This window comes from Beta vulgaris, chromosome 7 (assembly GCF_026745355.1).
Source record: "Beta vulgaris subsp. vulgaris cultivar EL10 chromosome 7, EL10.2, whole genome shotgun sequence".
NCBI classification, from domain to species: domain Eukaryota; kingdom Viridiplantae; phylum Streptophyta; class Magnoliopsida; order Caryophyllales; family Amaranthaceae; genus Beta; species Beta vulgaris.
Genome location: NC_079208.1, coordinates 48,644,906 through 48,716,994, shown reverse-complemented (window position 1 = coordinate 48,716,994; position 72,089 = coordinate 48,644,906). Strand labels below are relative to the sequence as shown.

At 35.0% G+C, this 72,089-nt stretch overlaps 4 protein-coding genes and 2 non-coding genes across 6 annotated transcripts in view; 1 reads left to right on the top strand and 5 right to left on the bottom strand.

The window, feature by feature from the left end:
• Positions 1 to 15,890: 15,890 nt before the first annotated feature.
• LOC125492022 (uncharacterized) lies at positions 15,891 to 17,627 on the bottom strand. The gene has a single exon (XM_048634111.1). It carries the CDS (start codon positions 17,625 to 17,627, stop codon positions 15,891 to 15,893), a length of 1,737 nt encoding a protein of 578 aa, XP_048490068.1.
• A 3,798-nt stretch (positions 17,628 to 21,425) lies between these two features.
• LOC125492199 (U1 spliceosomal RNA) lies at positions 21,426 to 21,585 on the bottom strand. Its single transcript, XR_007268643.2, has one exon. It is a non-coding gene; the product is annotated as a U1 spliceosomal RNA (small nuclear RNA).
• Positions 21,586 to 23,051: 1,466 nt separating this feature from the next.
• Positions 23,052 to 23,248, bottom strand: LOC125492091 (U2 spliceosomal RNA). Its single transcript, XR_007268538.1, has one exon. It is a non-coding gene; the product is annotated as a U2 spliceosomal RNA (small nuclear RNA).
• A 5,303-nt stretch (positions 23,249 to 28,551) lies between these two features.
• LOC104908697 (betaine aldehyde dehydrogenase, chloroplastic) lies at positions 28,552 to 41,723 on the bottom strand. The gene is given in 17 exon segments (XM_057396326.1): positions 28,552 to 28,997; positions 29,856 to 29,962; positions 30,074 to 30,134; positions 30,229 to 30,294; positions 30,296 to 30,334; positions 30,336 to 30,376; positions 30,731 to 30,808; positions 30,892 to 31,005; positions 31,145 to 31,221; positions 31,362 to 31,428; positions 31,529 to 31,594; positions 31,686 to 31,809; positions 31,898 to 31,987; positions 32,793 to 32,941; positions 33,026 to 33,106; positions 36,610 to 36,752; positions 41,536 to 41,723. Coding segments are annotated over 17 exon segments (1,494 nt in total). The 5' UTR covers positions 41,645 to 41,723; the 3' UTR covers positions 28,552 to 28,915.
• A 2,613-nt stretch (positions 41,724 to 44,336) lies between these two features.
• LOC104908698 (organic cation/carnitine transporter 7) lies at positions 44,337 to 50,254 on the bottom strand. Its single transcript, XM_010697842.4, has 6 exons — positions 49,763 to 50,254; positions 48,255 to 48,523; positions 47,312 to 47,549; positions 45,669 to 46,200; positions 45,379 to 45,581; positions 44,337 to 44,951 (listed from the first exon to the last, which is right to left on the bottom strand). The coding sequence occupies exons 1-6, from the start codon at positions 49,778 to 49,780 to the stop codon at positions 44,703 to 44,705; spliced, it is 1,509 nt and encodes a 502-aa protein (XP_010696144.2). The 5' UTR covers positions 49,781 to 50,254; the 3' UTR covers positions 44,337 to 44,702.
• Positions 50,255 to 69,836: 19,582 nt separating this feature from the next.
• The window catches only part of LOC104908699 (myb family transcription factor PHL6), a 5,293-nt gene continuing 3,040 nt past the window's right edge, over positions 69,837 to 72,089 (top strand). The window contains exons 1-2 of the mRNA XM_010697843.4: positions 69,837 to 70,043; positions 71,307 to 72,089. The exon at positions 71,307 to 72,089 is cut by the window's right edge and continues 280 nt beyond it. Of these exons, the coding sequence (XP_010696145.2) occupies positions 71,788 to 72,089 (302 nt within the window). The 5' untranslated portion in view covers positions 69,837 to 70,043; positions 71,307 to 71,787. The remainder of the gene's footprint in view (positions 70,044 to 71,306) is intronic.

Below are 72,089 nucleotides of genomic sequence, written 5' to 3'. Positions count from 1 at the left end.
CAATTCAATTCAATTCAATTCAATTCAATTCAATTCAATTCAGTTCAGTTCAGTTCAGTTCAGTTCAGCTCTGATAAGTTCAGTTCAGTTCAGTTCAGCTCCGATAAGTTCAGTTCAGTTCAGTTCAGCTCTGATAAGTTCAGTTCAGTTCAGTTCAGTTCAGCTGTTTTATGCCGAAGAGAACAGGCCCTAAGTCCAATCATCCTTTTCGACCTATCTCTATAAATCTTTGTTCCCAATATGTACTCTGCCTCTCCTAGGTCTTTCATAGAGAAACAATTCTTAAGTCATTCTTTGACTCACTCAAGCATGGTCTTATCATTTCCTATGAGAAGTATGTCATCCACATACAAGACCAGAAAATTAATACTACTCCCACTTAACTTCTTGTACATAAGATTCTTCTTCATTTATGAGAAAGTCAAATTTCTCGATTGTCTCATCGAATATGAGGTTTCAACTTCGTGATGCTTGCTTTAGTCCATGTAATATCCTGGAAATTTTAAACTTACTTAAATTAAATAATAATAATTAGTGGCTAATTTTTTCCTCAAAATTTTTGTTATTTTATGTCCAAGTAATGATAATATATATTATGTATGGCTAGAGTTGCTAATAATAACAAGTTATGTTAAATGATTTCTTAGTTAAAATAAGAAAACAAATAATAAACAAAACAATTACTTGAACCTTACAAAGTTGGGTCCAAATTGGTGTGGTTAATAAAAAGGAAAAGAAAAAGAGAAAAGAATAATAAAAAGGAAAAGAAAAGGAAAAATAAATAAATATTCAATAATAGAAAAATTAAAATAAAAAGGAAAAGGAAACTAATCAACATAAACAGTAACTTGGTTCTTCTCCATCGATCCATTTCAGTTTTCTTCTCACAAACAACCCACCCATGGATTTCTAAATCCAAAATGGGTTTCTTGCACAAAATCAAATTCATCTTCAAATAAAAATTCATTTCTCAACCTAAATCACCCAATAACCCATTTTTGTAATTCAATTTCATCAATTCAATCTGGGCACAATTGGAGCACAACCATGGCTATAAATAGCCATGTTTAGTTCCCTCAAACCACCACCATTCCTCACTCAGTCATCACTAACAAATACACTCAATCCTCCTGAGTTACCACCGGAAAACGCCAACCAAACCACCCTCAAATTCCTCTGTTTTTCGCAACTCTCTCTCTCACCTCTGTTTTTGTTCAACCACCACAACACCACCACTCTCCACCGTCGCCATCACCACTACCACCTGTAGCGTCGCCTACTTCTGCGCGAACCAACAACCATCCACCGCACCGCCAACCCGAACTCTTCTCTCTCTCAGCTCCTCCTCCCGCCCAATTCATTCTCTCTCCCTCCTCTGCTTGGTTTGCGCTACCCGCGCGCACCGTCCCAACACCACCTGAGCACCCTCGCGAGCCGCCCACACGCGACTTTTTGCCTCGCCGCGCCTTCAGTCGTCTGAAGCTCAGACCCCGTTCGCTGCAGCCCTCTGCCCTCTGTTGTCGTGCTTCATCAGTTGAAGCTAAGCAGTATGTAAGTCCTGATTACTTAAGTATGTTATATACTTTGTTGGGCTTTGAGAATTATCTCAAATTGAGATAATGGTTGGATAAATTAATTACTTGGGCTGATTTAATTTAATCAGTAAATGAATGGACTATTTGGGCTTAGTGTTTTAGGATTACTTTACTAAATTAATAAATGAATGGAATATTTGAGATGGTTAGTCAATTATTCTAATTTAGTTAATAACACACACATAGTAAAACTCACTATAAAGTATAAGTATAACCCTTATAAATTAATTATTATGAACTTAATTATGACTTAATGATGATGTAGTATGTGATAACCTTAATATTATATTTCATATAATTATAATATATCAACCAAAGAGTAATAGTAAATAAGTATAGTTTACTTGTTAAATTAGTATATGTTAAGGTAGCAGATAATTATATACAAGAACGAAAGAGTTCTATTAAGAGTTTTATAATTACAAATCATTGAGTATAATCATGAACCATAAGATTAGTGACCAATGTTCTAATGTATAAAATGACGAATAATATGTTTAAAGGGACTCTATGATAAATAGAATGAAGTTTCGAATTAAAGGTTAACAAAACTATAACGTTTTAAAATTATAAAATACGAAATGGTTATGATAAGACGTCGTCTATAAATAATCAATTACGACTTAGAAGCTAAGTTGTTAAGTGGAAAGGGCGCCTACGACTTTTTATCAACCACCAAAGACGATAATATATAAAACTCCTACACACCTCCTAAAATGGACACATGATGGAAATGGATCAGTAAACTCATAATTCCGAATAAAATATTAATAAGTCTTCATTAATTCCTGAATTTATTATTAGATTAAAAAGGAAGAGATATTACAAGCCTTCCCCTACGATCAAGGTTGGTAAGCAGGATTCCAGGTAACGTCTACTGCTAACACCCGCACTCCCCTTCCAACTACGTTTTATGGTGCTTTTATATAATGTTTTCTGCTATGTTTTATGTGGTGTGCGGGATATGAAATGTTTGGCTTTGCAAATGATTTGATGACGTTCTGAAATGACTTTACTATGATTTCTGAAAAATTACTCAAAAGAAACGAAACATGATAAATGAAAGTGAAAGATGGTGAATGGCAGTACTATGTTCTATGGGTCGTGCACGTGTCATTCTGTTATCTGGCGGCAACGCCACCTTCTGATGGGGGACAACTTCCTCGGTGGCACCCACATTATGGCGTTATATGCCACCTTATGATGGGGGACAACGTCCTCGGTGGCTTTGCCTGGCATTATATGCCACCTTCTGATGGGGGATGAATATCCTCAGTGGCTATGCCTTCTCTGTACTCGCCAAAGTAACCAAAGAAAGTTTTCTGATAACGAAATGTGATAATGGAGATAATATGAACGGAAATGAATTTTAAATTCCTGATTCGAAGTGTATGTTTATGAAATGGTTTTACTATATTCTCTTCTCCCTGTTTGCAATAAAATGAATTAAAAGGAATTTAAGATGTTAGAGTAGTATGTTACTGAGCCTCGGCTCATGACGTTTTGCTTTTCTGTTTTAGGTATGCATATGAAGATGGGATGACGTAGCAATGAGGATTAAATTACGTTAATTCATGCGACTATAACGGTTATGTAATCCAAGTTTATGATCACTAGATTACGTAGCATCAGCTATGCTTAAGCTATCTATATATATATTTCTAGAAGTACTACCACTATTATAGAAGTTTAGTGATATGAAAGAATGTTGCCTTGTACTTTCCTGTGTGGAGAGTACGGCAGTGACGCACCGACTAAGCTAGGAAGGTCTTCCGCTGCTAATCGTTGTAATTAATTAACCTAATAGTGATGCTTAAAAGTCGGGGTGTTACAGTCCATAAATGGACTTCTTAAGCTTGCATACCCTCCCTGGATTTTCTGGGTCTTCAAACCTTGAGGTTGTGTCATCATGTACATATCCTCTTTCAATAATCCATGCAAGAAAGTGGTTTTGACATCCATCTGCCATATTTCATATATAATCATGAAAGCAGCAATTGCAAGGATTATCCTAATGGACTTCAGTATGGCTACTGGTGAGAAGGTTTCATCATAGTCAATACCATGAATTTGTTTGAAATCTTTCGTGACCAGCCTTGCATCCAGAACACTAATGTATATTTTCATCCTTGTCTGTTTTCAACTTGAAAATCCATCTTGCATCCAATGGGTTTTACCCCATCAGGCAAATCAACCAAGTCCAATACTTGATTTTCAAACATGGAATCCATTGCAGATTTCATAGCCTCAAGCCATCTTTCGAAGTCTTGACTATCTAAAGCTTCTTTGTAGCTAGTAGGTTTTTCTGATTCTAAAATCGTTATTTCCGAACTTTCGGTCAAAAGAAAATCTATTTATATATCTTTTTGGCGGAATGATGGTCCTACTAGACCTACGTTGGGGAACAACAGAAGAAGTTTCTACCTTACTAGGTTGAGTGATTTCGCATGGAGTGTCTCCAAGTGGGACGTTAAGAGGTACATGAATTTAATGCATCGCCTCCTGAGCATTTTCATGTCGGCCCCCTCTGATGAGGTGTTAACAACTAATTACTTCTATCTCTTAGCTTCAAAACCAAAAACTTTATCTTTTGATTATTTTGTTGAGTTAAACCAAACATTAACATGTAAGTTTCAAAAAACTACCCTACTATACCCGAAAATATGAGCAACACCCTGCTTTGGCAGAACTCATTACTCATGATCTAAGGCTTTATAGGTGTTGTTTGGAAAAGCAATTAAAACTCAACATTACTTTTGGGGACCTAAGTTACTAATGTAGTCGATTAATAGTGAAAGCATGAATCAATTAATCACAAACTTAGAAGCAAGCATTTAAACAAAATAAATGCAAGAAATTAATAAAAGCAATAACTAAAATGACCTAGTATGACCCCTAAAATTAGGAAATGAAATAATTAATCTTCGTGAATCTTCCCTGAATCTCCATGGATCACTATCCTTGAAACTCCTTGGATCCTCATGCTTAATTACATCATTTGAATTAAATAAATAACGAAAATTTAAAGTTATAAAAACACAAACATGTCGCAGATCGTATTTAATTTACATTCAAATATAACAATTCGCAACTCATATTTACTATCCTAATTCGGGCCATACTAGTCATAACATGCAAAATATAATATCATACATATTACATTAAACATTCAAGCATTTACAATATCAAAACAAATTAAACACAAATTATTTACTTATTAACAATTAATAAACAAATAAACTTTCTATAATCATTATAAAACTAAACAAATTTAAGCTAGAAATTATTTAGGAAAATTTATTATTTTAATTCAATTACTTAGTTATATATGGCATTAATCAACATCAATCACTCGATTTGCATTATTGGAAAGATTGTGATTTATGCCCAATCTTTAAAAATCAGATTTTGCAAAGAAAACATTTTTTTTATTTTTTATTTTTTATTTTTTATTTAACAAACTGCAAGCAATTAACTGCTTGTGGCAAAACTGCAAAACAACATCACGACAATTATGGTAGTAGGCACAAAGCCACCACTGCCTGCCACACTATCACACGGCATCACCACACACACCCGGGTTCATGGCGTTCCGCACCACCTGCTTTCGGGGCTCATGGCGCCAGAAACCGCCGGCCAAGCCACCTCGCTAGCACTCGTCAGCTGGAGAACAACCACCAAAACACCAGCAGCCACGCGAGAGTGATGACATTTTAGTCACAGCACAGCATTCAATATTTATCTCTCAATCAGGTGTTTCTCTCATTTCATTATATGTGCTTCATGTTTCAATACATGAGAAGGCAGCCCTTTAAATAAGGCGGCACAGAGAATACAAATCCCTAGGTCATAGGGCCCCAATCATAGTAGGACACCTAGACAAATAGCTAGAAGACAAAGGAAGTAACTAGCAGACAAAAGAGTATTACACTGACTCAGTAGTGGAGGCACAATCATTCTAGAGTAAAACAAATATACTAAGGCAGCCTAATAAAGTAAATTAATAATCCTTATCTCAACACTCCCCCTCAAGCTGAGAGGAAGGATTAGACTGAACTCCCAGCTTGGATAGAAGATAAGTATGCTGATTTGTGGGTAGCAGCTTGGTGAAAACATCTGCTAGCTGATGCTTAGTAGGAATGTAGGTAGGTGCCACAATACCTTCTGTTGCTTTGTCTCGAATGAAGTGACAATCTATGTCCACATGTTTGGTCTTTTCATGATGGACAGGATTAGAAGCAATGGCTAAGGCAGCCTGATTGTCACAAAATACTAAGGTCTGACCCATCCTCTTCACACCAAGATCCTTGAGAAGCTGGTGAAGCCACATGACTTCACAGATAGTAAGTGCCATAGACCTATATTCAGCTTCAGCACTGCTTCTTGCAACCACAGTTTGCCTTTTGGATTTCCATGAAATGGGAGAGGAGCCGAGAAGTATACAGTATCCTGAAGTGGACCTTCTGGTGCTTGCACAGCCTCCCCAGTCACTATCACAGAAGGCTTGCAACTGAGCACTTGACTTGTTAGCCAGTAGGATACCTTGACTTAGGGACCCAGCTAAATATCGAAGGACCCTCTTAGCAGCTTGCATATGTTGACTGGTGGGTTGATGCATGTATCTACTAAGCACATGGACAGTAAAGGTGATGTCAGGTCTGGTCAAGGAGAGATATATAAGCTTGCCAACAAGCTTTTGATAGGGCTCAAAGTGAGGAAGAACATCTCCAGTGAGATTAGATAGTTTAGAGTGACTGTCCATGGGAAGCTTAACTGGTTTACAATTCTGCATATGATACTCAGCTAGTAAATCTTGGATGTATTTTCTCTGTGAGAGAAAAATTCCCTGGGGACAGTGATCCACTTCTATGCCCAGAAAATACCTCAAGATACTCATATCCTTCATCTGAAAATGACTGTTGAGAAGGTGTTTGGTGTGATTGATGGCTGCAATGTTGTTGCTTGCTAGGATTAGGTCATCAACATAGATTAAGACCACTAGAAAGCTGTCATGATCTGATTTACTGAATAGGGAATAATCAGCTTTTGATTGAACAAAGCCATGTTCCTTCAGGGCAGTGCTCAATTTGGCAAACCATTGCCTTGGAGCCTGCTTAAGTCCATACAAGGACTTTTGTAATTTGCACACTTTAGTTGTCTTCATGGCAGGGAGAGGATCTCCTTCCTTGTGAAGAGTAATTCTGTCACCAACACCTTTATAGCCTGGTGGAAGCTTCATGTAAACATTTTCCTGCAATTCACCATGGAGAAAAGCATTTTTAACATCCATTTGGTGAAGATGCCAGCCTTCTATAGAAGCAATAGCAAGAAGTGATCTGACAGTTGCCATCTTAGCAACTGGAGCAAAAGTTTGCTCATAATCTATGCCATATCTTTGTTTGTTACCTAAGATAACAAGCCTAGACTTAAATCTATCCACACTACCATCTGATTTGTACTTTATTTTGTACAACCACTTGCTGCCAATGGCCTTTTTGCCCTGTGGAAGATCAGTGATTGTCCAGGTATGGTTGTGTTCCAAAGCCTGGAGTTCATCATTCATAGCAGCTACCCATTTAGGGTCTTGAACAGCAGTTTTGAAGTTGGTTGGCTCATGATGGTTTAAGGTTTGAGAAAGAAAACATGAGAACTGAGGTGTAATGTAAGTGGAGGTTGTAGGGCTAATTTTGTGAGGAGTTTTTGTGTAAGTTAGGTTGGCGGTAGGGGAAGAAGGAAGCTGATGTGGGAGATTAGTGGTTACATAGTCTTTTTGCCACACAGGGGTTTTGTGGGTTCTAGATGACCTCCTTACTGCTATAGGTTCATCATGTCCTCCTACTGCAGGTTCACCTACTTCAGGCTGAACCTCACCTCCTTGTTCTGTCACTCCCTCTGTCTCTTCTTCAGTATCAACACATCTATTTTGCACACACTGCTCTTCTTGCAATACATCAGTGTGACTAAACAATTTATAGGGAAAAATTGTTTCATAAAACTTAACATCTCTGCTTACAAAGGTAGTGTTGTTAGTTAAGTTCAAGAATTTATATCCTTTTTGTGTGTAAGGGTAACCAAGAAAGACACATGGCACAGCTTTATTATTAAACTTATCTTTCACCCTAGTAGGATTATAAACAAGAGCTAGACAACCAAAAGGTTTCAAGTGATTGTAAGCAGGAGAGATGTTATGGAGTACCTCATAGGGAGTTTTGTGGCTTAGAACTGAGTTGGGCAGTCTATTAGTGATGTGAACAGCACATAATACACAGTCTCCCCAGAACTGCAGAGGAAGACCACTTTGGAATCTCAGTGCTCTTGCCATCTCCAAAATGTTTCTGTGCTTTCTCTCCACTCTCCCATTTTGTTCAGGTCTATCAACACAGCTGGTTTGGTGCACAATTCCAAGCTTAGCAAAGAAAGGTTGACACTGTTTATCATCAAATTCCAAGGCATTGTCACTCCTAATTACTTTCACTTTCTTCTCAAACTGAGTGTCACACATATGAACAAAGTTTTGTATAGCTTCAAAGGCATTTGATTTTTGCTTCAATAAATTCACCCATGTAACTTTGCTATAGTCATCAACTATAGTCAGAAAATACCTTTGATTGTGACGAGTGGCCATTTTGTATGGACCCCAAATGTCTATGTGGATCAATTCAAGCTTTCTTGATGCTCTTGATTCACTGAGTTTGTATGGCAGCTTGGTGAACCTTGCAAGAGGGCAGGTAATGCACACTTCATTGTTATCATGCTTGAATCCCTTCAACTGTGCAATCTTGCTGATTCTTTGAAGAGGTGCATGCTCAAGTCTCCAGTGCCACAAGGTGGTGGCTGATACATTTGGCACATCATTGATTGTGTCTGGAATTCTCACTTTCCCTTCTGCATTCATAGCTTGCATTCCTCTCTCTTGATAGCTGTTGTTCACCCTTGTGCTCACATCAGTTCTTTTCTTCCAAGACTTCACAAGTTCTTCTATAGGCTTGTTTATCATATAATACAGCCCATGAACAGCTTTGCCCACACCAAGAACTTTCCCATCTTTTTCTTGAATTATGCAATATTCAGGATGAAAGTCAACTTTGCATCCTTTATCAACTGTCAATTTTTGAACAGAAAGCAAGTTGTACTTAAATGTGGGTATGTACAACACATTTTTCAGCTTCAAACCATTTGCTAATTCAGCATCTCCTGTGTGAGTGATCACTGTGGTTTCACCAGTAGGAAGATTAATTTTTTGCTTCTTGCTCATTTCTCCTTGATTCTTAAGCATACTCAGGCATCCAGTCATATGGTCTGATGCCCCTGAGTCAATGATCCATTCTTCTTTCACTGAATCAGCCAAGTTACAGCTGACCATGCCAGCATAAGAGTAGTCCATTTCTTCCTCGGTGTCAGATCCTGGAGCTTTTGATGGAGTAGGAAGAAGCTTCATCAGCTGCTCAAGCTGTTGAGCAGTGATTGTGGTGCTGCTGCTAGATGAAGGTCCCTCTATGTTGCTTTTAACATGCGCAGCACTCCTGCCTCCTCTGTTGTATCTTCCTCCTCTGTTCCATCTACCTCCCCTTGTGTTATTCCAAGCATCCCTCCTTTTTTCTTTTCCTTCCTTCTGGGCCCTAGGATGCTTGTTGGGGTAACCTATGATCCTCCAACATTTCTCTCTAGTGTGCCCTATCTTACCACACTCGGCACAGATGGGATCACTGCTTTTACTGAGCATTGCAGTAGCATCACTTTCCTCTTTCACAGGCTTCAGGACCTCCTTTTGACTCTCTTCTTGATGCAAGTAACTGCAGGCCACATCTACAGAAGGTAAAGGACTCATCATAAGGAGATGACTCCTTTGCACATTATATCCTTCATCAAGGCCATTGAGAAGTTGAAACAACCTCTGCTCTTCTTGCTGCTCACTCAGAGCCTTCACAAAAGCATTTATCTCTGGGTTGAGAGTTGTTATGGGTGGCAAGCAGCTAAGAGATTCAAGTTCCTCCCATAACCCTCTCATCTCAGTGTAGTAGTCTGTTACAGATCTCCCCCCTTACTTAGTCTCATAGACCTCCTTACTGATCTTGTACTTCCTAGATCCATTTGTTACAGCATACCTTTTTTCAAGTTGCTTCCATATTTCACAAGAGCTATTCAGAAACATCACAGATTTCTTGATAGGCTCACTCACACTTCCAAGTATCCAGGATATAACCATATTATTGCATGTATCCCAGGCTTCCTGCTTCACAGCATCACTTTCATCTCTCTTCACTGTTCCAGTGACAAATCCAAGCTTCCTTTTCGAAGCTAAACCTATTTCCAAGGATCTCTTCCATGACCTGTAATTTCCTGACCCCTGAAGTTTCTCAACCAGTATGGAATTACTTCCATCTGATGGATGGAGGTACAGTGGGCTGCCACTATCAATCCCAGGTACCATCTTGGTTCAAGATTAGTTTTTTAGCATGCAGAGTTTACTATTGGGCTATTGACTACAGATTTCTCACACTGTAATTATAAAACTAATACTGATTAAAGATACACAACCAGATTCAGAGAGAAACAAAGAGTTCCAACTTGCAACTTATAAAGATAATAACTTCACAGATTTCATTTACTTCTATATAGCAGATTGAAGAGAATAAAGAACTTACTCAACGTAGGCTCTGATACCATGATGACATTTTAGTCACAGCACAGCATTCAATATTTATCTCTCAATCAGGTGTTTCTCTCATTTCATTATATGTGCTTCATGTTTCAATACATGAGAAGGCAGCCCTTTAAATAAGGCGGCACAGAGAATACAAATCCCTAGGTCATAGGGCCCCCAATCATAGTAGGACACCTAGACAAATAGCTAGAAGACAAAGGAAGTAACTAGCAGACAAAAGAGTATTACACTGACTCAGTAGTGGAGGCACAATCATTCTAGAGTAAAACAAATATACTAAGGCAGCCTAATAAAGTAAATTAATAATCCTTATCTCAACAGAGAGAAGTGAGGGCTTACGCACGTCGCACGTGCATGCGACGCCCACCCTTCCCCACCTGTCCCGCCCCTGCCCCGCCCACTTCCGGTACCTCCTCGCTAGCCATCGTGGCACCCCGTCAGTCCGTAACCGGTGTTCCACCCAGCCATGGTTGGATTATTCTTTAATTTATGTAATAATTGCATTTAAATTAAAGTTATCTTTATTTAACAATTAATTTAAGATTTAAGAGATTTAATTAGGGTTCTAATCATTCGAAAATTAGAGAAAAAAATTTGAATCCATCAACAAATATTGATCAAATTTTTAGATTTTTTTTAAATTATATTTGAATGAATAATCTTTATTAAACATTAAATCTAATAAGAATTCAAAAAATTAGGGCAAAAACTCAAATTATATCCAAAAATTAAGAAAATTAAGAATTAAAATCTGAAAATTTCGAAAATCTTTTTAGAGTGATCTATTGAATTATCTTAATAAATAAAATCAAATACTTTAATTGTTATTTTTAAAATTTATGAATAATCAAGTTAAACATAAATTTAACCAAAATTCACAAATAATATGATAAAAATCCGAAAATCATTGGAAAAATAATCAAATTATTATCAACCATCATATTATTCTTGATCTATATGGGTGATGAATATTAGATTTATTTAACAAGTAAAAATCAAATCTTTTATTTGTTAACAAATTATTTCAATGATTAATCAAATCAAATATTTAATAATTTTAAATCTAACAAATATATTTATAAAAATCCAAAAATTTTGGAGTGAATTAACCAATTTATTTTGTCCATAATATTAAAAATTCGAACCTTTATAAAATTATTTGAGCATAAATCACAATTAAATAAATTATTTACAATTCCCAATCAATTAATATCGAATATCAATTATGTAAATTCAAGTCATAAATAAATCCTCCTTTAATTGAATAAAAATAATAACTTCGCAATTCTATGTTTTGGTAATATCCCTAACAAAATTGACAAACACATTTGTCGATGCACGTTTTCGACAAATTCTAACTTGATTATTAGCCTAAGTTATTGTGTAATTAATATGTTTTGATGTTTTTTTGGTCCTTGTGTACAGTGACCAAGCCACTCCGTGACAATATACAACCCCTGATATAAGAGTTATTTTCTTGCTTTTGCGCTACTTGACAAATAAATAGCGTAGCCCAGTTTCTTATGTTGAAAGTTGGGTAAGTTCATAGTAAATGTTAAAAACCTCGTGTTCGCAAGTCCTAATAAACTCTACGATTTAATCATTGATTGTATTTTCCTTTCCTCTACTTTAACTTAGTTACTGTTTATACTGTATTTTTCCTTTCTCTAGCTTGATTCACTCCACTATCCATTACCTGAAAGCAGTGCCTTTTCCATGCAAAATTATACTCAAACTCAATTACCTCGCTAGATTAGGATTACAAGTATCTTTTATGCATTATGCTTACATAAGGAATAATTTTATTTGGGCTATTAGTATTTTTAATTTACAAAGTCAAATTAGATTATAGAGTAGTTTGTAATTCATTTCGTGTCGTAGCCTTTTAATTTACAAAGTCAAATTAAATTATAGAGTGGCTTGTAATTCATATCTTGTCTATTATCTATATTTTAGTTTACAATTTTTTGTCAATAATAACCTTTGAAATGTGTGGTGCACATCTTTGAAAAAGAATAAATATTATTTCTTTTATATCCTATTTGCTCTTAGAAAGTAAAAATTTCTTTTTTTATGGCAGAAATTTTCCAAAATTAAAGGTCAGTTTTCTTTACCTTATTTTTGGTTATATTATCGTATTATATATTATTCTTTCTGAACTATCCTTATTAATTTAAAAGTTTTCTGAACTCTTTTAGAACTAGTCTAGAATTTGAATTTTTCTTATTTTTTAGAAAATAAGCAAAAGTAAAGTAAAATAGACAAACCCTAACCATCTTAGGCAATTTATAAATAGATAAAGTAAACACGTAGTCATATAGCCATGTGTTACTTTTAAAAAAAAATTATTCAATGTATCTCAATATATATTCCTGCATCTGAAAACGATAACTTGAGAAGGATTAGTTATTCATCAATTGAATCATTACTAAAATATGAGAATGTGATGCCAATTATCGTCGTAACTCAATTGATCAAATTAATATTAGGCTGTATTTGGATTTCTATTAATTTTCGAGTTTCACAGTTCAATTTTTTTTGGTATGAGTGCAATATTACGATACCTCTCACTCAAAATCCTAAATTTACCACTACTTGTGGAAGAATGGTCCTCATTTGTCACTTTACTTAGTTTAATGATTTAGTTAGGTTTTGTTTGATTTTAGGAGATTAATAACGGCTTAATATTTCCTTTGGCAATTTCTCTTAACCATTTAAAATGTTTGTTTTCATCCTATATCATTAATATTTTATTACATATATTAATCCTTCTATTCCAATTTGATTGCAAAACTTCCATCCAGACATATACCCAGTTTTATTTTTATTATTATTTCTAGTTCCTACTCTAATCATTGTCCCCTATCAATTTTCTTATGTGATTCAGTGATTCCAATTCTGGTGGCCCTTTTCTCTTTAGATGCAAAGAAGCCTGGTTATTGCATGCTGATTTTATTAATAATTGAAAGTATAGTTATGTTTTGAAATATTTCAAGTGTGATCAAAATTTTTGCAAACATGTTCTGGATCATTTCAAACATGTTCCAAATTATTTTAATTATATTCACTAGTAGAATGAATGTTATTTGACGCGGTTTTATCCATACGCGGCAATTATCTGCGTCAAAATATAATAAAAAATTGAAAATCAATCTATTGTTGTGGTTTTAGGTGAAAACCGCAGAAATAATAGACCTCAACGATACATATCAAACTGTGTTGACCACGTCCGACAAAATCTATTGCTGCAATTTCTTCAAAGAACTACAGCAATAGATTAAGATTCTTTTTTATAATTTTTGAACCTATGGATGCGGTTCCTACAAAAAAACCGCAGCAATAGAGTTTTTAAATTAATAACAAACTCTGCAATCGACGCACGCATCGTGTGTATGGAAGGCTGGTGTTAATAAAACCATCATTAATTACTCAAATTGTCTTATAAAGTTGTGTTTACTTTATTAAGGATTTACTTATCCCCTACTCTAATTAATTAAAGGGGTACCTCTATGCTAAACTACCCCTTTTTTTCTTTAAAATCATGTCCAAACCACTAGTGCAATAGAAAAAGAACGAAGAAAGTATTTGTTATTATGCTCTAATTTCTAGATTTGTTATTGCGATATATGAATTTTGTATTTTTTAATATTCAATTGAATATTGTAGCTAAGTCTATTATTAAATGTATCCTAGTAATTGGTGTGACTAAATATAACAAACACAGTTCTAATATGAAGACACCCGAATGATACTTGACGTAAGTAGAGTGTAATAATTTAATAGATGGATGATAGAAATAATAGAGAAAAATATGAGTATCATCCACAACTTTTTATAGGGAAATTCTCAGTGAGCTTTCAACTTTGGCTTTCTATCATTGGTAATCAAAAAAAAGTTTGATTATCATAAATAGCCTTGAGATTTTGGCTATACTTGAAAATGTCTCATTAACAATGATTTTTCGTTAAAAACTATTGTTGAAAGGGTTATATTTGAGCTAAGTATGGTTACATAAGCTAGAATGATATGAGTTTCCTTTATAAAATCTACTTTTCCTTCGCGTCTTATTAAAAACTTATTTCACTCGATTTTTACAAAAGATATGAAATTTTTTAAAAAAAGTTTGTCAAGGACAATTTATATTATTTTAGACACGAGAGAGCTTAGTTACGATGAAAACTACCTTCTTAACAATTGTTTATGGAAAAAAATGGTTGTTAATGCCATATTTTCAAGTATTACCAAAACCTCAAGCCTATTTCTGATAATCAAACTTTTTTTGGCTACTAATGATAAAAAAACCAAAATTAAAGGTTGCCACACTGAGCATTTCCCCTTTTAATATAGCAGATAAACACTAACACATATAGAATGGAGATGTAAAAACCCCCAAAAAAAAGATCTTAATGATGGTATCATGAAAAAATTAATTAAATATAAAACTAACCTACTAATAGTCAAAATACTATTTAAGAGAAAACAATAAGTTATCAAACTTTTTTTCATTTTATGATCTGTGGCCTCAAATAGTCTAGAAATTAAAAATGAACCTTGATTTCCCAATTAGTTTTATAAGTTCATGCAGAAAATAATAAAATCTGACATATAGATATATAGAAAAGACGAATATAAATAATTATGTATACAATCAATATTCTATAAAATACCTCTGCAATATGAGAACCGACGACTAATACTTCATTATCTTCCATTATTCATCATATTCATCCATTAATCATCATTATTCATCACTTGAATTTCTGCACAAATATGTTTTTTTATAATCGACCACTCTTGCATCGCCATTCTTCACAAAGTCCACATAAGTTTTTTATATTTATTTTTCAAAATTCAGTTTCCTACTTCAAATGATCCTATTTTGATGAATTAAGAAGACACTAGGAAAATAAGTTTTTTTATATTTATCTTTCAAAAATAGAAATTTGCATTCACATTAATTTATAATGAATTGTCAGTTCCAGGTCAATGAGATATGCAAACACCAGCATACACGGCATATATCTGGAAATGCACAGATAATGGATGAAACCTCCTATTGTAAACAACAATAATTATTTAAAACTAAACAGAAAATTTCACAGTAAAACCTATATTAGTGCAAGGCATCAAAATTAGTAGTTTGATTTGTAGTACAGTTCAGGGAATGATGATTACATTGGTATTAAGGTTAATAGGGGGTACTTGGAGAGCAAGTAGAATTAGTTAGATTAATCTAGGTAAAAAGGAGCTCGTTTATTACGGAAGAAAAGATCAGTTGAATGTAATGGAGTGTTTGCGCTTGAGAGAGAGAGTGAATGGTCATAATTGAGAGGGAATCAAGCATATCTCAAAAGCTTGATAACTATCTAAGTTTGTTCTAATTTCATCCTATCATTCATAATCATCATCTTTAATTTAGCTTTCATTAATCATCATTAACTTTCATTAATCATCTTTTTTTTTTTTGATAATTTTGTTTTATTGCTTGTACCATTGTGGTACTCTCTTTGATGGCAGTACACGAGGGTAGTCAAGAAGTTCTAAAACAAAACATGCTAGTTACACATGCTAGTTACACATACTGCATCATAGTCTAAAAGATGAGAAGATGGGAAGATGAGAAGAGGTCATCATAGCCACGCAAGAAATTCAGATTCACGAGCCAATCCTTTTTTTGCCAAGGAATCAGCAACTACATTGGAGCTTCTTTTCTTGTGAACAATATTGATATTCAGCCAGTTCTTTCTCGCGTTTCGAATGAAATTGAGTTGGAAGCTAAGGTTCCAAGGCCCACCCTTACCCTCGTTGCACCATGAGACCGCGTTTGCCGAATCGGACTCAATTAGGATAGCCATGTACTTTATTTGCTCACTGTTAAGAGATATTTGAATTGCTCGGTATATTGCAATGATTTCAGCTGAATTAATTTCAATAGGGGGGATTGGGCATGAGAATAAACACACAAAATCACCTCTGGGATTCCTCAAAATTCCCCCTATTGCTGACAGATTTTTTCGCGGATCAACTGAGGCGTCTACATTCCATTTAATGGAAGTCGATTGCGGGGGAGACCAAAGTGCTGTTGGTCCAAATGAACAAGAGGTGCGTGCTCCCTCATCCCAAAAGAGACATTGTGGATTACGCAGTACTTCATTTGCCGAATATGGGAACTTGTCATTCCAGCCCTTAAGCCACCAACTCAAACGCAGTAGGACGAGTTCTTGCAGTTGCTTGATAGAGGATGATGTGTTGTTGAAAATGCGAGCATTGCGCTCCTTCCAAACAGTCCATACTATTACAAAAAAAGATGCGAACCATATTTTTTTACAAAATTTACCTTTGGTGCTGAAGTTCCATTGATCAAAAGCATCACGAAGGCTCAGGGGGAAGACCCATTGGAGGTTCCAGATTCCCAGCCACCAGAACCAAAGTTGTCGGGCCATGGAGCAGTGTAATAACAGGTGATTACAGCTTTCTGGATACGAGAAACAAAGGGGGCAGAGAGCTTCATTGCTTGGAAGAATACCAATTTTCACCAATTTCTCTCTTGTGTTAAGTTTTCCAAGCAAGGCCATCCAGGTGAAGATTTCGATTTTGTGTGGTACAAGACCCTTCCAAAGCCCTTTGACAGCATCATGTTGAGAGGATGATGATTTTTTTGCAAGTTCGAAGCAGAACGATTTCACCGAGAATGAGCCCAAATAATGGGGAGTCCATACATGTTTGTCGTTGTTGTGTAAGGATAGATAAGCCTTTTCAAGGAGATGGTGGAGTGAGTTGCGCTCTTCAATGTCCCTGGGTCTTAATACACGGTTCCATGAGAAATTCCAGACCCAAGTACAACCGTCCCAAAAGCCGAGAGAGGCTATCGTGGCTAGCTGATTTGTGGCTATGGAGAATAGCCTTGGGAAGATTGCATTAAGGGGAAGATCGGTTATCCACAGGTCATACCAAAAATAAGTTTGTCGCCCATTACCTACTCGTTTTTTGGTGCCAGTTGATGCAAGTTGCATTGCATCTTTGTTTTTTGTAATGGCATTGCAAATGTTTTTCCACGGTCCCCCTTTGAGAGGTGTGATAATATTTTGAGTGTTGAAATGTTGTGGAAGTTTATATTTTTCTTGAACAATCCTTCTCCACAAAGCATCCGGCTCATGAAGGTACCTCCACACCCATTTGAACAAGAGAGCTAAATTCTTGTGGAGCAAATTCCCAACACTTAGACCACCTAGAGACTTTGGTAGTTGTATCATTTCCCATGCGACAGGAGCAATAGGATTTGTATCCGTATGACCACACCACAAAAATCTTCTCTGAATTTTGTTAATCTCGTCTATTATTCCTTTTGGGATGGCAAACAATGACATGTAGTAGATTGGAAGGTTGGAGAGGGAGGCTTTGATTAGCGTGACCCTCCCGCCAATTGATAGAAGTCTTCCCTTCCATGTAGAAAGTTTTCTGTTGATGCGCAAGATTATTGGGGCCTAAGTTTTTTTCACCGAAACATTGCCACCTATGGGTAAGCCCAAATAAGTAAAAGGAAGACTCCCTTTTTTACATAACAATGCATCCGCGGTATTTTGTAACCAGATTTCATCCGTATGAACACCAAGTAAGGAGCTTTTATGAAAATTTACTTGGAGTCCAGATGCCATTTGGAAGAGAATGAGCACCATTTTTATGTTGAGAAGATATTCAAGACGAGGGGGGCAAAATAAGATTGTGTCGTCGGCGTATTGTAGATGAGTAACCTTCATTCCACCTTTACATACTTCAATTCCCTCCCATAGCTTTAGATTGGAGGCCTTCTGGATGATGAGACTAAGTGTTTCAACTGCAAGATCAAAAAGGAACGGGGATAGGGGGTCCCCTTGTCGTAGTCCACGATGTAGTTTGAAAGGAGTAGTCGGCGAGCCGTTAATTAGGATGGAGGCTGAGGCACTCATGACACAAGCCCCGATCCATTTCCTCCACTGCGTCGGAAATCCCATTTGGGATAGAGTCCAGTCCATGAATTGCCAAGAAATACTATCGAAAGCCTTATGAAAATCTAGCTTTAAGATAGTTGTCTTAATGTTCCTCCTTTGGCATGAATCAATTATTTCACCTGCTACTAAAGCCCCATCCAAGATTTGCCTGCCCTTGATGAAGGATGATTGGAAGGGCCCTATAAGTGTGTCCATTACTGATTGGAGTCGTCGAGCGAGGACCTTTGCAATGATTTTGTAGATGCATCCTACCATACTTATCGGGCGGAAGTCCTTGAAACCCTCCGGATTGTCAATCTTGGCAATGAGAGCAATAAGTGCCACATTTGTTCCTTTCGGCAGCTTGCTTGTGGTCCAGAAATCCTCGACCATTCTATACACATCCTCCTTTATCACTTCCCAGGCACTTTTGACAAAACGGAAGTTAAATCCGTCGGGCCCCGGGGCCTTTTGAGGGTCGCATGAGTCTACAGCAACATCAATTTCGGCTTGGGTGACAGGAGCAGTCAACATGTCTGCTTGTTGATTTGAGAGTTTCCTGAAATTTAAGTCAGTGAAAAATGGCCGAGAGTTATCATCCTCATTGAAGATGCTCTTGAAGTATGCTATTGCTTCTTTCTTGAGACATGCACAATCAACATGGTTAGTTTCATTATTTCTTAAAAAAGTGATGTTGTTTTTTCTTTTCCTCATTGTTGCCATGGTGTGAAAATACTTGGTATTCCGGTCTCCCTCCTTAATCCATTTCGCTCGAGAGTTTTGAGCCCAGTGTGTTTCCCTCCTTTTCAGCCATAACCATAGATCTTGCTGGGCCCTTTTTCTTTCATCAATTTCAGTGTCCTCCAGGTCCCTACTGTTTGCCATTAAGTCGAGGGAATGAATCTTCTCCTCTAGAGCTGCTATGGTGAGATCGATGTGGCCAAACACCGAAGTGTTCCAGTTTTTTAGCTCCTTTTTAACTGCCCTGAGTTTATCAGCAATCCCCAAGTCACTTGCTGCTACCCATGTGTTTCTAATGAGCTTTAAACAGTCAGGATGGGTTAGCCACACATTTTGAAACCTAAAAGGTTTCGGTCCCGACTCCGAGTCTTTAGAGTTGAGAAGGAGAGGGCAGTGGTCGGAGAGTCCACGTTTCATCAGTGTCAGGTTCAAGGAAGGAAATTGAAGCATCCACTCAGTGTTTAAGAGCACCCTATCAAGCTTACTCTTTGAGTGGCCATGGAACCATGTGAAGATGCCATTGGAGGCTTGAATTTCAGTGAGGTGGGACTCATTGATGAAGTTATTAAAATCGTCAATGCTTCTTTGTGATGCTATCTGACTTCCCCGTTCTGAAATTTCCCGGATTTCATTAAAATCCCCCATTAGGAGGCATGGGAGTTGGACGAGGGATCGGAAATCTATGAGTTCAAGCCACGTTTCATTCCTCAATTCGTGACTACATGGGTTGTATACATTTATTAGGCAGCAGCGGAAGTTTGACAAGGTGATGGTGCCACAAATGGCAATCCAGTGTCTCGATATTTGTTGTGATTCTATCTGAAAAAAGTTTTCATTCCACAAAGATAGGAGTCCTCCCGAGTTCCCAATTGAGGGACTGAAAATGTGTTGTATTCCAGGTTCGTTCCATATTGAGATGATGGATTTTTCCGTGAAATTCTCTGATTTCGTTTCTTGGATAAAAACAAATGCTGGGTTATGTGTTTGGATTTTTTTGCGGAGGGAGCTACGTTTGATTTTGGAATTCAAGCCACGAATGTTCCAAGAGATTGCTAACATTTGGGTATATCTGGGTGGAATTTGAAGGTGGGCTCAGGATTGTTGGGCATCCCAGTCCTGCTTCTGCTTTGCAAGAATCCTATCAATTCTTGCTCTCAGTTCAGATGGTTCACCTTCATATTTCAAGCCAATTGTGTTTGCCATATCAATTATCTCCTGTGAAGAGATCATTATCGAAGGTTTTGATGCTTCAGTGGGATTAGGGATGGATAGTGGAGGTGGGTTGGGCAGTAGGGGATGGGATTGCGTTGTTTTTCTTTTGATGGCCTTCTTTTTGGTTTTCATGAGTCTTCTGAGCTTATGGGCATTTTTTAGATTGGGTGGTATGGTATCCTCAAAACCCGGTGGGAAAAGGGGCCCCGAAATTGATGAAGAGGAGCTTGATTTGCTTGGCTTGAGCAAAGGCCCAAATCTGTTGGAGGTCTCAAGGTGGAGAGGAGGTTCAAGGGAGTTTTGGCTTTTTTTGGGCATACTTACGTGTTTTGGAGGAGTGGGCCTGGAAGGTTTGACTGGGTTGGATTTTAAATTCTTTTTGGTAGAGGTTCTGCACGTGTCTTTTTTTGATTCAGGTGGGGTTGGTGACATATTGGGAGTGGGCCTCGGATTTGGTGAAGGGTAATCATTTAATGATGATGGGTGCTTGTTTGATAGTGGGGACAGGGGTGGTTGAAGTGGAGTGGGCTCAGGTATTTTAAGAGTTTGATTGGGAGTGATGCTTAGGGTAGAGGAAAGGGCGCCGTCTTTTTGAATGTCTAAATCATTTATGATAGGGTTATAATTCTGCTAAACTATGTCAGTAATGCTGATTCCTAGCAATTGACGGGGAGAAGACTATTTTCATAGAAAGTAAATAGAAGAAAAAGGCAAACTATGGTTAGATGATCTTGATCATATGACAGACCAACTTGAGTAAGACCATATATTCTCAAACCAATTATAAATAATATTCTATTATCAATCGCATATATGCTTGTTTGCAAACTTCTATTAGTCGTGAATCAACTCTATTCATAAAGATCAAAATGTCAAATACAAAAACCGATATGTATATCTTGAGTTCTTGACACATCAGCTAAAACACACAAGTTCGAACATAAAAACCACAATTGATTGCGTTTTAATCTTATAATAAAATAATTTTACATCAATTGATCATCCCCTGTGAATAGGATAATCCTCCCACCTTAAAGCTACTATATATCACCTCCCACAAAGTTCGATTTGATTTTGGTTAACCATATATATTAGATATTTTGAATAATACAAGTTGGAAAGATCATTTCTCTCCATTTAGCACTTGTGATTAAATATAATTACTCATATAACAACAAGCCAATGTGACATTTTTTAAAGTCTAGATGACATAAAAACAAGTTATGAATTTAAGATTGAATTGAATAGGGGCCGCGCGAACGCAAGCCCCCTCAGAAATAAATTATGACGTAGACTCTCCCACTTGGGGAGATCTTAGGGTGTTGCTCCTCCTTAGTGCAATGGAGGTCAACACCCTAGGCAATGGGCCTTCTTGATCGCCCATAGACCCCGTCCAGGTAAGTATGTTGTAAGATAGCTCTATGACTTGTTTTATTGCCTTCTTCCTCTGTTACGCTGCCATCAGATGTTGATGTGGGATTCTTAAAGTTCATAGTCTATATACCCTTCACTCCTTGATGCCATCATCAAGATAAGTCTCATACTTCAACCGTTTATACGGTGCCTTCTTGTTAGGGGTGGCAATGGGGCGGGTCTGGGACGGGTCCACCTAGACCCAGACCCAGACCCGCTGGGTCTAGCGGGTCCATGGGTCCTTACTGGATCCTAAATGGGTCCTTTTTAGTTTTAAGTTTTCATCACATTTTTTAATATATGTAATTAAAAAATTTCGCCCTAGTATATATAGGTTCTTGTATCCATGGTCAAAGCATTCTCTAAATAAAATTTTAAGAATTAACTCATAAAATATTAAAATGTTACAACTTATAAAGTTACATTTCTTAGTGGAGTTACAACACTAACGAGTTCACAAAATCACAACTCATAAAATTTTAGAGTTTAGGTAAAAAAAAAAAAAATTCTAATATGTATATGGGTCCGCGGGGCGGGTCTGGGTCTAGCATATGTGGACCCAGACCCGACCCATGCTCTTCGGGACCCAGACCCGACCCGGACTCATTGGGTCTAAAATTTCTGGACCCAGACCCTTATAAATGGGTCGGGTCCTAGCGGGTCTGGGTCGGGTCCAGGACCCATTGCCATCCCTGCTTCTTGTATAGTGTTTTACGACAAAAAATAAATAAATTGTGTGAATTACATAGAGTCTACCCAGATTAGTGTGTTAACTTCAACAGTTAAAAGTTCACCTTATGTTTAATCTTTCAAAAGAATATTGTCCCATAGTTTTTGTAATTTGTTTTACATTTTTTGGTAGCAATTTTCTGTAATCATAGTCTATTATCTTTTTTTCTTTAATTTCTCATCTTTTGTGCATGAGGGGCAATGTCCTAAGAACAGAGAATCAAAACAACCTATTCAAACAAAAGAGAAAACTACAAAAATAAACATACTCTTTTAGTTTGCTAGGCAGTTCTATTGATTGACACTCATTGTTTCAGAAAAAAAAAAAACATGCTTTCAATTCTATATATATTAGATCTAATGACAGTCTATTTTGAAATAAAGACATAATTATTTTATTACATAAAATTTGTGAGAAAGCAATTTTACATGAACCTTTTCTTTCCGAGGGTTTATTATTGAGTTTGAGATTCTTACATGTTACCTTTTTTTTTTGAAGGTTTATCATTGAAATTGAGATTAAAACATCATTTAACTGTATTACAAAACTTCATTTTCTAATGTTAGCATCTGTCTGCATTCATTTTGTTAATTTTCATTCAAAGTGCAAACTATAATAAGAGAAAAAAAACTCATCGGGTTTCATTATCTTCAAGAATAAACAGGCGTCATTGAGGAATTAACAAAGTGAAAATTCTCGAGGAAAGAATTAAATTGGGCAATAATTTAGAGGGGTGCGCCAGGCCCGTGCAATAGTGCAACACTCAAGCGACGCTCGAAGAACCCAGTAGCAAGCTACTGTAATGGATCTTCCCCCTTAAAAAATAAATTTAATATCGTTGTGAGCCAATGGCCCACGTATCAGATATTAAACTGATAAGAACAGATACTACACTTGATCTTAGCCAAAAGGCCGAGAAAGGTATGAGTTCTTATTCTGTTGAAGAAAGGTTATATACAAGTCTGCAAAATGGTCTCTCTTACTTTGTCCAATGTGGGTCTTGTTTCTACTGCTTGCAATGAACATTGAACCTGCTCTTAGGAAGTTTGTCATTTGAAAAGCTACTACAATTTAATTTACACGTGCTATTTAGAGTAAATATTAGAAGTAACTAACTCAATGATCGAGCAAATTCAGTAAATAGGTGGTAATAACTAGGTCCTTTACCTCATTCTTTTTCTACTAGCTTTTTAAGCACGCGATGCGTGCGATGACAATTTTTTCATTGTGTTATTTCGTAATATCGAGTGGTTACTTTTATATGCACACAATACATGCACCGAAAACTCATCTTAGTAGTTTAAGTTGACAGTTTTTTCAATAAAGGCTATGTTTTTTTTCCAACTTATTAGAAGTCATTTTCAGCAAAGAATATGTTGAATCAGTTCATATATCAATAACACTATATGCACGTGATACATGCGATAGTATATTAATACTAATAGTAACATCAAAAAGTGTTAAAAAAATAACCGAAGAGTGTAATATACAAGGTGAATATTGTGAGCATTATGATTTTTTATTTGCATTGCTCAATGTAAAGAGTAATGTTTTGCCAAAAGGACTATATTGAGGTATGACATGTTATCTTGTATTTGGTAGATAATTCAACAACTCTCCTTTTAACAATGATCTAGGTTCTTTTTTTTTTATTTATTTTAAAATACATATACTTTACAAGTTTACAGGCGTATTTTATGAGTAGTAGTTCAATTTAATTTCATTGAGTAATTGAGGTTTTTAGGCATACTATGTGAGTAGTGCTTCAATAAAAAAAAAATTGATATTATCTGATGATGTATGTTTTTCTCTTTAATTATGTATTATCCTAATTGATTGTGAACCCCGAAAAATAAAATAAAAATAAATATTCTATAAGTTTCTCAATTCTTTTATGGTTTGTTAATGCATGTTGAAATTTTTATTGCAACCGAGAGTTTAGATATAATAATCTTTGTAGATCTTTGCTTTTATAATTGTTTTAGAATTGATTTTAGTCATCAGTTTATATTTTCAATTGAGTGTCTCTTCTTTTTACACATTTTTATGTAATTCTTTTTGGTAATGTAGAACTTTTTCTATTATCCATATTTGTAAATGAGGAAGAATTAAGAAAATATTTTCTTTTTTTTTTGTGAAATCAAGGGTATATAAGTATTTTCAAATGGGAATACCATAGCTCCCTCCTTGGCTTATATAATAGATATTAATTCCATTTAGATATTGATATAATTAACTCAATGTTCACTTTTTTTTGTAAAAAACAAATATTTTGACTATAGAGAAACAATTAAAAGAAAAAAAATGGCACTATGGGGGCTCTCACCCTTCCAATGCAAGCTTGTGAACTTCTGTAACTTCATTTCAGTCGTCGGTTCACATGTCGCAGAAATTCCAACCTTCATTTTAACAAGTTGTTGCTCAACTGTTTTAGCTGAGGTCACCATGACATCAACAATTTTTAACTGTGAGAATTGTAAGGATTCCTCTAAGTCAAAAATCTTTAGCAAAAGTCTTAATTTGCATTCACCATGTATCCTTAAGTAATTTTGTCTTTTCACTATATACCCTCCAACTTTTAACAATTCACCATATACTCCTCGATTTCTTTAAAATTCTCCATGCGCCCATCATGACTAACAAACGCCATCTTAGTCACTGATCCCTAATAGCATTGATAAACCCTAAATGACCTCTATTTAACCCACTATGGCCCTTTTTATCTCTCTTCCTCCATATTATCTTTCTTTTTCTTTGGCTATATGGCGTTTTTCAATGGTGGTTTATATCAGGATAGATTGTCGATTACAGGTTAATTAATATTAACTAACAAAATCATGGATAACGATAAAAATAAATTGATAATGATTAGTTACTAAGGACATATGGCGGTTTCTAAAGTAATTGAGGAGCATATGGTGAATTTTGAAAAGTGGCCTGGGAGTGTGCATAGTGAAAAACAAAACTATTCAATGTCATAGGGTGAAAAATTCGTATATCTTAATATGTTTTTTTCTATTTTTCTAGTTTCTAACTACGTAGATATTATTATGTTCTTCCCAACCGATTTTGCAAATTCTCTCATACTTGGTGCTCCTTAATAGTTAGTGCTCAACGCTTATGGGTGTTGGTTTTTTGTATCATCGAGACATATTCTCAGACGTCCATAGCACGGTAGGACAGACGACATCTTTAAGAAAGTGTAATCGTACATGCCCAAAGGTTGTTTTTGGTGATATACTCAAGGATTTATTGCAAAGAAATAACTTATAAATTCTTTTTTTTTTTGCGAAAAACTACCTAATAAGAAAATTGTGGAAAAACTACGTGATAATTTATTTTTTGTTGTCAAAGACTACCTTACACCTGAGTTAGGTATTTGACTCAGATCTCGGGCGTTAACCAGGTCATGTGAGTTGCAAGTGTGTTTTGATAAAATCTTAATTTTAACCTTTTCCCCTAATATTCCAATTTTTTTTCCCTTCAAGTGTTTCATTCAACTCATTAGATCTGCTAAATGGAATAAGTTTTCTATTTAGAATCCAATTGTAGAAGGTGATGGTGGATTATCAAAGGGTGAGAATGGATCAACAAAGGGTGGGTCAATAAATGGTGATATTGGGTCATTTGATGGTTCTGATTAGGATGATAGTGATGTAGTCTTAAGTGATGGGAATATGAGGATGAGACTGATTATGATATATTTGTTGATAATGTTGATGAGTACATAGATGAAAGTGTATTAACCAGGAGCTTGGGTGGAAATAATGGCCAACAAAAGAGGTATGTACATGTTGAAGAAGAAGAAATAAACATTGGGTCTGTTCTCTTCGGCGTAAAACTGAACTTAATTGAATTGAACTAAACTTAATTGAAGTGAATAGTGATATGTAAGAGTAAAAGTATTGTCCAGAGCTGAACTGAACTGAACTAAAAATAAGTTGGGGAGAACATGCCCTAAGAGACAATGAATGTACTGTATAACTCAGATTTATATAACATGTATTTTTCACTTTCAAATAATCCTCTACCTTTCACTTATTAAGATATAAGTATTCAAGACCCTGGTGTTGCTCCCTTGGTGAAGAGGAACGGGATTGGGTTAGGACCAATGGATGGGCCGAAGATGATGATGTTTCTCGAATATATATGGAGGACGTTCTCTTGCTAAAAATTGATCTCTAGGTGGGAATACTTGTTACCAGTAGCCCGATTACCTATATCCTTAACTTGTCTAGTTTCACCAGTGTCAACACCCAACTCAAACAATTGAAAAGATCGAGTATTCCAATACTTGTTACTAATAGTCTAGTACCCTTGCGGAACTTAACGTGTTACCTGTGTATCATCGATAGTGTCTGTGTACTTTCTAATACCACCATGTAAAACCTATAAGGTAAATAGGGTATAAAACCATGATCTCTTAAATTTGTAACGATTCTTGGTTTCTTCGGTATTTCGCTTCCAAGAGGCTATTAGTTGAGTACAATGATCAATGGAATAAAATTCTCCCCTAAAAAAACACACATCATCAATATGAAACAATCTAACATTAGGTTCAATCCACCGTTTTGTCTGGATCTCCAAAAAGCGACAATGGCGTCGGCTGCTATGGATTCACCTCCCTAGCACCTCCAAACTCCATGGATAGTTAAGGAGTAGAAGGAGACGACGAGGAGATAGAATCCAGGGTTTTGAGCAGAAATTGGGGGTAAAATCTTTAAAAGGGGGTCAAAAATAGGGATTGTGGGTTGGTTTAACGATCACGTGTAAGTCATGTAACCAAGTCAATGTCGTAGAGTTTGGTTAACTCTCAAAGGAAAAATGTACCTTTCCACATAGAAAAACCTTTTACAAGGTACTTTTTCGCAAAAAAAGTATTTTATAAGGCACTTTTACGCAAACAAATATATTTTATGAGGTAATTTTTGACAAAAAAAAACTAAAAATTAGAGAAAACTAATATTTTAAAAATATCAACACGAACCTTATAACAACATCCCACATCCCTGATGGAGATGGACCCAAATGACTCATCAAGGTATCCACCCATTTTCTTGATAAATGTAAGTCGTAAATAGTGAAGTCTTGTAATTTAACAACAGAATAAGAAGAGGCAAAAATACTCTCCTCTTTCCTTAATATTTGTGTAAAAAGACATTTTTGCAACTAAAAAAAGGTAGTAATTTTTTGTTTTTCACTTCTTTCCACCAAAAATTACTTTTTGTTTACTTTTTCTCCTTATTTTACATTAATTTAGTTGAAAATTCCCCTTTAAAAAGTTTGAAATTAATATTCCCAAAAATCTGAATGCAAAACGTAATGTAGAAAAAGAAAAACAAAGTGATTATATGTTATTAAAATTTGTGAACTTTGACCAAAAGATGCACGATGAATACTTTTAGAGAGACATAAGTCTTTAGAATTTGGCCGGTTGATCTTGATTCGCTATTACCAGAACGTGTATCATGACATTTGTTTTGAGATTTGTTCACAACAGATAATTTAATAGCATCGGATGAGCTATGGTAACAAGATTACCATGATATCAATTGATCTTGTAAGAGACTGTCTAATTTTAATTTAAAATTAGACATGGCAAGCCCAATATTAATAAAAAGAACATGCTACCTTTTTCAATGTAGTGATTAGTTTAATCTATTTAGGGTTCATTTTAATATATTTCGTGTCCGATTTAATCTATTCAGTAATGACATTCTTTAACCCATTTAATGATTAATTTAATCTATTTAGTGACTAGTTTGATCCGTTCAGTAAGACTAGCGAGTTATTTTTTGAAATTGTCTATTGTAGTTCGGGAATGAAGAAAACAAAGGGAAAGAGAAGGAAGGACTAACATAGTATTGAGTTAGAGTAAAATAAAACGGGCTTGTTGGAAAAATTCAGTTTTGGATTCGTCTAATTATGTTAAAATTAAACCGTATTCTAATAATTTGTGTCATGATATATATTTCGTCTGTTTCTCTTTACTATTGACATCCTAACTCATCCTTGTTATCGGTGTTTAAGTTATTTTGATTAATTTGTCCATATATTTTCTCTATTCTTCTCCTTAAATTGTGTGTCAAGGAGTTAAATTGCAAATAAAAAGAAACGGAAAAACTATATGAATACCTAATAGACTGATCTAAGTATCTCGCTTTTACCGGGGTAGGAATATTCCTAAGTATTTAATTATGACAATATATATTTTTTTCTTTATGTTAGTAGTAAGGAAATAACAAATTACTTGTATTCAAAATATAATAAGATCACTCTCGAGCTATAAACCAACTATGCACATGGTAACTGCCTGACCAGTAGAAATGACACAATTTCAGTAACCTACCTAGAGGAGATGGTAATCCGCAAATAAAAGTAGCAAACAAGTTTAATATGCCATGAATCTAGAAAAAAAACAAGGATTTCATGGTCAAACTCAATTGTCTGAATTAATTTGCTAATCCTACTCCAACATCAAACCACCTTTATTCAATCACATATATTCAAGAACAAAATTGGATCCTCAAGTTATCCACTGTTCACTTTACAACGGCAGCATTCGTGCAAAGTTTCTTATAGGAGAGTAGCTTTAAGGAGACTTGTACCATCCCCATGGTTCGTTAGAAATATCTGACGTGACCTGCTTGATGTTCAAGTAATTCTCGATACCCCTGTAGAAAGTATACACAGTACGCATTCAGGAACGAGCATGGTTGCGGGAACAATGAACAAATATTGTTATTGTTTCAGTTAACTAAAGGCAATAATATACTTTCTCAGGGCACACTATGCAAAATAATTTGCTGTGCTTTCTGCTCAATTTAGGACTACAGCTACATGAATTATCGTTATTTGAAAGAAACTATCAAACTAATGGCAACAATGTCTACTAGACAGGTAGTACTTAATTAGTTCTCCTTGCAGCCTTTTCAAGGGTTTAAACTTACAGGGTTCCTCTTTCTAACATGCATACTTCTCAGAATGATTATCTTTAAACCTAGACATAGCGTCATAGATCCTCAGGGTTAATATTGAACCTTAAGGAAGTGTTTAAATCACAGATCCTTCCCCCTATAATGTTGGGGAAATGCATCGATCAGCGTCATAACTCATTTTCTTCATTTGTCTCCATTACTCCCTTAATACATTACCCTCAATCCAAGCATATACCCTATTGCCCTTAAGTGTTTGGTCCCAGCTCTCGTAATCAAGAACATGCCTGCTTTTACAAGGATACTCTCTAGTAGTTAGGTCTTTCTATCATTTCCCCATCACTTATTTTTAGTGGCATATTGGGTTATTTGATCTTAAGCCATTACTATACGAAGAAACGTGACAACATTTTCAGGATATCCTGAAAATGTATATTAATTTGGAAGGACTACATAGTCTTTCGAACACTACTGTCTCCTGCTAGGTTCTTGATACAATCTCTCAAATGAGGAAGCGTAGTGATGAGAAATAAATTTAATGTAGTTGAAACTTGTAATTGTGTTTATTAGGGATGAGAATAGTTAGAATGGACTCACCATTCCCCAAGCTCACGTCCAAAACCACTACGCTTGATGCCTCCCCATGGAGCATGAACAAAGCATGGTTGTGAGCAATTAACCCACACGGCTCCAGATTCCAAAAGCTGCGAGAAATAGAGATAAAAACTAGCTGAGTTTGACAAAGCGAAAAGCATTTAATCAATTATGTGGAGTGTGGAAAGTATGGATTTGTTGATTGGCGAAACAATTCTCACCTTCGATACCCTTTCACACCTTTCAAGGTCTTTTGAAAACACAGCAGAAGCTAAACCATACCTAGGAATCACAAACCATGATGAACATAAGAAGTTTTTTAAAGCATACGAAAAGATTGGGTTCAAGGAGGCGGAAAAATGTTAGTAAAACTTACTCTGTATCATTTGCCAATTCAAGAGCTTCATCTTCAGAACTAAATGTTTTACACATAAGACAGGGCAAAAACTTCTTCCCTCCATATTTGCATGGATTGGAGATATACTTATAATAGTTGGTTCGATGAAATACCCTTTCTTCAAATGCTGCAACAGAGACATTAAAAAATTCAGGCCTTGTTTGGCTTTAGTATTTCACAGTTAGCTCATAGCAAAACACAGTAGTCATTATCAGTTAGTAATAGCAAGTTTAACAAAAGATACCATTAACAGATTCTCTAATAGGCAGTTTACAATTAGCAATTTTAAAGCACAAAAGATAATTTTACTATTAGAACTATGCTACTTCAATCTGCTCTTTGCCAAACTTTAAATAAGCATATCGACTTGGTCAAAATGTTTATCGACCCCACATATACTTATTCACTTTGATTTGGTTCACCAAATAACTCTGTGCTACTGCCTACTGGTATAGTCACAAAAAAGATGCACTAGAATTACCTCAGGGCGGGAACCTCCACACAAGATAGTTGCACCCTCACTCTTGGCTGTTGATATGAACTTCATAATTTTATCGTACTGAAGCAAATGAAGTAAGCATTAGATGGTTCTGGTTCTAAACAAAATGTAAAAGCTAAAGTTTAGAAAAGATTTTCTTATACCTGCCCTTTACTAATAACAGGGCCAAGTCGACAGCCTTCCTCAAATGGATCAGATATCTTAATGTTTTTGGTCCACTTTACAAGCCTATCAATAAATTCAGCTGCAATACTTTCCTGAAAATGATTTTTAAAAACGAATAGTACAAAACCAGAAAAGGATATTTCTTAGTAGACATTTATATTAAGAAAAAATCAGTAACTACTTTTAATTCATTAAATTGCTTGCAGAACTCTATGGTATGTAGATGCTCACATGCACAAGCAGTCTGGATGTTGCACTGCATATTTGACCATTTGTCCAGAAACAGCCAAACATGGTCCATTCAACAACTGCACAATTGCATATTTCAACATATCACAATATCAAACTGAAAGAGCTTCTCTGATGAATAACAATCAGAAAGAAGTTGATTCGCTAAGAAAAGATTTACAAGAAACTAAAGCAATACATTTTGTCTGATCCAACTAACCTTGATCAATATCAACATCTTCGAACACGATAATAGGACTTTTACCTCCAAGTTCCAATGTAACAGGCTGCAATCAAGTTAAATATTAAAAACAGTGGCACACATATCATAAAAAGTGAAGATTTAGAATAACAACTACTTCACTAACTAGTTGTGTTGTGACTCACCTTAACCAATTGAGCAGCTGAAGCCATCACTTTGCTGCCAGTGGCACTACTTCCAGTAAATGCAACCTAATTAATTAAAATAACAGTCACCTACAATACAATATGAACCTCAAACTTTTTAGAATGTACAACTAAAGCACACAGTGCAAGGTAAAACCTTGTCAACATCAGGATGAGCTGCTAGCGGTGCACCGGCATCTGGACCCAATCCAGTCACAATATTCAACACCCCCGGAGGAAGTCCCACTTCATTGCAAACTTCTCCAAATTCTAGGCAGTCTGAAACCAAAAAATAGAAAGAACAATTATCTGAGATAAGCATACTGTCGCATAGAAGGAGAAGTTTCTTGGCTTTGATATGAGACATACATAGATGCCAACTCTGATGGCTTCAGTACAGCTGTACACCAGCAGCAAGAGCTGGAGCGATTTTCATGTAGCATTAGAAGTGGGTAATTCCTTCAATACGGGGGAGAAAAGATCATCAGTAAGGCAGTAACAGTAAAAACATTGCAATTGGACTAGGTTACTTAATCTCTTAATTTCTCGTGCAGTATCCGTGATAAATACACAATAGTTGACACTCCAAAATAATACACTTATGCTTCATTTTGACCCATATATCGACATTTTAAAATAATACACTTATGCTTCATTTTGAGCTATATACATGCAAATATTCTATAAATAGCCTTTTTCTAGATTGAACTTCGGATAGGACATTTGTCTAACACTTCTAGCTAAGCCCCAAATCCCAATAACATAATATTTAGAGGGAAGGAAGAGATTCCAGTCTGCACAACAAACTAAGAGCATAAAAGCAAGAAAGTCGAGGGGCAGGGGGAGGTGATGCGGTTGGGGGTGGACTATCCAAGCAATCTAAGCTATGTCAGCTATCATCAAGACACCAACTTCCCTTCCATCTTACTTTCTCAAAAACATTTGATATCGAACAAGTCTGTCTCCCAACCAATTACCTGAATATCTCCGAGTCTATAATTCTGTATAAAGCTCTAGCTTATGTCTTGTAGGCTATAGGCTATAGCGGATAGCCTACCTTCTCTCATTTGTCTATCAAGATAATATATTCACATAAACCACTAAATATATGACTTCAACAAAATCAAATATCAAATGATAAAATCTAGTATGAAACATGAAAGTATGTTCTGGCATTCTTTCCAAACTTTTGTCTCCTTTTATCACTTTTTTCCCCAACCTCCTTAAGAAGAAGGTTAGGTTAGGTTCAGGTGAAAGGAATTACCATGGGGTAATCAATCCAACAACACCAATGGGCTGCCTGAGAACATGACTTTTGAATCTCTCCATTGGAAGGGTGACGGGAGCTTTTTGTTTAGCATCCATGGCTTCTGCTTGACCGGCAAAATATTCAAAACATGTGGCCACATCATCCTATAACATGAGAACCAAAGCACGGAACTCAGAACTAATGCAGAGAAAGGAAGCAAAAAGAGAATATTCAAACCATCAGCTCACAATATCCAACACTGCTTCATCAAATGGTTTCCCAGAATCAATCGTTTCAAGTTTAACAAAATGATCTTTTCTTTCTGTCACCTGAAATGGAAAAGTCAGAATCAGATATGTATTTGACCAAAGAAATAAACCCATTCTGTGTCTTACGAATTCAACGTTTCAACCCAAGATACACCTCAATCATGAAGAAGCATATCCAAACTTACACTTGAACACGTCAAATTACACCAAAAATGAAAGAAATTTCAAAATGGGTCTTAGTTACGCTTCCGAGTTCAACACTGAGTCCTTGTTTATATGTCTAATTTCCAAAGTTCACACTAAGCAAATGTTCAAAGAAACACTCTTACTTAGCCAGTAACATAATAGTAGCAGCTAGGAAATTTTATCACCAATTCCCTTTTTATATCGAAATTTGGAATAGATAAGTACCTTATAAAATCTATACTAAGTTTTCAAAACAACAACCCCAGGAACAAGGCAATTCCTTAACCAAATACCTAAATTAACCTTTTTGTATATTCTTTTTTGTAGAAACCACAATAAAGGAGGGTAGAATTGCAAGATATATTTCATCTCATCCTTAAGAAACGGAGGGACTGAGGGAGTAACTTTAGTTCCCAAGAGAACTTAATTTGGTTCAATCTTAATGAGTCATCTTAGAGGTTTTTTTCCTAAAATATTATTGCATATGAAGAAATGCAGCTTGTAACAAGAAAAATACAAATTAATATTGTATCAATTTAGGATTATTAGAACACAATCGCCTAGCATATGTCACAATATTTCCTCGCCCCTTTTCAACACCGTGATTAGTAACCTTCTCACCACCCCTTATATTGCTTTACCACCATTACGAAAAGAAAATAAAATTAGATTAACATAAAATTGTACATCGTGTGGGTCAAGGAGCTAGTTGCTTATAAACACCAATCTTTTATGACTTCTTTCTTATAGATCACTGCTTTTTAATTGATCACCATGTTGCTACAAAATCACTAGTAATGGCGGTAATCATCCTTAAAAGGCAATTTGATGATCAATTCAAGGTCATATTAGGTCATTTTGAAGCTTAGGCGGTGATTTACAAAAAAAGGTCACAAAAAGGTTAATGTTCTTAAAGTTCTTTTACTAAAAAGAGCTTTGTATAAAGAAATGATACAAATTAGGTACAAGTGTTAGAGCTTCCTAACAACAATGTATGAGACTGGAGGTTGAGCCGGAAAAATGTGTTGAAGGCTGAAAGAATATCTTCTGGTTGAGCAAAGCTTTTGCTTATGTTATTTTTTACTGAAGCTTTCTACTTGATTTGGCTTCAGAGAAATGATGTTATCTTTAACAAGTCACGTAAGAGTTGTGAGACAGTGTATGAGGTGATTGTTATATAGACTTATAGTTGTTTATAGAGCAACTCATGAACTAAGATCCTTCTAGTAAGCGCTTTACTTCCAATCAAGAGTGACTAGGTTCAACCTTTCCTAGAAGGTGGGGACCTAGTCATAATGATTTGCAATTTAGTTTAGTGCTGCTAGTTCGGTTAAGGTGATTGTTCTGTTAGAATTGTAACTGTTTAGCTTGTAAACTTATATTTTTGGTAATGAAATCAACTATTTTATTAAGACAGTCCTAGTACTCACTAAGGGAGCAGATATCCAGTACATGATTGCATACACAAACACAAGCCATTGCTTATCAAATACAATCAGAACTTTAGACCCAAGAACACCTGTACCTTCTCAAATCAGGTCATATATTTCACAAGTACACATTCACTTCAACGCCATGGACAATGATTCACTCAGGTAAAACTCATCATGGATAGGGCCTAAAAGAACTTTGTATCTTCTCAAATCTGGTAACAAAATTTACATGGACACAATGGTTCACTTAGAGCAAATCCTATATTACTTGGACTCTTCATTTGACCTCAATTACCCGTGTCAACTCCTTGACACACCAACATGGGTATTGAAGCCTTCAACACTTTGAGCCAAAATCATGGAACTTTTCATGAGTTTCCCGAGTCACACACTTGGACGCGTACCCACTTCAACACGAGTACCCGAGTGTAGGTAACATAGAGCAAAGCCAATCAAGGACAGATAGTAATAACCAGAAAAAAAAAGAGAAGTGTATCATATTTCAACATTTAAACAGCAACCTTCTCTTCTTAATTGACTGTTAAGGTCAAATTTAAAAAATACTTCTTTCAGATTTACTTCCTAAAGAGCTCCGCCTTCTCTAAGTAGATATATTGCAAACCCAATCCATCAAATCTCTTCACAAGAGGATTAGAAAGTACCACGTTTACCTTTCAGAGGAATCAAAACTCTAACTATACCATTCTATCACCACCACCCCAGTTTCCCTCAATGACTTTAGATCACATACTCACATGTATACTATCATACATTACTCTCTGACAGTCTGACTGCAAGACTGATGATTCAAAAGGCATACATACGAATTGTACTTCCCACAATTAGTTTGTATAGTGTCTAGGCAAAGAAAGTGTTGCTCCTATCTTCAGTATTGCACGATGGAGCTAAATCTTAGAGGGTAATATCGGACTGGGAATCAGGCAATGTGTTACCCTATATACTCTTTTATAAAATTGAATGATCTCAAATCACCTCCTTACTCGAAGATCGTGCGGTTTGGCCCCATTATTAAGACTGATATATATGATCAAATAGACAAACAGTGGGTAAAGCTACCCAATTCGCCGCCCAGATAGACTGATAGAGAGAGGGAAAAGAGTGTCAAATGTCAAGAATAAGAATATAAGATGCTAATATTATCTAGGTTTGGTTCCGCACTTCCACATACAACCCAACGGAACTGAACTCTGGAAAGTAACCATTTAAGTTTTAAACACAACATTTGGTGCAGATAATTCATTAGCCCTCCATTGAACACTGAAGCATGATATTAAGACTACCTTCATCTCAAAATACATTACCTATTTTGCCACTTTGGGATGTCAAAAACTACTTTACCCATTTCCTTTTCTCGAGTAGCGATCACATCCAACAATAATACTATAAAACTACCAGCTACCTTTCAAATCTTAAGTCTTAATTCTCATCACACCTATTTTTCTCCCTCTTTTTTCAATAAAATTACCTTACCCGCCATGGAGTAACTTTTTATAAAAAGATGAGAAGAAATCATCTAAGCTGTCCTCGCACAAACCCCAACCCAGAGGTCGATTACAACCCAAACACCCCAACCCCTTTGTCCCTTAAATCCCAAGCAGATGCTTCGCCGTGGAAGATAGGAAACTCACCACTTGACCCAACCCCAATTCATAACTACTCATTCCCTCTCCTCAATTATACATTCAGAGACGGTAGGATTACATTACAACCCAACGCAGGAGTTTTCCCAATTCTGACACTATTCCCTTATTAAAAATTCCTCAAATTAAACTTCAACATGCATATATCTTGCCAAAACCTTCCACCCCCAATAAAAAAACAGCCATTATTATTCAACAATACAACATTATCATCACCAAACAGCATCATAATAATTGAATTATGTAAACAAAAAAAGAGGGTAGGACAAAAGAGTCTCCATACTTTAGCTGCAATAGCACGCAAATATCTGGCACGATGAGCTCCAGATGTAGCAGCCCACTCTCTTCCCTTATTCCTCTTAAGGGCTCTTCGAGCGGCCGCCACCGCAAGCTCTATATCCTCGGAACTTCCCGCCGGAATATCACCTATAACCACATTTTCACGAATCGTAAAATTTAATATAAGTGGTTGCCCTATAATTTGTGGGCATTAATTATTTTATTACTATCTCACTCTTTCACCTACCCCACCATTTTTTCCTCATCATGAAGAGCTCGGCATCAATTTCTTGACCAAATTTTTTCTCTCTCTTAATAAACTAATATTACTTTTATGCTCTCTCTCCTCATAACCCACAAGGAGGCAACCATTGGGAGCACTCTAAGAGCACCTCCATTCATGGGGCACCCCATTTTTTCTCTCTCCTCACCTTATTTGTCCACCTCATTTTCCACTACCTCTCCATTTTACCTTACTCAAATTTGAAACACATACCTCCACTCATCTACCTCCCCATTTATCTTCTCTCTCTTATTTCCTATATTCCACCACCTTTTCTCTCTCCTACTTTCCCATACCCCACCAATATTTTATCTATTTATTATATACCCCACCACCTTTTCTTCATTTGGGCACCTCCCCTAAAACTTGAGCATCCTCATTAAATGGGGAACCAACCCCACTCATGGGGAGCCCCATTTGAGGAGAGAGAGTCCATATGGGGAGGGTAAAATTTGCCATTGGAGGTGCTCTAAGACCATCTACTCAGGAAGTGTTTGGTTCATATAATTTTGGTATGAGGTATGGGTTTAAAATGAGCAAAACTCATACCATTGGTTTGGAAACTCGGAAGAGGTGAGTTTGGCTCGTACCAATACTTTCAAAGAAAAAAAAAATTCATTCTCAAATAGAACCAAACACACAGTGGCGGAGCCACGTGGTAACAAGGGGTAGCACGTGCTACCCCTGCTTTTTTAAAAAAAAAAAAAAAAAAAAATTTCAAAAAAGCGGAAAAAAATCGCAAAAAAAAAGGGCGCTTTTCATTTGGAATTTTCACTCTCTCACCTCCTCAAACTCAGTCTCTCTCTCTCTCTCATCTCAAACTCTCAACTCCCATTCGCGGATTCGCCAATCGCCAGTCGGAAAATCGAATTTCCAGTCGCCGGAGTATTCGTACCGTCTCGGTCGTCGTATCGTCGGAGAAACTAGATCTAGCCCTCAAAATGGTAAGTTTATTGTTCTGCGAATTATAATCTAGAATCTAGATCTAACCCTAAATTAGAGTCTCCTCTTAATTGATTCTTAAATCTTAATCGGTTAATCCCCTGAGTCTTAACTTTCTTTTTCTTTCTTCTCGGAATCTCCTCGGCAGTCGGCTGCTCGGCTCTCCAGAAGTAGTTAGCGACGGCGACAGTAGCGACGGCGACGGCGAGAGTGACGGCGACCCGCGACAGTAGTTCCGGCTTCCGGCGTTTGCGTTCAGCCACTACATTCAGCCATTCAGGTAACTTTCTTTCTTTTTCCTCTAAAATTGTTGGCAGAACCGCAGAATGGCAGTTTTTTTAATTTTTCTTTTAGGCTGAATTTCAGAATTTGTGGAAATTGTGCCAATAATTGTGGTATGTGGATTTGTGGAATTAGTAGTTTGTGGATTGTTCATTGTTGTGGAATTTGGTTGTTCATTGTTGTGGACTTTGGGTTGAAATTTTGATTGTGAGTAGTGAGTTGTGAGGTTGAATTTTGATTGATTATTGTCGTTTTTTCCATTGTTAGTTAGGTTGAATTTGTGGAAGTTTGATTGATTGTTGTGAAGTATGATTGTTTATTGGGTTGAATTTGTGGAAGTTTGGTAGTGATATATGATATATCATATGGTGTTGAAATTAGGAATTTGTGGAATTTGTTAGTTTATTATTATTGTAGTTGTGGCTTGTGGGAATGAATGATTAGTGAATGAAAATCTATATTTCAGAAGCATGAAGAGAAAACAAGGGAGGGATATTTCAAGCTTTTTTTCCAAAGGAACACCTAATGAAAATCAAGTTGATTCAAATTCACCTATTCCTCCCACTCAACCAAGTCAACAAAATTCTTCTCCATTAAGTACTAATCCTCCATCTCAAAATGAAGACTTAGAACTTGGAGCTACTTCACACACTAGGTCTCAAATCCCAACTCCTTTGAAAAGGTTAACAGAAATGGAAATTAAGAGTCTTCCTCAAGATCCGGGAAAGAGGAAAAATATGAGTGATTTCCATAATGATGATAGAGATTATATTAGGAGATTCTATATTGATAGAGGACTTTGTCAACCGGTAAAGCATGACTTTCCTTTTAGAGATTTTGGGAAAAGTAGTCGCCGCTTCAATCCTACTTGGTTTCAGAAGTATGACACTTGGATTGAGTATAGTGTGGAAAAAGATGCTGCCTTTTGTTTTGCTTGCTATTTGTTTAAGAAAGACAATGAAGGTTCTGATGCTTTTGTTAGTGAGGGGTTTAGAACTTGGAGTAAACCAGATGCACTCAATAAGCATATTGGTGGACATATGAGTGTTCACAATAAAGCCATGACGAGTCTTGCTGACTTTAAAAATCAAAAGGATAGTCTTCCATCTGCTTTCAGTAATCAATCGCAAGAAATGGCAAGCAATTATCGGAAGCGATTAGAAGCTTCTGTTAAATGTGTGAAGTACTTATTACTTCAAGGGTTGTCTTTCCGTGGCCATCTTGAAAATTCTGATTCTTTGAATCAAGGCAATTTCCTTGAACTCCTTAAATTTCATGCAAAAGATAGACTTGATGTTGAAAAGGTTGTATTGGAAAACGCTCCGGGAAATTGCCAAATGACTGCTCCTTGCATCCAAAAAGACATCATACATGCTTGTGAAAAGAAACAACGAAAGTCATGCTTGATGAAATTGGTCATGATTTTTTTGCTATCCTTGCTGATGAGTCCGCAGATATATCTGATAAAGAACAAATGGCTCTTTGTTTGCGATACATTGATAGAAATGGTGGATTGAATGAACGTTTTCTTGGTTTGGTTCATGTGCCTAACACCACTTCTTTAACTCTTAAAGAGGCAATTGAATCGTTGCTTATGGAGCATTCTCTTAGTCTTTCTAGAGTTCGGGGACAAGGATATGATGGTGCTAGTAACATGCGAGGTGAAATAGCTGGTCTAAAAACTCTAATAACTGATGAGTGTCCACAAGCATATTATGTTCATTGTTTTGCTCACCAACTTCAATTGACACTAGTTGCCGTTGCCAAGAAAAACTCTGATTGTAGTTGGCTTTTTCTTGATGTGCTTCCATTGTTGTTGAATTTTGTTGGTGGTTCACCTAAACGAAAAGAATTTCTTCGACAAAATCAAAGAACACGTGTTGTAGAAGCTTTATCCTCGGGTGAAATAGAATCTGGCACTGGTTTGAATCAAGAGAAATCTTTAAGTAGGCCTGGTGACACTCGATGGGGATCTCATTTTAAAACAATTGTGAATGTTCTTGATTTATATCGTCCAATCCTTGAGTCACTTGATGCTATTGCTGAATCTTCCATTGAAAAGGCCGACAAAAACAAAGCATGTGCAATCATTAATTTGTTGATGACTTTTGATTTTGTTTTTGTGGCATACTTGATGACATCTATTTTTGGGATCACACATGAGTTGAATTTGGCTTTACAAAAGAGTGATCAAGATATTGTGAATGCTATGACTTTGGTTGATGTGACTAAGAGGAATTTGCAAAAGCTAAGAGATGGTGGATGGGATACTCATATGACTAAAGTATCTTCCTTTTTGACAAAACATGACATTGAGATTCTGAACATGGAGGGAATGTATGTTGCACCGGGGAGAAGAATGTTTCGTGGTAATACTTCACAAGTGACAAATCTTCATCATTTTCGGGTTGAGGTTTTTCTAAGTGTTATTGATCAACAATTGCAAGAAATTGAAAATCGATTTAGTGAGAAAAGTAAGGAATTACTTATTTGCATGTCTTGCTTTAATCCTTCTAATCGGTTTGCATCATATGATAAAGGAAAATTGCTAAGGCTTGCTGAGTTTTATCCAAATGAATTTTCAAGTGCTGAAATGTTCTTTTTTGAACATTCATTGGATAACTTCATTGAAGATGTTCGAAATGATGAGAGGTTTTGGAATGTGAAGACTCTCAATGAGCTTTCTATAAAGCTTGTTGAAACAAAAAAACATGAAACTCATTCAAAAGTTTATTTGCTTTTGAAGTTGGTGTTAATTCTTCCTGTGGCGACTGCAAGTGTAGAAAGAGCATTCTCTACTATGACTATGATCAAAAATAAATTACGAAATAGCATGGGAGATGGATTGCTAAATGATTGTTTAGTTACTTTTCTTGAAAAAGATTTGTTTTGTGATGTAGAAGTTGATGCGATTGTAAATCGGTTCCAAAATTTGAGGACCCGACGTGAACAATTGTAATTTTCTTTTATTATTGATTTCAAGGTTGTATTTGGATTTTGTAACATTTAGGATTTTGTAACATTTTGAATTTAGTAATTACGAACTTTTTTTTTGAGTTTCTAGTAATGTAAAGTTGCGCTACCCCTGGTCTAGAATCCTGGATCCGCCCCTGCAAACACATGGTATTAGTTATCAAATTCCAAACCTATACCACATTTATTTCATTCCTGATTCCAAATTCAAACCACTATATGAACCAAACGCCCCTTACAATAATTTATCAGGTCATGTTTAAACCCCTCATCACATAGAATGCTTCACTATAAAAACGTGGTTTTACAATAACTTAATTATAGAGCGGTTTTCACGAGTTACTATGAATTAACACCCAGATCATTGAAACTACCCGTTAACATTTGCCTTACGACCATAATTCTTTCTAATTCAAAATATTACATTTTAGGAGAAAAAAAAGTTCTAACCGATGATCTCCTCATTAGATGGGTTGATAATAGGGATGCGATTCTTCTTGATGGGTTCTCTCCACTCTCCATCAATGAATAATTGGCGGGAAGGAATTGGCATCGACATTTCTTTTTTGTAAACAGTAGAACAAATTCAATATAATACAGGTGAAAAAAAAAGGAGGAGAGAGAAAGAGTGAGAACAATGGAGTGAAGAAGAGAGTGAGGTTTTGGTGGATGATGATGAGGTGGGTATTATACGTGGCTACTCGAAATGTTCTTATTCAACCGAAATTGTAGCACGCACTTTTGAAATAGTCTATTTTGTTAACACTATCTAATACTTCCTCTGTTTCTAAATAAATGGAACATTTGCATAGTGTTTACTATTCACAGTTTAAACTTTAATTAGCTTTGGTGATTTATATTTTAGGAAAAACATAGTCATGTGGGATCTTGTTAGATTCGTGTGAATGTGAATTTTGTTAATATCAACTTTATATAATTTTTATTTATTGATAATTGAAGATATTAATAGTTAAAATAATGCATTGGCAAACGTGAAAACAAGAAGTGTTGCACTTATTTAGAAACAGAGGAAGTATAAAGATAAGTAATATGATTAAATCAGAAATACTCCCTCCGTTTCCTAAAGATCTTCCCATTTACTGTTCCTACGGATATCAAGGAAAATCAAGTTGTGTGGGGCATGGTGTGAGTAAAGTAGGAGAGAGAAAGGGGTTAAGTTAAATAAACAAATAAAAAGGGGTTAAAGTAGGAGAGGGAAAGGGAGTAAAATTGAATTAATAATGTAATGGTGGATCATACGATAGTGACATGAGAGAGTAAATAGGGAAATTTGTTTTGCCAAATAAGGAGTAAAGCAAAAGAGGGAAGATCTTTTGGAAACACCCTTAAACGGAAAGAGGGAAGATCTTTAGGAAACGGAGGGAGTAGAAAGATAAGTGAAGATAATTAACATAAATAATCCTCACTTTTATCCCTAACTAGTATTTGGGTTCGGGCGTTGCCCCTGGTTGGTATTGTTTTTCGGATTTGATATGCATTTTTTTTACATTTCTATTAAAATATATTAAAGAAACTCAACATTTAAAACGTACAAATATAATAATGTAGATAAAGTCGCAAGTTCAAATCTTGTTGCAAGCTAATTTTACTTTTGTTAATTGACATGACTTATTTACACATAGGGCAATTCTAGGGGAATGATAAAGGTGCCACGTGACGTATATACATTGTCACGCACGCTTTTTAATATATTTGTATAGATTTCCTTACTTTTGTTGTTTCCAATTCAGTAATTTATGATATATCAGAATTAAGATAGTTTATATTTCAAATTTGAATGATTTTATAAACAATTAACAGACATTATTAGAACAGACTATCTAATTTTAACATAAAATTAGATGAACCTAAGCTCATTGCATTTCACTCTAACCTAACCGTCTAACACTATTCTAGATATCTCTACTTTTCTCCTTTGTTTTCGTGATTCTCGAACTACATCAGACAATTTCTAAAAATAACTCGGTAATCTTACGAAACAGATTAATTAGTCACTAAGGGCCTGTTCTCCCCATCTTCTTTTCAGTTCAGTTCAGCTTAGTTCAGTTTGGCTCCATTCTTTTATAACCATTTTGTTAAAAATAATTATTATGTTGGTCTAATTTATTTTACTAATAACTCTTATTATTATTATTATTATTTATTTATTTATTTATTTATTTTTATATCATCATTATTAAGTATTATTATTATTATTATTTCTATATATTATTTTGTTTATTATAGCTTTACTCATTATTATTACTATTATTATTAGAAGGAACATTGTTTAGGTCAAAAGCACAAATAAATCCACGTTTTTAGCCCATAAACCAATCAAATCGCGTCAAAGCGATTTATGATGCAATTTTGCGCGGTCCGACCCAATCATTATTTTTATTACTAAATATTAATTTATTTCTTATATATTATTGTTATTATATAATCATCATCGAGTATTAATATATTAATAAAAATAATATAAAATAATAATTATTAATTATCATTAATTATTATTATTATTAGTAGTAGTATTATTAATTTATGATTATTAATATTATTTATTCATAACTATCATTTAAAAATATCCAAAATATTATTATTATTATTATTATTATTATTCATTATTAATACTTATCATTATAATAATTATTTAATATTCATATTATTATTGTTTAAATATTATTATATATTTATTACATTTAATTTAATTCAATTCAATTTAGTTCAGTTTAGTTGTTTTTATGCCGAAGAGAACATGGCCTGTTTTCTTCAGCATAAAACAACTGAACTGAACTGAAATGAATAGGGATATGTGAGAGTAAAAGTACTATCCAGAGCTGAACTGAACTAAACTAAACTGAAGATAAGTTGGGGAGAACATGCTCTGACTTGTCTAGTGATGAGGAGCTTAATGAATCTGATGATGAAGTACACAAGTTGTCTGCATATGGTTATGGGTACGGGGCAAAATTGGAGAAATAAGGGAAAAAAGAGTAAAATTTAGGGGTTTATTAAAACACATGTGCAACTCATGTGACATGGACAATGCCAGACATGCGAGTCAATTCCCCAACTTCGGTGCAAAATAGTCTTTTACAACCAAAAAAAACTATTTATTAGATAGTTATTCACAACATTTTTTTTATTAGGTAGTTTTTTACAAAAAACAAATAAATAAATTTATGAGATTGTTTTTCGCAAATGATCCAACAGTAGTTTCTAACAGATCTTATGGCATCTCAAACCAATTATGCAAAAAATATCAGGTTGTATCGTATAAATTTGTTAAGTTACTGTGACAAGACTTTACATCTCAGGTCACTTGATCACTTCAACAACAGATATACCAGAACTCCTTTGCCTCAAAAAACCCTGATGCTAATCTCCAGTGCTAAAAGATTATCAACAATCTACCTAAGCTAGCTCTCATCATTTAGAGGAAACCAACTGCTATCTCATGCTGTAAGTATGGATGCTTCGGATTGAAATATTTTGTATATTCACAAAAAATTAAGATCCTTAGTTCAGAGATGATGTTGGAGTCAGCTGGCAGCGTGCAAGAGAGGTGTGTCATGCCCAAGTAAATATAGTTACATTTACATAGCTGCCTGACTTCATGTTAGTTCAACTTCTTGATTGGTGTCAGATAGATCATCAGTTAACTCACAGCCTGCTGTTTCGAAAGGGAAAAACATGACACATACGCCAGAAACAAAGATTACAGCCTCAAACAAAAGAATGGCTGCAGTTCGGTGACATCCGTGAACCAGACTCACTGCCACAAGAGGGCAGGTCATTCCACCGATTCTTCCCATAGAACTGGCAACTCCTACACCAGTTGTCCGAACTGAAGTTGGGTATATCTAGCCATAAAAAAGAAAAGATTATTTTCACAACTCAAAAGAAAATAATAATAAAAAAAGATACAAAAATTAATCTATTTGACATCTCTAGTGTGGTTGACATGTTCTAGAATAGTCGTTTGACATGTTTTTTCTACAGACTGACAGCACAAAGCTGAACTAGGGGTCATAGAGGAAGATCTGGAGACTGAGTGAGTGATGTAAGTTACCTCTGGGGCATACATCTAGCCATAGAAAAGAAATGCAATAAGGATTATTTTCACAAATCAAAAATAAGATATAGAGACTGATCTATTTGACATCCTCCAGGCACTTGTGTGGTTGACATATTCTAAAAAAGTCTTTTGACATGTTTCTTGCAGACTGACAGCACGAAGTTGAACTAGGGTCATAAAGGAAGATCTGGAGACTGAGTTATGTGAGTTACCTCTGGGGCATATATATACACAATTGTGAATGTTGCTGTGATGCATATGCGAGCACCAAACAGAAGAGGGGTTACTAAGCCTCCAGACTGATTGAAGGCCAATGGTAACAGGAACAGACAGCAAAGGAAGAACATAGATGCCATAGAAACCTTGCGACCAAGTTTGTCCACCATTGCTGCCGAAAGAAGCAGCCCCGGAAACTCTGAAGATAATTGAATCAACTGATATTAATTAGTTACTTTACAAGGAGTAACAGGGTCATTGCTAGTCTGAACTACAAAAGTGATACCTGCAAGACTGGTAATGAAAACATCTCTGTAGTTCACATCCACGGATTTTCCAGATTCTGACCGAGTATGAGTTGAAGGACACGTATTGTCCTTGTTGCTGAGTTCAGTCGTCAACAACACAAGGCCGTAATATGAAAATGCATTTCCGATAAAAACTACCCATAAGAGCAGGGTTGACCTCAGTAATTGTGGTGAAAAAAGTGTAAAGACCGAGGCTTCTTTTTGTACATGAGAATCCATGTTGTCACTAGTTCCGTTTTCAGCTTTGTTTTGCGATAGCAAATATGCATCTTCAGATGGAAGATCAGTAACTTTGGCAACTTCGTGATCAGAAACAAGAAGTCCAGATGGGAGTTCTGCGTGGTTCAGTTTGGCTATCCTTTCTAATATCTCTAATGCTTCATCGGTCCTACCTCTCCTGCACAAATATCTGGGTGACTCCGGTGCAGTGGTGTAGAATATGAGAAGAACTGCAGAAGGTACTGCAGAGAATGCAAGTAACCACCTCCAACCCAATGTAGGCATAACTATCTGCAAGAAGAAATCCAATAACCAGATATCATTGCAATAGCAGTTTATAGAGCAAATTTAATCAGAAGAAATTCAATCATGACCCCTTGTTTCCAGTCTCAGTTCTTGCAGACAGTCATCGCTAAGCAGAAATTCAGAAAAAGATTAAAAGCCGCTCCAGCATGCAAGTGTATAAAATACAAGAAGACCTCCCGTCACTTGACTAGTCAAAGACAGATGTTTGTATATGCAGTGAAAATATATTATAAGTTATACCAATTGCATACTTTTACTACATAATACAGATTTCAAGCTTCTCTAGAGGATACAGTACACGATCAGATGTTTCTAATCGTACGTCTACGTCATACTTTTGCCATTTATACAACTAAGTTGACACGTACAATGACTTTTGCAATGTTCTAAATTTGCTTAATTTGAAAATACCAATTCCACTCATATGCAAAACGATGCATTTTAAGTTCGAGACTTGGACAAATTGATCTAATCAGCTATCATACTGGACCATAAATCAATTTTTAGGCTCATTGCTGAGAAAGGCTGATATACAGCAGGGATTTAGCAATGAAGTTATTGCCACGATAGAGAGGACTCGAGAAGTGTGCTCCTCATGCACAATATTCACTTCAGTCCTTACTATATTGGTAGTGTTATTGTGATACCATATAGATGGGTTAAATTGCATGTGTCATAATACTTCATCTGTAAAATGTTAGCATAGGCCACAAATTAACAAAACACACCGATTCCAGAAATATAGTCAAAACAGAAGATCTTTAAAGTCTCGTCGTTTTTTTAACAAAGCGGCTAGTAACTAGGAACCAAAGTATAACTGGCAGTTAGAGAATGGCAATTGCTGGTTGAGAACTTATTAAAATCTTGGCACTCTTGTGTGCTCAGTAATAGGAACAGATTGGGAAAATATAATGAGCATAACTGAAACACTCTCCACCTACCTTTTCATTAACAGAAAAGTAATTTGTTGGCAAAAACCCAATATGAAATCCCATCCCCAATATATGCCCCCTGCCCCCAAAGCAACAAAACCATCAGAACACATTCGTAAAGATTATGTCATTATAGCTGGAATGGTGTCAGCTATAGAACATACCCAAGCAAGTGAAGCCTCCAACAATGTCCCGACAGTCCAAAACGCTGAGAAAACAGACATCCAGGTACCTCTTCTAGGAGCAGGAATAAATTCCAAAAGCCAGGATGACAGCACAGGCCCTCCTCCCAAACCAAGACCAACAAAGAAACGAAAGATAATCAAAGCTGTATAATTTGGAGCAAAAGCGCTACAAAATCCAGCTGTTGAAGTAAAAATTGCAGTTATGAAGAACCCATTCCTGGAAAGTAAGATAAAATGCAAGCAAAGAAAAAAGTTCGTGATTAAATAAAATTAAAAAACTTAACGTACGTTATCAACTTCTTTTTTATCGGATTAGTATATAGCTAAACAATATAAGCAAATTATAAGCGTGGGAGCAGCAAAACAATCAAGTAAAAGCAGGAACATACATCAAAGAATATATGTAATATGGAATTCATAAAGCCTATGCCTTAATATGAATACACAAGCATGTGTACTATAATAATTTTATAATATATGCACATGTATAGAGCGACACCAGAACTATAATCATGGACCTTTTGTGGTGATGTAAATTTTCAATAACTCCTTTCATAAGCAAGTTTTGGGTACCATTGAGAAAATTTACATGATTGCTGGTGTTAGTAATTTGGTCTCTTCAGAACTTTTCTTAGAAGAACTTCAATAATAAGGCCAAATATACACTTGACAAAGATGGGTGAAGGGGTTTGAGGTCTGATTGCAAATTCAAGACAAGTGAAATGATATGCAGATATAAAGGTTGTAAGATTTCTGCAAATGATAATAACAAGAGAGGAATGGATGATCCGGCTTCAGTCAGATATATATCTATACTCACTATATGTTATACTAGCTTGTAAGATTGTGCAACACTATTGACTGTATAAAATAGCTTTGTAGACAATGGGATCAACTGACAGAAAAGATCTAGAGAGCTCACCTCCGACCAAACTTATCTGAAACAACGCCCCATGAATATGCTCCAATCAGCATGCCCGCAAATACCACACTGGTTATCATACTTTCTTTATTTGAAGAAAGACCCCACTCAGCCTGGACAGCTGGTCCGACAAAAGAGAGAAGCATCATCTCCATTGCTTCTGAAATCCAACCCATTCCAGCATAAACAAGGAGATAGACTTGAAATTTCCCAAAGCCCATGGCGATGAGGGCATCATCAACCGTGAACGTTTCCGTATCATCTCCCATCTGCAAAAGCAAAGAGAAAAATGATCAACCGACTTTAATTCACAACACATCGCTTACAGCATAACAGTAAACACTTTCGTAGAAAATACAGTGCCCAATCCATCTGCATGTAAAAATTGCTAATAATGTACATGCATCAAAGCAAATGAGTGAAATACTCAATGGTCTTCACAAATTACATATATTCAAATTCACTTCTTAAACATAAATTTAGCTCTTTTGCCAAATTTTGCACACACCATTGTCCGGTGTTTCCAAGAGAAAGTACTTCAAAGTATTATTCATTTCTTACTCGAAACATTTTCGTGATGACTATGACATGCTTCAAGGAGATTATTAGTCACAAACAATGTGAACATCTTCACAATTCTCTGCAACTTATTTCATAATCTTCAAAGCATAGCAGGCATATCACCAAACACACATAGAGAGAAAAAATGGGTTTGAAACCTTAACCCTCCTCGCCGATAACAAGAACTCTTTCTTGTTTTTCCTAGTTCATTATACTCAGCTGTTAAACCCTGGAATCAAGAACACCATGTAGCAATACTTTTCCCACCCAGTATGAATCCTATAAAGGAAGAGTCTCCAGATATCAAGGCACACACAGCCTTATCCCTAACCCAATTAACAGTCCCTAGATCCTACTTAATTGACAATGTGAATCAGAGAATATAGTGATCAGGGAAACTGATTAATAACAAACACAAACAAATCAATTGCATTAGTAAGCACTAAGTTTTATACTTCCTCCATTCCAAAATGAACGAACACTCAGCAATTCTAGCAATCTCGAACGCACTACTTTGACTATTAATATCTTCGTTTTATGTATTGCCCTTCTACCACAGTACCACACCAAACCCAATGGCAAAATGGGGAAACATCTTATTATCCCCAAACTAAATTCAACTCCAAGGCAGTGAATAGTCCAACTAAATAGTATGTAACACAGACACAATCAAAACCAACAATCAAGACTTGATTTTTTTGTGTGATTTTCATGCTCCTACATTACATTCTTGGAAAAACAAAATCAAAAACAAAAATGGGATCTCCATAAATCAAATCTACAGATTTTAGCAATCACCCAAATTATCAAGTCAACCATCATATTCATATACAATCAAATCAAATAAAATCACTTGAAAAACTTATCAACCCACATTAATTATTCACCCAAATTGATGAAAATAAGAATTACCAATCAAAAATTCAAAAGTAAGGATACAAACAAACCTGAACTTTTTCGCTCATTTCCCAAGACAAAGAAAAGCGAAATCAAATCTGGGTGAAGCAGAAATTTATTCCAAAATCTTGGAAAAACATTCAACTTTTTTCTTCTATCCCTTTTTGAAGCATCAATGGTGGAATTTTCTCTCTCCTGCGAATCTGGGTTGAAGATGAAGATAGTACCTAGAACAATTGACCGACGCATGTTGACTTTTTTTTTTGAAAAATAAAAAATAAAAAATAGAATTTTCGTCAAATATGCTACAGTGTAATTCATCGGCTTTGCAGTTCGCACATGGCGGATATAAAATTCAAAAATAACGCATCCGAACAAAAACGCAACTTCAACGCTTTTTTGACTTGACTGAAAAGACAAATTTGCCCGTAACTTTGCACATTATCTGATTCCAATCTTTCTGCCACTTTTTACGCCATAGTTGAACTTGAGAACTTCCATGTTTAAGACAAACGAATTTGCGCTCCTAATTCTTCATTCTCAGTTGTGGTGGTTGACTTTGGAGTTGCTTGGCAATTGGCGGTTGGCCTTTGTTTGTGTTTGGCTGTTTTAGTTGGCTTATTTGACTGGCTGAAAGCATTGGTTGTATGCATTGGTCTTTGAGTTGGCTGTTCAAGCCGACTGTTTGCAAAAGTGTGGTAAAATTAGTTGTGGTTGTTTATTAGAGAGTTTGTGGGCCAACAAAACAAAAACTAATCCAAAAAGCTACTCCAAACACTTTTTGGTGCTTGTTTGACCAAATTGAAAAACCAACCAAAAAGCCAATAACCAAACACTTTTTTTTGGTTGTTTGACCAAATTGAAAAGCCAAAAGCCATTTACCAAACATGGCCTTTAAAATCTTTCTAACTTGTGATTATCTTATAGTTGTTCCGACTTTGAGTTTCTCTTTCCATACTGGTCCTTTAAAATGCAGTAAACTCTTTCACTTTTACAAATTCTTAGTTACTCCCAAGTCCCACGAGCATGTGTAGAGTTATGTGCTTTCAAACATATTTTTGCACATTTGTCATATAAATGAGCAAAATGTAAAATGTGCATATATAAAATGTGAATGTAAGGAGAAGCATCTAATTATAGGTGCTCCCGGAAGACATGGAATACTATGGAGGCTTTAATTAGTTTTAATTATTTAAATAAAGAGTTATTGGATGAGTGTAATTTGTTTTTAAACAAGTGACTTGACAAATTATTGAAGCTGAAGGACCAATCTAAGAACAGGATCCCACAAGTTGGGAATGCTATGAGATAAGTAAAAGTTAAAATATTTTAAGGCAAACCGGTCATAGCTGACTTCTAACAGTCTAGTACTGACAAACTCTAATTTAAGGTAACTCTTTGTTTTGATATATAGATTCAATATATCAACTAGTTATTTTTTTAGTTATTATTGATACTTGTTGGAGACATAAATAGTTAAAATAGTGCATTGACAAGCGTAAAATTTTGTATGATTGGATAGGAAAAAAAAACTTGGTGTGATATTGCCCAAAAAGATAGAGTTAGGTACACAATTGGGTACTAAACTTTGTCTTTTGTTTCAGTTTGGAAACTGAACTTTCAAAAGTTTAAGTTTGGATACTCAAAATAAACGTTCGTTAGTTTTTGGTGAAAATTTGTTAAATTAAATGCGCCGCTTGATGCATTATCCTAAGCATGTGTGATGCACAACCACCCACCTAATCATTTTCATCATTTGGGCGATATTTTTGGCGGGTTTTATTAACTCCTTGTCTTCCTTCCTTGTAATTTTACTCACTCACTCTTTGTTTTACTCACTGCTATCTTTGTCCTCTTCATCTACTCCATATTTAATTTAACAGGGCATGTGGTCAGCATCACCACCAAGGAATTTTCCAAGAGTAACTGAGAGTTTTGAACAAGGTATATTCTTCATTTACTCAATTTTTTTAACACTTCTTCATTTATGTCTTTTTCTTGTACTTTATGCTTTCCTTTTTGGTTGTTGGGTTTGGTGGAGTAAGAAGTAATGTTTGTTTTTTGGGTTTTGCACGTATGGTTTGTTGTTAAAAAGTTTTTTTTTTGAACTAGTTTAAGCTAATTTTGTTGGATTTGTTTGTTTAATATTGTTAATTACGTTTAGGGTTTGATAATTAAGGTAAAATTTAAAATTGATTTTTACCTAATTAGGGTTAGGGTTAGGGTTTTGAACAAACAATAAATCTCGATTGTTATTTGCGCTTGGATTTGGTATTTAGAACATATTTATGAATAGTTAGGGATTGTAAATAACTCCATATTTTAACAATGGTAAAAGTTAAATTAAAAAACGTTTTTGTTTTGAACTAGTTATGGAAGCTTTGCAGCATGCACACCCACTATGTGCCAACCAGGACATTCTTGTCACCCACATTTTCTGTAATTTCCCATAATTTTAAAGGATTTTATAAATATATTTTAGTATTTATATATTTATATTTAGACACAAATTAGTTTTAAAATGATTTGACTATTTAAAAAGGTTGACTATTTTAAAAGTCAAATGAAATTATTTTCATGATTTAATAAAGTTGAAAACATTTTAATTAAACATGCTTTGATAAAAGTTTTAAATACTAATTTATATTGAAAAAGAAGTCTAATAGAATTGAGGAACCTAAAAATCCTAAAAGGATAAAAAGAGAAAGAGTCATATTGATGATTAAAGTCCCAAATTATTTATCTTGTTCATCATCAATTTTCACTAAACGTTATCTCTTTTCCTAAGCCCAAAAAGGAAGCCCTTTTTATAAATGTCCTAATACCCAATTATTTTACCCCACACAAGATTATTTTTCTCTCTCTCCTTCACGCCATTCACATCACACGGCCTCTCTCTCTCTCTCTTTGCACGTTCTTTTCGATTCTTCCTTCAAACCCTTTTATATTGTTCAAGTAACGTTTCTTCTTCAACAAGGAACGTCACCAAGTATTCGAAAATCACCAAGCAACCACCGCCGGCTGCTGTGCTGCGTCCCTCCCTTGTCGGCGCCTCCTTGTTCTCTTCTTTGTTGGTTGTTTTCTTTTCTTCTTTCTCAAGATTCCATTAAAGACTATATTTTTTATGCTTTCTTTTGTTGTTAATCATGATTATTAGTTTTAAATTACTGTTTTAATAAGTAATTTTGATTCATCTATATTTTATATGATAAGCATAAATGTAATAGCCTATTTTAAATGCGCTCAATTAAATATTAATTATATTTATTAAGTTAATTGTGTGTCGTATTTCTTATTTTATTTATGTTGGAATATGATTTTTTTTATTTGTCGCGTTTGTAATATATTTATATATTTGATTTCGAGAAGTTATTAATTTTGTTATTCAATGGATATTTTGGTTTTCAGTTATATAAAATTTATTTAAGTAGTATTTATTCAAAATATGAAACTGAATGGTCGCGTTTTATTAAGTTGGGTCAGTTTTTGTTTCATTTATCTCCCTGTGTCGGTTTGGGAGATAAGACCCAAAACCCACCCCAATTACTTCTTTCTTTCTCTCGAATCTTCTATTCACTCACAACCCAAACAAAATCCCAACCCATTTGTTTCCTCTCTCCCCGTGGTACTTTCTAAACCCAAAACCCCCAAAATTGAAACCCCAACCCCCGTGAAATTTCAAAACCCGAATTCCCTGTTTCTCTCTTCTCTCGTTCTCCCCCTGCTTCCCTTTCACGGTGTTTTGTTGCTGCTCGTCGGAGCTTTGATGTCGGCCACCGCCGTGTCTCTCTCCTCCGTTCTCTTTCGTCCTCTTCATGCCCTATTGTTGTTCGTCGGTGTGTCGGTTTGCCAGTGCTTTGCTTGCTCGTGGTTGGTCGGTGATGTCGCGACTGTTGTTATTGATTGCCGGAGGTTGGTCGCACAACCCTCGTTGGTGGTGCGACTGTGAAAGGGGCCCTGCTCGTGTTTCCCTCTCCTTTCATTGTTGTTGCTGCTGCAGTTGTGTTATCTCCCTGCCCCGTCGATTTGTTGGTACTGCCACCTACAGTGGTAGCGGCGTGTCGGTGGTCGGCGAAGTACCAAAGGTACTACACCGTGTTCTCCTTTCTTTGATACTAATTCTGTTTTTTTTCTTTAATTCTAATTGAAGATTAGTGAATTGATTATGAGTTGTTGATGTTTGATGTAGTTGATAATATTGAATTATTGTTGATATGATGATGAATTATTGTGAATTGGTTATGAATCAATATATCAAAATTGATTTGTGTTTGTGCTAGTTGATTTCATAAATGGGGAATTGTTGGTGGTAAATTGAGATTGAGGAAGCTCTTTTACTTAAGTAATAAATTAAATTGGTGTAATGTTGATTTCTGAGAGGATTTGTAATTATAAGTTCCTAAATCAGTTTACTTAGAAGGGTTGGTTTAGTTTGAATGTTTGAGTGACTGAAGTTTTACTCTCGCCACGTTGGATAGTAAGTAACCTATTGAATTGTTTATTTTACTAGAGTTTGTAATTTAAATTCGTAGGATAGTTTACAGTAAGAGTGACAAGATATGATTACTGATATTACTTGGATTGGTTTATTTGATTCGTTAATTAGTGAGAAAGGATAATTGATATTACTTAATAGTATTAAAGTGAAATCATGAATTGAGTTATGAAGCGAAGAGTTATTTGAAGAGCCATGATTGTTCTTAGAAGGTTATTAGCATAAGGGTGAACATGTCAGTTTAGTTGTCTGCTAATCAATGAGTTGTAATTAGATTATTCATGAGGGATGATTTCTTTATTTAAGAAAAGTGATTTGAGTTAGTTTTATATAATGAACTAGATGAGAAATACTTGTTAATAGTTAAAGAATTGGAATGTTGTGAGCTATCAAGAGTTAATCTATATTGCTTGGTTCTAATGATAATAGAAAGTTGTTAATCCTTAAATAATATTCATGTTATTAATTAGAATAATATGTTGTTCGAGTTCATTGTTAATTATGATATAGAAGTCTTGGTTTTGGCTTAAATGGTCTTTATTAGCGTTTGAAGCCGACTTGAGTAACAGATTGATATAGTAATGGAATTATGTTATTGATTTTGTTTATGCGATACATGAAAGTTGTTTCTACGTTGTTGATGGAAGTTCACTGAATTGTGGAAGGTGGCATACCTAATATATAATTAGAATTCTAATTGTACTTTATCATTTTGTTAAAGTATATACTATATTAATAAGTGGACTGATGTGGTAAGTTTGTGATAAGTTTTCTACCTGTAACTAGAATGATGTTCTAGAACTGGTTGGGTGTAATTCTATAAATAAAAGATTAGTTATATGAAAATCTGACTAGAGTTATCAATGATACTATGGGGAAGAATAATTTGAGTAGACTGCTCAAATGGATCAACCTAATTGATAATGTCACATGAAGTGAAAGAAAGGATTAACTAATTACTATAATAATATGAAGAGTATGAAAGTTAGATTACTTAACTATGGATTAGATTAGTGAAGATGTGTTTGATAAAGTATTTTAGTTGGATAACTATAAATAGAATAATATAATAAAGTGATGTTGATTGATTAGAATTGAGAGGACTAATAAGTTGGTTTATAAAATTACTTAAGTGCAAGTTTGTGCATTACTTTAAAATAGTTTGAGTTACATAATTAAATGACTTCTAATTAGAAGGGAGGTTGACTCGCTATACTAAGTAAGAATATGATCCATTAATTGTTGACATTTATAAGGGTATTGGAATCGAACTTACGAGATAACATGGCCCATAATTGATTAGGTCTAATCGACCTTTGTTTCATTAATCTCGAGTTGTGGAGTTTGAGTTAACTCTCCTCAGTTAATTCTAAGAGAGAGACATAGGTATGGTAAGTATTGTCAAGACTTAGATAACGAATACTATTATCAAGATGAATATAGATTGATAAGTAGGAAAAGAGAAGTAGTACGAACTATCTATATGCAAAGGCATGTGTGGAATTGGCTTGATAACTCTCGTTAGTCAATTCTAACTGAGAGACCTAGTGATATTGTTGTGGCTATTTTATCAACATGATTAATTACTACCAGTTGTGGTTCACAAGTACTATAATGGTAATTGGAAATGAACAGCATAGATGTATCAATTTGAAGTACGTATTTATAAGAGTTATATGTTAAATGATTATGGTCATCTGCGAGGGAAATCACTTGGTTTGATTCTTTATTAAGGATTACTAAATTATTGGACGAGTTATATGAATGATCTGATTGATTTATGAACGATAATCGAAAGGAATTTGAAAGGGGAAAGTAGCCTCGTCTGAGTCGACGGATGATGTGACGTGAACAGTGCCCCATGGACTGTGAACCTTGGGGGCCCCACAGGGAAACCTGCCCATTGCTCTGTGGGGCGATAATCGGGTGATATATCAGGTAATGTGAAACCTGTGGATGGCTAATGAAATCAGCGGAAAAATGTACTCCGGACTAGTCGCGGTTATTGGCCAAAAGTAAATGAATGGTTGGGTGACGACCCCCTGTCGGAGTGTAAGCTTTGTCTCCTCCGCCGCGTTCTCTTTCCCCCTGGTTAAAAGGAATGTTATCTCAGAGTATGAAAGTTATATCGATAATGGATTCCCGATAAGGAATCGTATCGTGGTAAGTTGTTTCGATATTGGATTCCGGATAAGGAATCATATCAGGTAAGTAGTGAATGTTTATTCAGTATATGAATATGAATATCGATATTGGTTTCCTGATAAGGAGGCATATCATGGTAAGTGATACTAACGTTAGATTCCTGATAAGGAATCGTATCTTGTTATGTGGATTCCCGATAAGGAATCGTATCTCGTTATTGAATTCCCGATAAGGAATCGTTATGATAGGGAAAGTTATTATGTTATTTGTTGCCTCATAAAGGTTTGTGTAGGACAGCTTAAAGGATTGATTAATAGAGTATGAAAGCATAAGGTTGGATTCTGATAAGAAATCAATTAAAGGAAGTAAAGTATATTACTTATATCAAAGTTGGTAAACCCAGATTCCTTATAAGGGATCGTGATATGTTGAAAGGTTGATTATTAGTTTCTATTGAGATATGTATCTGTGATTGTTTGAAGTCACGTTGTTGGGTTTGCTGTTATGTGAACGACGATGTAGTAGGAAAGGAACAATTAGATAAAGATGTATAAGTATGTTGTCAACATGAGTTGATGTGATGCATGTTATGACAAAGTGTTTATGTTGACTGCTGAGTCGCTTTCAAGTAAAAGCCACCAAAGCATGTGTTACTCTTATTTACGGGTTTAGTACTCAGCTTTGCTGATGTGTGTACATTGTTTTGTCATTTCTGTGGCCTGTCACTTGGTGGGTGGCAGTATTTTATATGTTTCAGGTTGAAGCCGTGAGTTATTCTTTTGCAAGTTGAAGGAGATACGAGATGGTGCAGTATTATATTTGTTATTGAAGTGAGGACGCTCCACTTGTAATAGTTAATCGTTTGTTTTCTATAATCTATTTCTTCATTTAAGAATCGTTAGCTAGTGCTCCTGATTCTCTGTTGGTTGTTGCTCCGCGAAAGCGTTGAGGTTGTTCAGCTTTGGGATTTGGAAATATTTTATAAGTTGAAATTGTAACAGGTTCATATTATTTTTCGCTTTAGCGTTGTCCTATTTTCAAAGGAAACTCTATCGGATTTTCTGTAGAAATTTATCGGAATAGAGTCTGAGAATCAGAGCGTAGTTGCAATAGTTAATCAATTTGAATAGAATTGGGAATCGAGTCCCACACTCTCCGATGTAGTTCGGTGAGTGTGATGGTAATAGTTCGGGTTATCTCGACCAGAGTCTCTTTCGCTGTGCTTAATCCTCTATAAGCTGGTCGGGGAAATCTGGGCTGTTACAATAAAAATTCAGATTTTGTTATTATGGTTAGATTGTAGTTTTATTCATGAAAACATGAATTTTTTGCGTTTTAATTACTAGAAAACCATAGTAGCATATTATATACTATGAGATTGATTTAGAATATATTTTAAGTATGTTTATATGTGTTTAGAAAAGATTTATTAATTTTAAAGTTGTTGGAATTTCATAAAGGTTTTAAAAATAGAGTTTTAAGAGTTTTAATTACTAGTATGGTAGTATTATGCTAGAAATTAAAAGTAATTGAAGTTTTGATAATTAAAAATCAGCTTTTAAACGTATTTAAAGGGGGTTTTAAATATTTTAGAGCTGCTGTAATTTTTATTTAAGGTTATTAATTTCAGTTATATTGATTTCTAGACGGAGAGTATCTCGTAGGGGACTTTTAAAGGATTAAAAGTGGCCTACAGGCTAGTTTACACTAGGTACGTACATAATTATGTGCTATGTGATTAGTATCATGTTTTAAGGAGAAATAAATTTTAGTATCATGTATAGGAACTCATTATGTTCATAGATTTCTAGTATTTGATTGTCACATGTTTTATGCATGTGTGCAAGCATGTGATTTGAGACTTATTATGAATACTAGATTGTATGTTTGTATGGAATAATTGATGCAAGCATGAAAAGAAAGTTTATTTATTAATTCGCATGAAGCTTTAATATATGTTGTAGAGATTGAATTATGTTATTCATGTATTCCCTGACAAGTATTATTTTTATTATCTTATGAGGACTGTGGACCTTATTTGGTAAGTTTGATAAGTTATGCCTTTTTAAAGGTATGATTATTGTTGGCTAGGTTCAACAAATAAAGAGAGTTGAGATTAAAAAGAAAGTATTCTTGGATTGTAAGTTGTGACCACTTATTAAATCCTAATAAGATAAAAGAAGTTCAGTTGTGACTGTTTGACTATTATTTCTGTGTTGCTTGTATGTGTGTCATAACAAGTGATAATATATAAATAACGTAAAGTGTAACGAGAATAGTTATAGACTTTAGACTGTTGCACGTCTAGAGTTGGACATTAGGAGTTGGAGTACATGGTGAACGAGCCATGGCTTTTTACAGGAATGGATTGATCACCATCCCTTTTTCAGTTAGCAAAAGTTCCTCGATATCGTAGGTCAATCTGAAATGCGTTGTAGTGCCTAGTAGCACCCGTGTTTCGTCTTCGTAGGTGAAGACATTAGTAGATAAGACAAATCAGTTGCAAAAACTATTCCATTAAAGTGATAATATGATGTTTAGAGTTTAGTTTAGTAAAAGTTATCTGCAGAATGTTATATGATTATATTATTATTTATCCGTGCATGCTATTTATGTAGTATCATGTTAGGAATGTTATGTTGGTATGTAGTACTCAGCTTTGCTGATTACGTGCTTTGTTTGTGTGTGTAATCATGGCTTTGCCTTATTGATCCTGTGACGGTCCTTTATGGTGAGTAGATTTAGTATAACATTGACATTACAGGTTCGCAGATGTGCATCAGTGGGAATCTGGAATGGAGAGAATGTGTAACTAGTATAGTTTATTTTCTGCATTGTTGAGAACATATTTTATTTAAGTTTGTTTGAGTTGGTTAAGTTGGTTTGTTTAAGTCCTAAACACTTGTTATTTATTTTGAGTTATAATAAAGTTAAAGTTTAGTTAATTGTTTTCCGCTGCAAAATTCTGAATAAGCCGATACGTTATCACACGGGCGATAATACTTGGGTAATTCTCTACTTGTATATTATAAAAGTATTTTCTAAAAGGATAGAATTATCGTGTTACATTTTCAGTAGGCTAAGGTGGGAGGATCTAATTATGGTTGATCAAACATGTAAGAAGTGAAGGTTGTGATGGAGACTCAAGGCATATGGTAGTGCTGTGTTGCCTGATGATCATAGTATAATAGAGGCTTGGATTTTAAATGACATCATACAACAATGGGAGGGACCTTCATGCATGACTGAACAAAGACATGACTGTGTACTTTGATGGGTTCCCCCTGTTGTTCAAGGAGGATTAAAGTTGAAGGTTAGTGGATTTTGGGGTAGTTTTTTTGCTAGGCAGGTTTATGGTGGTTGATGTAAGGAAGCTATGTCATAACTGTATTTAGTTTATGACGGTTAAGGGAGAATGTGACAGTCAGTGGCTTTGTTTAGGGTGGATGTCACTGCTATGACAGTATTATTTTTGTTGTTGATATGAATGTAGACTCCAAAATTTTTTAGTATGTTGGTTATGTAATTGGTTGGAACCTACCACTTTTGTATGAATGAATTAGATTGTTATATATGAATGAAGTTAAGTTTTTCAATTCTTATTTCAACAGTCATTGCACTTACAAGATAATATCCTTGTTTCACCATTCCTTGCACTCAATTTAATATATAAATGTTTGTATAACAGATTATATGTGTAACACTCCGACCCATACGGAGTCAAGTATATTGTCACCAAAGCGCATCTAGGGCTAACAACTGTCCTTAATAACCAACACAAGTTCTTCCGACGCATTTTGTCCTCACTCGTGCGCACCCTGAGAAACTTCTCAAAAGGTCACCCATCCCAAGACTACTCCCAGCCAAGCACGCTTAACTGTGGAGTAACTAAGGAATTAAGCTCCCTAAAAGAAAGATGCATCTTGTTGGAATGAGTAGGCTGCTAAATCGCTTTAAAGCAATCATGGTGGATATTACATACAGCCTCACTTGAGAACAACAACGCCCTCGTTGCGCCTAAGGGCTCCACATATTCGGCCACAACGACCTGTGGGTCTCCCCAGCCTGGAAACTCGCCGGAAACTCCAGATATTTGGTTTGACGACCTCTGGGTCGCTCCTTATGACAATGCAGCCCCAGAATCCTCCCCCACTAGGCGCCTGAGGACTCCTAATATTCGGCCTGACGGCCTTAGGGTCGCCCCGACACGCGGTCGTAGGGTTGCTTTGATACCATTTGTAACACTCTGACCCATACGGAGTCGAATATATTTTAACCAATGCGCATCCAGGGCGAACAACTGTCCTCAATAACCAACACAAGTTCTTCCGACGCATTTTGTCCTCACTCGTGCGCACCCTGAGAAATTAAACTTCTCAGGAGGTCACCCATTCTAAGACTACTCCCAGCCAAGCACGCTTAACTGTGGAGTAACTAAGGAATTAAGCTCCCTAAAACAAAGATGATCTTGTTGGAATGAGTAGCCTGCTAAATCCCTTTAAAGCAATCATGGGGGATATTACAATATGGATTTAAAACCTTGCATGATTGTGCACCATGGTGGAGAATGGTTTGTTAATGGTGACATGAGATATGATGGTGGTCAAGTTAGTTTATATGAGGACTGACCTGATAATGTTGGTGCTTCATATGTTAATACAAATCATAGAGAACTTGGATTACAATGATATTATCAAGCTTCACTTTCTTGATCCTAGGAAAGATGTTAATACTGGAATGAGGTACTTGGGCTATGCTAAGCAAATATTTGATCCACTTTTAGCACTGCTATTATAATACAAGCTTGTATATATGTACACAGAACATGCAAGTGTTAGGCCATTTTTGGAGTAATCATAGGAGTGGAGTTAGGTTAAGTCAGTATGGTCAAGGGTCATTTGTGCAATTGTTGTGTGTTGGAGATGAAACATTATTGTTGGTCCCTCAAAATACTGCCCATACTAGAAATGATACCCATGTAGATATAGATTATGATACAGAAGGCACTAACGAGGATGATGATGAATTTGTTATTGCTAGAACCAAAGTGAGTGCAGACACAAAAAAAAAAACAATAGTCTTATGAGGAAGAAGTAGAGATGTTAAGGAGAGTAGCTGCAACTAAGGGCTTGACTGATAGTTTGTTTGGAATTTACTTTGAAGGGGATAATGATCTTGACAGTCCTAGTGAAGATGAAGATGATGACTATGGGTACTTAGAAGCTCCACCTTCAAGAAAAAGACACATAGTTCCAGCAAAGGGGTAGATGAGAGGGGATATTGGAGTTCACTCTAAGCTCTATGTAGGTTAACATTTTGAAAATGAAAAGGGTTTAAGAAAAGCAATAATTGACTACTCAATTGAGATCGGAAGAGATACCATTCACTAAGAATGATTGCAACAGGGTAGGGGCTAGATGCATCAACAAGGATAAAGGTTGTCCTTGGAGGATTTGGGATTCATGGGAGAAGGGGAAGAGAAACTTTATGGTGAAAACCTTGGTGCCCAATCACACTTGTGGAAGAGCCCCCAAAATAGAAAGATGACAGCTACTTAGATTGCTAAAGTTTATTAGAGTAAATTTAAAATAAACCCTTACATACATGAGGCTACAAGATATAATAGAGACAATATTGTTAGAGTGGGGGATTAAGGTGAGCAGAGTCGTAGCATACAGAGCTAGGAGGGGGGGGAAGGTTTGATAGTAGGTAAGTATATGGAGCAATATACCTTGCTGCCAAAGTATGCTACAGAGATACAAAGGAGTAACCGGGCAAATACAGTCATAATTACGATGGATGGTAATGTTTTATGAAAGAATCTACATTTGTTTTGAGGCACTGAAAAAAGGGGTTCTTAGCTGGATGTAGGCTTTTTATATCTCTTGATGGTTGTTTCTTAAAAGGTTTTTATGGTGGACAACTTTTAGTTGTTGTTGGGAAGGATGTGAACAATCAAATGTTTCCAATTGCAAGGGCAGTAGTGGAGGCTGAATGTACCTCAAGTTGGACATGGTTTTTGACACTTTTAGGAGAGGATTTGAGAACAAATGAAGGTGCTGGTTACACTTTCATGTCTGATCAACAAAAGGGTTTATTGAGAGCTGTGTCAGATTTGTTTCCACAAGCTGAGACCAGGGTATGTGCTAGGCATGTCTACTGTAACTTTAGAGGGGTGTTTGGTGGTGGTGTAGAGTACAAGAAGCAATTCTAGATCATAGCAAAGAGCATCACAAAAAATGAATTTTTGTCTAACATAGAAGAAATGAGGAAGATATCTACTGCAGCTGCTGATGATCTTCTAAATAGAAACTAGAAGACACAGTGTAGAACTTTCTACACTCCTATGTCTTGCTGTGATAGTGTGGATCATAACATGAGTGAAGTTTTAAATTCCTACATATTGAACTCAAGGCATAAACCTAACATCACTATGTTGGAGGACATCAGGGAGGGGTTAGTGGAGAGGCTGCATAAGAAGAGGGATGAAATACGTAAGAAAGAGATGTTGTTGTGTCCAAGAATACAACAGCAAGTTGAAAAACACAATATTTGGGATAGGGGATGGAATACCTTATGGGATGGGGGGGTTCTATTATGGGGTGAGGGAAGGGGTAACACAAACAAAATATGTGGTGAATTTGGATGACTGAGCATGCAGCTGTAATGGATGGCAAGTAAGTGAGATTCCTTACAAACATGAAGTAGTTGCAATTTGGAATAAAGTTGACGAACCAGAGCAATATGTTTAAACAAGTGTATTTGAAGACATTCGACTACTTGTTGGAGCATCTAAATGGACCAAAAAAATGGCCTAGTTCAGAGACTTTGGTCATTGCCCCAAAACTGAAGAAAGTGAACAACAAGTGCCAAGTGAAGACAAGGAAGAAAGTTAAAGAAGTCACAAAGTTAGGAAAAATGAAAAAAAAAACAGGTTTAGTAATGACACGCAACCTATGTGGTCTTCAAGGGCATAACAAGAGAGGTTGCAAGAGTGTACCTAGAGAGTTTGTGCACATAGGTGCAAGTGAAGCAACTACTAGCCCCCAAAGCAGAAGCACCCATGCACCATAGAGGCGTAGGTGTATACCTACCCAAGTGGCTACCAAAGAGTTGCTACAAGGTCACACAAAGGAAGAGACAACTTTTACACTATAATTATGGAATTCGTCACCCAATCATTTAATATTTTATATTTCTTTTGTTGTTTCATACATACTTGCATCATTTTAAAATTTGCTCTATGCCTATGTCCATAACTTAAGTTTTTTTCCTGTCAAGAAAAAAAACTTACTTTTTTTTATGGGATTCATAAGTTACTTTGATGATTAATATTAGACTAATATACTATTATATTAAACTGTTGATTGGAAGTTGAAATGTTGTTGAATTCGTCCGATTATATAAATTCATAACATCGTATTTTTATAATTTTTATTATATACAAATAGATATATTTATATTCTAAAGTTATACATTGACAAAATTACTTGGAAAGATTCTAAGTGTAAAGAACAAAAAGGAACACCCTTTACGGAAAGCGTAAAGAACTCAAAGGAACAGAGGGAGTATAATCTTTAGATGCAATAAAATATGAGGTGGTATTCAAAGAGCACAAACTATTAGAATAAGCGATCTAATTTTAATATAAAATTAGACGAATCTAAAACTGGATTTTTTAACAAACCCATTCCATTTCACTTTAACCCTACACTATCCTAGTCATCCCTTATTTTTTCCTTCATTATTTTTCTTGATTCTCGAACTACAACAGACAATTACAAAAAATAACTCGCTAGTCTTACCGAACAAATTAAACTAGTCACTAAATGGATTAAACGGTTAGAGAATGTCATTACTGAATAGATTAAACTAGTCACGAAATAGATTAAATTGCCCCCTAAATAGATTAAACTAGTCACTGAAAATGTGGTATGTTCTCTACTGATTATTGGATTTGAGTCGTGCCTAATTTTAAACTAAAAGTAGGCAGTCTCTTACAAGATCAATTGTTCAAAGAATCGGCGAGAAGCCCAATGGACTTATGGCAATTTGGTAGACCAAAATAGAAAGAATAACCAGTTCCTTGTCATGCCCTTTCTTTTTCATTAGAGTAGCTGTATAGTGCAGTAGTACAGTTTGCACTCGTGGGATTGTGGCGACTAGCAAGTGATTCTGATTGCAACAGGGTGCACAGACAGCAGTGCAAATTTGATGCCAAACCATAAAAGACGAGGTATCCTATCACATTAATATGATTAAAGAATATAAAAGAAGAAAGATGATGAAATCAGCACAAATACCGTATCATCAGCTCCAAAGGTCAGCCAACTTCATGTCCCAACTACCACCATCAAATTCCATAATGACCTCACCACACACTAATTTGATACTATAATTACTCTTATTTTATTATTCATAGTACATGGCTAAGGAAACTTGTGGCCAACTTGTCTTTGGAATTAATAATATATGTAGTCTTGTTTTATCTTATTATAGTAGTAGTACTCAAGAGTATAGTTTTCTATCAACATAAATTAATTCAACATTATTGTACTTGGGTTATAGAGTTTGTTTGTGTTTGCTTTTAACATAACAACAAATTAGTTTTGATTTAGTTTCAATAGTTAGACAAATTCAGTAGCTTGATTCAACTCAGTCTCGTTTATTAAATAATTTTCTCCAACAACATATACTATTGAAAGCAAAAGAAAATAGAGCAAAATTTGTTTCCAATTCTCACCCCCAAATTATGAATGATGGTAGCTTCGAAAGGCAGATGGTTAGATATTTTTTCGAAAGGCATGATGTAGCTTAATAGTGTGCTATAACTTGTTCGCATTTCACTACTACTAGTTTTTTATTTCTGGTTTTCCCCCCTTTGTCAAAAAAAAAAAAAATTGATCGAGTTGTTGCATTTGATCTCTTCATGATTTACACTTTACTTTAATATTAACAATTGTACTTTAAAGTATATGTATTTATTGATTTTTTTACAATAAGGAGAAGGCTTCCTATTGGATTGTTTTATCTAATCACAACCTCAAACTTGTAGACACAAACTAAACCACCAGACTAAAGAATGCTTACTCCATTGCATGTTCTATCTGGTATATCTCTTATTTAAAAAAATTCTTCAATTGGTTGTAACATGCATAATATTATGTAAGTAAATATAATGTTATTCTTGACTTCTCGTAACTTGATTGTATAATAAGCGTGTTTGGTTTGTTTCAACAATTTTCCAGTTTGTTTACTTTTGAAGCTAGCTTACAACCCGATTTGATCCAATTATGATCAATATATGTCTTCAAAAAAAAAATCTCCTCCTTCAGATATTGCTTATTTAAAAACTAAATATGATTAACTTTGTTATATTCTTTGATAGGTAAAAGAAAGTGCTCCACCAGATTGAAATTTCATATAGGTTAATTGATTAATGTAATAGATAAAATTTTGTAAACTAACTTAATGGCATGTTTGGATTTAAGTATTTCATTTGAAATGCTGGATTTGACCAAATAACATGTTTGGATAACCCAAATATTTGGATTTGGAATTAGGCCAATTCCAACCTACTTAAAACATAAGCCCATATTTGAGAATTTGAAATCCAATATCAAAACTTGTAATTTGAAATCCAAAAAAACGTGATTTCCTACATTGAGCTTTCTCTCTCTTCTGTGTTGGGCTTTCTCTCTCCTCAAGTTTTCTCACATGGCGACTGACAAGCTTTCTCTCTCCTCAAGCTTTCTCACTCGCGAGCTTTCTCTCTCCTCAAGCTTGCAAGCTTTTCTCTTTTCTCATCTATCACTAAATTCTTACTTTCTCTCTGCTATCTTTTTTTTAATTTAAAATTTTACCTTATTTTCATCCATGGATCTGCTTATTCAAGCTTCGTGTTTCTCTCTCGATCTCCAATTTCGATAACCTCGGTATTGTTTTTTAGTGTTGTACAGTTTTTGGTTTCGAATTGTCAACAACTAGATGATGAAAGTTTCATGTTGTTCCCTCCATTGCGGCCATGGATTTTGCAAAAATCTTCAGAAATATGGGGAAAGAAAGAGGAGAGAGAAATAAGGGAGAATCCTTAACAGTAGGGAGAAGTTTATTAGTTGATTTTTTTTATTAAAAAAATCCCCAATTTGGAAATGAAATCACATGGACTGTAGAAACATGGTAATTAGAATCATGAATTTCAAATTCTTAGCTTTGCCAAACAGATGAATTGAAATTGAATGTTGGGATTTCAATTTCCAAAATTGAAATCAAAGAATTGAAATGAATTCAAAGTTTCCAAACACTACCTAAGGTTTGTTCACTTCTCCTTATATTTGCTTTTTTCATGAAAAAGAAGAAAACTTCATAAAAAGTTAAGAAAAGTCCACAAAAAATATGAAAAGTTCAGAATAAATGAGAAAAGTTAAGAAAAAAAAAAGGAAAATACGAAAAGTTCATAAACTATAAGAAAACTTCAAAAAAAATCAAATACAACAAATTAAGATATAAGATAGCTTAACCAAATATAAATTGAAAAGAACGGGTCCTTATAGTCTATTTGGCAAAAATAATTATTGCAGGAACTATTAGCTGCAACAGTAGCTGTCAGCTGTTGTACTAGCGATTAGTGTCTGGTGTTAGTTTAGAAAAACATCAAAAAAAAAAACTATATTCAATTTACAAAAGCTACTACAATTCTATAACCCGTATCATAATCTACAAACACTACATCAACCCCAAAAGCTAATATTTAGGCTTTTCCAAAACAGTTTTTCAAACACTACTTCATCAAACACTTTTTTTTAACCATTATTAGAGTTTTGACTTGGTCCAAATACTAAGACCTTTTTCTTCTGAGCACAGTTTTAGTTTAACTTAGTTCATGTTTCTATAATCAATTCGATCTATTGATTGAATCGGGGGCAAGCGCCTACAAAAAACTCATGGATTTAATAAAGAGTCGCTTATAGATCAGTTCAATTCAATTCAACTCACTTCATTTTATTTAATTTAATCCAAAAAATAGGTTCTAAAGCTATTTCAAATACCACTTCATCCTGTTTTTTTAGTTGCAACAATTTCTATTTATTAGTGTTTATATTTAGATTCAATATTTCCTTTCTTGGTAAAGGTTTTGGGGCAATTTGACCATTACTCACTTTATCTTGCCCACATGCAAAAAATATAGATGATTGGGTTTTTTTTTTTTTTTTACGGGAGATAATTGGGTTAAATCTTAGGCCATGTTCTTTTGGACTTATTTTCATTTCAGTTCAGCGCAATTCAGCTTAGTCAGCCAAAATAAGTTCAGTTTAGCCAAAATAAGTTCAGTTTAGTTCAGTTCAACCAAAATAAGTTCAGTTCAGTTTAGCCAAAATAAGTTCAATTCAGTTCAGTCTTGTCTAATATTGTAATTATTTTTTTTTTTTAATATTACTATTGATATTGTCATTATTAATAATATTATAATTATAATAACTATGAATTTGTATTTTATTTTATTGATTTTCATTATTGTTTTCATTATTATTAATTATTATTAATTAGTTATTTATTACTATTTATATTATTTTTTATTATTATCAATGTTATTATTGTTATTCATTATTATTATTATTATTTAATATTATTATTGTTATTTATTGTGATTACTATTATTTATCATTATTTATTATTATTGTTTAATATTATTATTATAATAATAATAACTCTTATTGTTTATTATTATTTTATTATTATTATTATTCATTATTATTATTATTATTATTATTATTATTTACTACTTATTATTTATTATTATAAATGATAAATTAATAATAATAAGTATTGATAATATTATGTTAATATAGTTCAGTTCAGCCAAAATAAGTTTAGTTCAGTTTAGCTAAAATAAGTTTAGTTCAGTTCAGTTTAGTCAAAATAAGTTCAATTCAACCAAAATAAATTTAGTTCAATTTAGTCAAAATAAGTTAAAAAAACAAGACCTTACTCTATATACTTTTTCCTTAATATTTATGAAAAAAAAACATTTGTTATTACTAAAAATAGAGGTAAACAATCCCTCAAATAAGGCAATGGTGGGGTTGGATAAACTTCGTCTTTATAGGCGAGAATATTGGACGAGTACAATTATTGTACTCATTTCACTTTCCGTGTGAAAGGGAAACAACACTAAATTAAATCTTTATTTTGTGATTGGCTAATTGTAGCCATCAACTACACCACGGTAGACCATAAGTCCATGACTCCATAAGTAAAAAAATTAGCAATCAGGCAGGTAAAAGTTTTTGGATAACTCTGACACAAGCACTAAAATAGCTAGCATCAAATTATTAATCAATTTGACTAATTAATTGCAACTTGCAACTTGTAAGTGGGGATTGTGGAAGATTGCAAGCTGGGGAAGTGGCTAAAAATCAAAGAAAGATGAAGTATGTAAATCAATTAATGAAAGAGTATATTCAGGAGAAACACAATCATTTTTTTTTATTTTTTTTTTAAATTCATAAGATGAATGATCCTACTGAACTGATATTTTATATGGTATAATCAGTTAGGTTTGTAGATCAGATTTCTTTAGAGCGAGGGGATGGTAAAGAAAATCGCACTCCAAAGAACCCTTAGTGGGCATTTATCTCATGACTTTAAAGTCATGAGGTCAAACCTTTACCACTAGGACGAGCCTTGCTTAATAGGATAAACACAATCATATACTAGTAGTTTTTTATTTGCTTCTTCCTACATACATAAAGATAAAAGGAACAATAAAAAGAATGATGGTAGAGTTATGACTTGTAACTTTCTAAAAATGTGATTATGCGTTGAATTCCTTTGACATATATTTTACCAAGTTAAATCGTGTTTGTCGTGAGAGCTTATTCTAACCCGGTAGGATGATAGGAAGAAAGAAATAAAAATAGGAGAAGCATCGAACGATATATTTTCTGCTTTTGAAAAAACAATCTCTATTATACTCCATCCGTTTCATTTTAATCTACACACTTACATTTTTCACGCATGTCAATATAAAACTTTGAGGACGTATATCTTTAGTTTTGTATTTGTAAAAATTATAAAAGTACATATTAATAAAATACATATTATGATGAATCTAACAATATCCCACACGACTATATTTGTCAACATTTCTTTTCGATCCTTTACCAATCAAATAAAAAAAATAATAAAATAATATTTATTTGAAATGTTTTTCGTCAAACATAACATCTAACAAATATTTGAGGATAGAATTTGAACTCTACGCCTCGAGAAAAGATAGAGAAGTTCACTACTTGAGATCATCTTGATTTTTTAAGATGAAAGACGTTATTATAAGTAATGATTGATTAATTGAATTTTACAGCGTGTAAACCCCACATTAGCAAATTGATGACACAAAGTAATTTGACAATGATGATGATTATGACTGCAAATTTGTCCCATTCACTATCACCACCAGGTCCCAAATAATTTCCTCCCATCTCCTGTTTTATGTGTGGATGTGTGAGTTTCTCTCTCCTCACCTATATGGCTATATGGCCCTTTTCTCTCTTTCTCTCTGCTGATTTCATCTGTAAAAACCTTACCCTCTAAAAAAATCTTCCCTTTTCCGATCTGTAAATTTCTCACTTGGGAAGTTTTAAAGTTATAAACTCACCATTTTCATGTACCTCTTTTTCTGGGTTTTTCAGGTATGCTTGAATCTTCTGCAAATATACACATTCTGAAAATTTTACTAATTTATCTTTTCTGGGTTTCTTGTTGTTTGCTTAATTTCTCTCTTATATTTTCAAAGTTTTTGCCTTTTACTCGCAGAAACTTCTAATTAATAACTGTAAACTGTGGATATCAAAGTATGATTATAAACATGAATTTTCTTTTCATTGACCATTTCTTAATTGAATTTTATCAGCATAAACATCTGTTTTATTTTTTCTCTGATCATTTCTTTTAGTTCTAATATAGTACTTTTTTTAAAAAAAAAAAGTTCATGTCTTGAGTACTTTGGTACAAGAATAACTACAGTTGGCCAACTAGGATGCATGATTGCAAACCACTAAACTGTAGTCAAATTAAACAATTACAATTTTTAGAGGATCATTCTGTAATTCCTTTATTTTTAAGCCAGGAGAAAATGTGGTTGGAGAATCAGAAACCTATTCTGCATAGTTGAACTTTTAAACAACAAGATTGTCTTTGCCTTTTTTTGGGGAGAAAAAAAGCACTTCCAAAGTTTTGTACTTTTATCTCTGTGTAGAATCCATACTAGATGAGAGGCTAGCTTGTACACTGATTTTTTATTTCTATAATTTGACAAAGGAACATTTTGTCAGCTTTCTGCTTTATTTGTAGAGGTTATGGTTCCAACTTCCAAATTTAGTTTTCTTTTCTGTGTTGGCTTGCTATGATGTATATTTGTCTACTTTGTTTTGTTGTAGTTTATGAGCTTATTCTTGCCTGTCTTGAATTTCTTGTTACGGCGAGTTTGGTAGGCGGTTATAAATGGTAGTAAGGTTAATGAATTTATAGGTAAATTTGTGAAGAAAGTGTCGTCTTAATGTCTGTGGTAATGCTTATCCTTTTGCAAAAACCTATCTTTCTTCATAAAATTCCATCATCATCTAATCATTTTAGATATGTAATTGAGTGATAATGGAATTTTGTGAATAAAGCACATATTTGGGTGGAGCTTCAATGTAATCAATACTATGGGCATTGACAGGTGACTTTTCTCTGCAAAAAATTATATGAAATCGTTAACATTACCACAATTTCTTATCGACTATCAAGTGGGCTGTTAGAGGTTTTCACTTGACTTGTGTCATTTTTCATTCTAGAATGGGGATGTTACTATGTTATCTAACTCTTAAGCTCTCAAGAGAAGTGAATTACAGGACCTATTACTTTCCTGATAGCTATAGTTTTTTATTTCTTTCCTTTTTGCTTGTTTGCAGGAAAGATGATATACTGGTTCCAAGGTTTTAGGAAAAAATGCTGCGTACTAGACAGTTTTTTGAGTACAAGTAGAAGAGCGGTCTTGTAATAGCATTGTGCATGTTTTGCTGATTCACAGATGGACCCAAGTCAGTAGGATGGAGAATGCTGATACGGAAACAAACCATATTGTTGGTTGCTAACTACATGAGTATAGTCTTCTCACAGGAAATCCAAGGGCACACTTTTGGTTCAGTTAGCAACTGCTGATTATGTTTTCACACTTGTGCATTTTCATGCCCTTGTCTATTTGACAATCATATGTAGCTAACAACTCCAGGGTTCTACACTGCTCACTCCTCGCATTCTGTCTACCAAGCCAATTGTACGGTGCTTGCAAACCTTTTGTGTACGGTTAAATCACAGCATAGGAAGAAGTATACTGTAACATAATCAGCATCTGTCATATGTGGTGGATGAACAGAATTAAACAGAATCTACATGATGAATCACTCTAGTAGGACATCCTTGACTGCAAGTGAATCTAGTAAAGGAGTTACTGCTTATTGTCATGCACTTCCCCCTCTTGACTTCTCATGTGTTGAAGAATGTGAAGGATCAATGTCAAGTGAGTCTTCATATCCTTTCTTAAAGCAATCAGGAAAACTGAGACCCCCTCCTGGACCAAGTAACATACTCTCGTCTAGTTTTGACAGCTGTCTTAAAAGTGCACCTTCTCGTTCTTCTATGTTCTGCACAAATCTGTATTTATCATCTTCAACGAGTTCAGAAGCCCAAAGGCA

Bases quoted from the DNA above. Each gene is read 5' to 3' on its own strand.
- LOC125492022 (XM_048634111.1), bottom strand. From the start codon at position 17,627: ATGTCATTGTTTGCCATCCCAAAAGGAATAATAGACGAGATTAACAAA.
- LOC104908698 (XM_010697842.4), bottom strand. The intron at 47,550-48,254 runs GTGAGCTCTCTA...CTTACTTTCCAG, and splicing joins TCAGATAAGTTTGGTCGGAG to GAATGGGTTCTTCATAACTG. The intron at 44,952-45,378 runs GTAACTCACATA...TTTTATGGCTAG, and splicing joins TGTATATATATGCCCCAGAG to ATATACCCAACTTCAGTTCG.